At 39.5% G+C, this 72089-nt stretch overlaps 1 protein-coding gene across 1 annotated transcript; it reads right to left on the bottom strand.

Moving 5' to 3' along the window:
- Window positions 1–36762: 36762 nt before the first annotated feature.
- On the bottom strand, window positions 36763–57155 carry picalml.S (phosphatidylinositol binding clathrin assembly protein like S homeolog; the record flags this gene model as incomplete). Its single annotated transcript, NM_001091864.1, is given in 13 exon segments — window positions 36763–37310; window positions 38288–38388; window positions 40287–40423; window positions 41022–41145; window positions 42905–42990; window positions 43569–43610; window positions 44134–44240; window positions 47947–48058; window positions 48145–48238; window positions 48320–48422; window positions 49663–49738; window positions 50704–50846; window positions 56892–57155. Coding segments are annotated over 12 exon segments (1335 nt in total). The 3' UTR covers window positions 36763–37077.
- Window positions 57156–72089: the final 14934 nt, after the last annotated feature.

Genomic DNA, 72089 nt, shown 5'->3' with positions numbered 1-72089 from the left:
GTAGACGAGAATGGGCAGAAGTGATCAGAGGAGAAGTGAGGCAAAGATCAGAAGCAGAGTGAAGGTTTCGTGAAGGAGTGTATTTGGAGATTAGAGATGAAATATAGGGAGGGGTTTCATTATTAAAGGCCTTGAATGTGAGTAAGTAATATGAATTTGATTCTAGAAGAGATTGGGAGCCAGTGAAGTGACATGCATATGGGAGCAGCTGATGTTGAGCGGCGAGCTAGATGAATGAGTCTAGCGGCCGCGTTTTTGTTGGAGTTGTGAAAGGTGACTTGTTGGAATACCTATGAGGAGTAAGTTGCAGTAATCAAGGCGGGAGATGATGAGAGACTGAATCAGTGTTTTAGTTGATTCTGAACTGAGATATGGTTGTATTCGAGCAATGTTGCGCAGTTGAATATGGCAAGATTTTGTAAGTGTTTGAATGTGTGGTGAAAAAGATGCGAGTCTAGGATAACTCCTAGGCAGCAGGCCTGTGTGGTGGAATGAAAGGTGGTGTTGTTTAGGGTGAGTGATATCTGAGGGATAGGGGAAGATCTTGGAGAAAATATAATGAGTTCTGTTTTTGAAAGGTTCAGTTTCATGCAGCGCTGTGACATCCAGGAGGAGACAGCAGAGAGACAGTCTGTAACTTAGGAAAGGACAGAATTAGATAGATCAGGAGTAGACAAGTAGAGTTGGGTGTCATCAGCATAAAGGTGATACTGAAGTCCAAATGACTGAATAAGTTTTCCTAGTGAAGTTGTATAGAGCGAGAACAGCAGGGGGCCAAGAACAGAGCCTTGAGCAACTCCAACAGAGAGTGGGAAAGTAGCAGAAGTAGAGTTAGAGAAGGAAACTTTAAAGGAACGGTCAGACAGATAAGATGTAAACCATGAAAGAACAGTGTCCTGAATGCCAGATGAGTGTAGAATGTCAAGGAGGAGTGCGTGGTCAACTGTGTCAAAGGCACAGAGAGATCTAGAAGGATTAGCATGGAATAATGACCTTTAGACTTTGCCAATAGAACAGTGATCCCCAACCAGTAGCTCGCGAGCAACATGTTGCTCTCCAACCCCTTGGATGTTGCTCCCAGTGTCCTCAAAGCAGAAGCTTATTTTTGAATTCCAGGCTTGGAAGCAAGTTTTAATTGCATAATTACCAAGTATAGTACCAAGTAGAGCCTCTTGTAGGCTGCCAGTCCACATAGGGGCAACCAAAGAGCCAATCACCGCCCTTATTTGGCACCCCAAGGGACTATTTTATGCTTGTGTTGCTCTCCAACTCTTTTTACATTTGAATGTGGCTCACGGGTAAAAAAAGGTTGGGGACCCCTGCAATAGAAGATCATTGGTTACTTTGGTGAGTGCAGTTTCAGTCGAGTGAGAAGCGAGGAAGCCAAATTGCAAGGGGTCGAGGAGGGAGTTGTGAGTGAGATGATGGATCAGGCATTTGTAAACAAGCCTTTCTAGTAATTTAGATGTGAATGGAAGAAGGGAGTCCGGTCGATAGTTAGTGGGAGAGCTGGGATCAAGGGAAGGTTTTTTGAGGATAGGAGTGATTAGTGCTTGTTTGTATAATGATGGAAAGGTACCAGTAGAGAGTGAAAGATTAAATTAGGTGGGTAAGTGCAGGAGAGAGTGTATCAGAGATTGGGTGGAGGAGTCGAGAGGGTATGGGGTCGAGGGAAGAGGTCGTGGGTTTTGAGCAGGCTAGAAGTTTGCTAACTTCATCTAGAGTTGAAGGGGTGAAGGAGTGCAAAGTAGATGTGAGTGGACTGCACGTTGGTCTGAGATTGTTGTCGGACGGTATGCTCAGCCTAATGAAATTGATTTTTTCATTAAAGAAATGAGCCAGGTCTTGGGCGGTAACATTAATAGGTGGAGGGGGTGGAGGGGGGCATAGGAGTGAGTTAAATGTGGCAAACAGCTGCTGTGGTTTGGAGGACATAGTAGATATTAGAGAAGAGAAGTATTTTTCTTTGGCTAATGATAGGGCTCAGTTATAGAAGGAGAGCATGAATTTGAAGTGAATGAAGTCAGGATCAGTTTGTGACTTTCTCCACTGTCGCTCAGCTGATCTACTACATCTTCTGAGGTACCGTGTTACACTAGTGTGCCAGGGTTGGGGTTTAGCTGGCCGGCTGTGACGGGTGGTAGAAGGTGCAAGGGAGTCAAGTGCTGTTGAAAGGGCATCGTTGTACAGAGAAGCTGCCATATTGGGACAGGAGAGAGTATTAATATGAGATATGGATTGTGCTGATACTGTTGATAATTGTTGTGGTTCAAAGGCATTAAGGTTTCTGTACATGTGGGTAGAGAGAGATGGTTGTGAAGGTGCAGATGAAAGCAGTATCTGAAAGGAGAGTAGATGATGGTCAGACAGAGGGTAGGGAGAGTTAATTAAGTTGGATGGGCAGCATGAGTGGCAGAATATAAGGTCAAGAGCATGACCCTCGATGTGGGTAGGTGAATCGGTCCACTGAGAGAGACCAAATGAAGCTGTTAGAGAGAGAAGTTTAGAGGTGGCAGCAGAAGCAGAGTTGTCAATGGGGATGTTGAAGTCCCCTAAAATGAGAGCAGGTGTCTCACTGGAGAGAAAGTATGGAAGCCAGGCAACAAAGTGATCCAAGAAGGTGGAGTAGGGACCAGGGGGGCGATATATGACAGCAACACGCAGAGAGATTGGAGAAAACAAACGTATGCTGTGGACTTCAAAAGAAGTGAAGGAGAGAGAAGTCGGTGTAGTTAGATTTTGAAACCTACATTTGGGGGAGAGAAGAAATCCCACCCACGGCCATCCGGTCTAGGAGTGTGACTAAGTGTGAAGCCTCCATAGTAGAGGGCAACAGGTGAAGCGGTGTCTGAGGGGGAGAGCCATGTTTCAGTGACTGCAAGAAGGTGAAGGGATTTAGATATAAAGAGGTCATGGACTGCTGTTAGTTTATTGCAGATTGACCGTGCATTCCAGAGGGCACATGAGAAAGGCAGGGAGGGTGCTGACTTTATGTGAATTAGGTTTGCAAGATTAGAAATGCATAAAGTCTGAGAGACTGGAAAAGACCTTGTTGAATGCCTGAGATTAGGAATAAGTGAGGGTACAAACGAGTGAGTCGGACCAGGGTTTGGGGAGATGTCCCCAGCTGCAAGTAACAGTAATGAGAGTGAGACAAGGTGTGACCTAGATTTGACAGTGCGAGCATTGTATTGTTTGATGGGATGAGAGGGGATAATAGATTTAACAATACAAGATAGTGTGCTTAAATTGATATTATATCTGCAGAAGCCCACCCCTCAAATGCAATTTGAAAACTCATGAATACCCAGGTATAACCCAAAAGACCAGGCCTAAACCTACACAAACTAGAGACCGCGTTACTGTACAACACCAGGCATATGTAGCAAATACATTCTGTTTCACTGTACGGGGATATCTTTGCTTCATTCGTATTAAAGCATAATCTTATGGGAACATCAGACATTTCTACCGCAGTTTTCATGGGGTTCCAGGTCACCTTGAGCAACAGCAAATTATAGCCACTTTAAATCAGGATGTACAGGTATAGGGTCCGTTATCCAGAAACCCATTATCCAGAAAGCTATTAATTACAGAAAGGTCATCTCCCACAGACTCCATTTTATCCAATTCACCCAAAAACTATTTCCTTTTTCTCTGTAATAATAAAACAGTACAGGTATGGGATCCATTATCCGGAAACCCATTATCCAGAATGCTCAGAATAACAGAGAGGCCAATTACCATAGACTCCATTTTATCCAAATAATCCACATTTTAAAAAAGGAGTTCCTTTTTTTCTGTAATAATAAAACAGTAGCTTGTACTTGATCTCAACTAAGATACAATTAATAAAAATATAAACTTATAAAAAGTTAGATGACCAAAGTCTCTGAGTCTTCCCCTTGGTTGTCTGACCCACCGATCCTCGTTTCTCCTCGAGTACAAAACAACAGTCCAAAATTTTCTTAAAAGGTCAGCGCTAATTCAAAGCTCAAGGGAAAAATAATATGATGAAATAAAGGGAAAAAGGATTTTTCATAGTGTAGTATTTACTGAGAGTTGTAGTTCCACAACCAAAATTAACTCATTGGTGCAGTTACCCTTTACGATTCACCACATGTGGCTATTGAATGGGTACTTACAAACGTTTAGATTTAGCATATGCACATCACGATTTGTAGAGAATAAAATTGTAGGGTATTCTTTCTGGGCTGGTAGAGGTTAAAAATGCGCAAATATAGTGTAAAAACCCTTTTTAGTAAATATCATTAAAAACCAACTGGTTGCACTCACATTTTAGTAGTTAATATCGTCACTTTTCAGTGCAAATCCGTACTGCTGCAAGTCTTTCCTAGCGGTTACTGTTGGGGTTCCGACCAGCGTTTCCTCCACAATCCGCTTGCCGCTTGTTGCTTCCTGGACGCTTGGATGTGACATCAGCCGCCTATGCCTTACGCGTTTCGTCGCTTAGCGACTTCATCAGAGGTTACAATTAATCCTTATTGGAAGCAAAGCCAGTCTATTGAGTTTATTTAATGTTTACATGATTTTCTTCTAGACCTATGAAGATCCAAATTAAGGATAGATCCGTTATACCAGGAAAACATCAGGTCTCGACCATTCTGGATAACAGGTCCCATACCTGTACCTTGCACTTAATCCAAACCAAGATATAATTAATCCTTATTGGAAGCACCACCAGCCTACTGGGTTTATTTAATGTTTACGTGACTTTCTAGTAGACTTAAGGTATGAAGACCCAAATTAGGAAAAGATCCGTTATCTGTAATACCCCAGGTCCTGACCATTCTGGATAACAGTCCCATACTTGTACCTTGCACTTGATCTAAACTAAGATATAATTAATCCTTATTGAAAGCAAAACCAGCCTATTCGGTTTATTTAATGTTTACGTGATTTTCTAGCAGACTTAAGGTACAAAGACCCAAATTAGGGAAAGATATTCCCTTATCTGGAAAACCCCAGGTCCTGAGTATTCTGGATAACAGGTCCCATACCTATACTTTCCCTTTAGAACACCAACACAATGAATTGTGAAACACTTAAATATTGTATGTAGGGGGGAACCACTTGCTCTGCGGATATAGTTTTTTTAAAAAATATGCACAGGGCCCGCACTACTCGGGAGGCCATATTCATGGTTACAAGGGACAGCTGCTAGTGCCAGTCTGATAAGAGACTCATCAGAAAACTCATATGAAACAGAATATCTATGTTTTACCTTAAGAACAAAGCAGCACTGTAAAATACTTTAAAATTCGACCATCGAATTAAAATACTTCAAATATCGAAGTCAAAGTATTTTTCACCGAATTTGGCCATCAAACGATCAAAGTAAAACTGTTTGATCGTACGATTAAATCGTTCGAATCAAACGATTCGAACAATTTCAGCGATCGATCAAAGGATTTTACTTCGACCTCTAAAAATGTTGTAGAAGGTCCCCATAGGCTAACATAGCACTACGGCAGGTTTAATTTGGCGAAGTATTCAAGTCAAAGTTTTTTTAAAGAGACAGTACTTCGATTATCGAATGGTCGAATATTCAAAGATTTTTACTTCGAAACAAAGTTGAAGTAAATTCGAAGTCGTAGTATCCTATTCAATGGTCGAAGTATCCAAAAAAATTACTTCTAATTTTTTACTTCGAAAATTCCCTCGAATTCACTTCGACCCTTGATAAATCTGCCCCTAATAGTTTTTTATATGACCCATGTAGGATAAGTCGAGCTGCAGGGTGATGACCTAGTTAGAAAAAGCCCTCAGCAGTGATTATGAAATGAATAAAGGGGGAATAAAATATAATATAAAATATGTGGTGCAGAGCACATTTCATTTCATTTGGGAGTTAATGAAAAAATAAGTGTTAGCAAATAGATCCGCTACACAAGCCAAGGGCAACAGCACATACATAACAATACCAAGTGCAGATTGGTCACCAAGAGGTTAAATAATTTTTAAAAAAAATTATGATTGCCACTCAGATTAACCCTTCCCCAATCAACTCTTACAGAACTACAACTCAAAACTGAAGAGGGTTGCAGCAAGGCTGACAGCCCATTTCTGGCCCCAGCATTTAAAGGTGTTGTTCACCTTTAAATTAATTCTTAGTATGATGAAGACAGATATTCTGAGACAATTTGCATTTGGTTTTCATTTTTTAAGATTTATTGTTTTTAGTTATTTTGATTTTTCAATTTTAATTGAAAAAAAAAAGATAGAGGCAAATAAATCAAAAACGATATAAAAGAATAAATGAAAGCCAAATGAAAAGTTGCTTAGAATTAGCCATTCTATAATATACTAAAAGTTAATTTAAAGGTGAACCACCCTTTGGAAGACACCACTGTGCAGAAGTTGCTTGCTCCTTACAGATGATCCTGTGAGACATACCTCCCAACATTTTGGAAGTAAAAAGAGGGACAAAAAATTTTTCCCGCACGTAGCGCAGCAATTTTTTGACCACACCCCTTTCTGTGGCCACACCCCCTAATTATCATGTTTGTTTTACAAAATTTGGCAGGTTATGAAAGTTTGGAAATATTTCTCCTTATCTAAACTGTGTTTTTGTGTCTCAAAATTATTACAAAGTATCTTATTTGCACCTGTTAGCTGTTCTGGGCTCTCTGCTAAAAGCCAATTAAGTGAGAAACTTTGTTTCTTTTTCTGGCTGTTCAGTGCAGAGAAAAGAGGGACTTTCCAGTACAAATGAGGGACTGCGGGTTGAGCTGTCAAAAGAGGGACTGTCCCTCCGAAAAAGGGACAGTTGGGAGGTATGAGATTTGACAATACAATATGACAGCCAGGGCCTGGCATCAGTCAGTCTCATGACAGGGGGCAGATCTAGGGATTTGTCCCATTCCCCTATGGACCTCTCTTTCCCATGAGCCCCTACATGTTACCCAGCACGGCCTCCCTCTATAATGAAGGGCAATGTACCCGGCAAATGCCCGACGGGCCGCTCCGATGCACCTTCCTCCCTCCCTCGGTTGCCGTGCAAGAAAAAAAATAGGCACAACACTAGACAGCCTGTGTATGCAGATCTGCTGCTGCTGCACGGAGCATGGGGGCGGAGTCGGAAAGCAAGCAGGAACTTTCTGCACAGACTAAGGAACAAGGTAGTTGGGCAGGAGAGGAGCAAAGAACAGTAAGGCTGCTCCCATACTGCATACAGGCCCCTAAACCATGGTGCTATTATTCTGGTCTGTCACAGTAAACGCTGACACAGTATTTGAATTTTGGTGTGTGTTGGGTCCCCATATACAATTTCTATTTGCAACACTCAAGTCCAGCTTGAAGGTGAATTCATGTGATATTTTGATTAAATAATGTGGTTCTGCACCATTGAATTATATGTTTTATTATGACTAGTGTCAAAATACTCATGTATTATAAGGGATAATGTACCCCCTACTGTAAATGATAAGGATATTATAAGTCACTGAGGGGTTGTTCTGTGACCATATAAAGGCACAAGGCTGCAGGCTGAGTTATACAGAGAACTCTGAGTATCACGCATGAACTATAAGGGACAATGTACCCACTACTGTAAATGATAAGGATATTAGAAGTCATTGAGGCGTTGTTCTGTGACCATATAAAGGCACAAGGCTGCAGGCTGAGTTATACATGGATTTCTGAGTATCACTTGCATATTAAAAGAAGTAATGTACCACCTACTGTAATGGTAAACTATTGAATCTGTAATTTTTAAATAAGACGTTCAGCTTATAATAAATGGCAAATCAACAAAATGGTTAATAAGGACGCACTAGATATGTGTGGTGCCAGTAAAGAATATTTTACTGTACTGTAACATAATAATAACAAATGAATAAATGTAATATTTTACATTAATTACAGTTAAGCGAGAAAGGCAGCTCTATATGTACATCATTTTTGCAGTTTTACCCCAATATATGTGTGGATGAGTACAAAACTATTGTGTGTTTACATGTAGGCTGCTTTGATTTTTTTGCCCGGGCTGCTTTTTACTCCCAGTCTGGCCCTGATGAAGGGCTAATGAATCGTACTCCGGTAACATCTGGGGCTCATGGTTACCAGTAAAGGGACCTATGGGGAGGCTGGTGGTGGGTACTAGAGAGTGAGGGCCCTGTGTGAGGGTGGGTTTGGGGCCCTGTGTGAGGGCAGGTATTAGAGAGTGAGGGCCCTGTGTGAGAGCAGCGCCGCGCCGCAAGGCATGCCGGCGGACGCGGCGCTGGCTTAGTCCGAGTGAGCATGCGCAAGGATGGCGCTCGCGTGCACAAGAAAGACAGTGTTTTTTTACTTCCTTTGTGCTGTTGCGCATGCGCAAATTGGCACGAACGTGCACATCTTCTTGCGCAGGAGCGCAAGAAGATGTAAATACCACAGATAGTCGGGCACTGGACTGGGGGTAGGCGACAGAGGAGGTACGTGCCTGGCGCCCCCCCAGCTTTACGCCCTAGGCACGTGCCTACTCTGCCTACCGCTTGGCCAGGTCAAGTGAAGGCCCTGTGTGAGGGCGGGTTTGGGGCCCTGTGTGAGTGGTCAGGCCACAAAGGCCTGGGCCTAGGGCAGCAGAATATTAGGGGCAGCATGGCGCCCAGCCATTTACCGGGGAGCACAGCTCCCCAGTGCTCCAGGGCGATCGCATGTGCGCTCGCACCGGAGGGGGATATGTGGGCGATAGGACTGCACGGCCAGGCACCAGGACTGCCTGCCCACTAAATCCAGTGCTAGGGAACCCCTGGGTCCTGTTTTGTTGTCTGGCTATGGTCCTGGCCAACTTCAACAAGTCCACGGGCACCACAGCCCCTGGGCAACACTTCTCCAGGAACTCCTGGAAGCCCTGCACCCCCATGATGCTGCTGGGCGGAGCGGGGCTGAGGCGGTGGAGAGAAGCACTGAGACAGCTTGGGGGGGCCAAGAGGAAACCTCTCCTCAAAGTGTCCCGGGCTGTCAGATGCAGATAATGTACAGAAGAGGCGAGGTCCTGCTATGGACTCGGGGATCCTTCCTCACAGTAGTCTGACTGCGGGTGAGGGTACTTGCGTGTCATAGGCCACCATCTTAATCGCCTTCTTCTTCGGTAGCGGCTAGTTCCTATCCCTGGCCGTCTGTGAATACGGGCAAATGCCCGTTGGGCCGCTGCCTGTGCAGTGTAAATGGGCCACGGGGCAGTGCGCACCATAACAAAATCAAACAGCTTTCTTCCACATGCACGCACAGTAGCAGTGATCCAAACAGATCACTTTATTCAGTCTGAATAGCCCACCCCAAGGGCCGTGTATGTTTCTTTTCTTTTTTTCCCCGTGTCTCGACTGCTGAGGGGGGGAAGAGGTGGACTGAAAGAAGGAGTGTTCTATACATCACCTATGTGCCCACAGATAACAGCCAATTGCAGGTAGGGAAAAAGGCATCAGCATATGTTTGTGTTGTCCAGTACTCAGCTGACAGGCAGGATGGATTGCAGACACTGGTGCTGCAGATTCATCCTCCCCCCCCCCCAGGCTATCAGTTCATAAAGAAGGCTGGCCAAGTAAAGAGGATACAAATCATTTTCTATTACACTGCCTCCTGATTTTTTAACCCTATCTTTGTTAGCAAAGATTGCATTTGTGCCATTTCTGGGGGTATTTATTCGCGGAATTCTTACTGTGTTCATCCTGTTTTACTCTCCTCTGGGGTATTATACATGGAATTGCAACTGTGTCTTTTGGGTTTTATAAATTAAATTGCATAAGTGTCTTTTTTAAAAAAATAAATGTTTAGTTATCTATATTCAATATTTCTCCCATAGTGGGCATGGTCAGATGGTCACAGCACAATTCAGCAGGAACAGTCCCCTAAGTTTGCTCATAGTCTGTACAGAGAGATCCCATAAAACTATGGCAGCATAGATATTCCCCTGTACTAAACACAATTCATCAGGAACAGCCCCTAAGTTTTCTCATAGTCTGTACAGAGAGATAACAGAAAACCATCCAAGCATAGGTATTACCCTGTACTATTTACCATATAACAGGAAGGTGTGAGGGTAGTTCTTTAAAAATACAAAAATACTGTGAAAACGAATTCCTGTGTTATGTTTGCAGTGGAAAGTGGAACTCTATAGAAATAAATTAGTGAAATGTAGAGAGTAATTATCATGGGACAGAAGGAAAGGCAGTCACTTTTCGTCACCCAGTCTTGGAACCCTGTGCCAAATGGAAAAACTCCATTTAGGGGGCCCTGCCAAAATGGTTCCAATTGGGCCCCACAGTTGGTAAGACCAGCCCTGCACAAGGGCCTCTCTGCACAGCCTGCTGTCCCAATATTTTTTTTAACTTTTTACCGCAGGCCCTGGCCACCTTTTTTTTCCTAATTTTATTGGGGGCCCTTACCACCAATGTTTTATTAATAGCTTGTGTGGGTGGGGGAGATTGGTTGCCAATGTCACACATGTATACAGGTATGGGACCTGTTATCCAGAATGCTCCAAACCTGGGGTTTACAGGATAATGGATCTTTCCAAAATTGGATCTTCATACTTTGTCTACTAGAAAATCATATAAACATTAAATAATCCCAATAATCTGATTTTACTCCCAACAAAGACTAATTATATCTTAGTTTGGATCAAGTACAAGCTACTGTTTTAGTATTACAGAGAAAATGAAATCAATTTTAAACATTTGGATTATTTGAATATAGTGGAGTCTATGGGAGATGGCCTTTCCGTAATTTGGATCTTTCTGGAAAATGGGTTTCCAGATAACCCCATACCTGAAGTTGGCTGCTTTGATTTTTTTTGCCAGGGCTGTTTTTTAATCCCAGTACATCCCTGCCCCCCACAATTAAAACGTACACGTTCGGAGAGAAAACTATTTACATCACTGGCTTTCTTCATCTGCCCCCGCTCTCATTAGTTAAACAAAAACTCCATCACATTTTTCATATGGATTGGCTGGAATCTATAACAAATAAAGAACAGCATACAGAAATGTTTTATCTTAACTTGGATGAGTAGCCTTCCTTCCCACACACATTAAATACCTAACTATTTAATCATTTAGACACACTACCTGGTTTGACACAGAATTACTATCTAACAATCCCACCGTACAGGAAACAGATCTACACATCCAGAACCTTTCTCATTCACGGGAACAGAGCCATCGATCACCCCCCAGGAGTCGCCAGATAAATCGGATGTTACATTCAAATTGTTAATTATTTTCAAACTATGATGTAAGGAAATGTTGTTTTAATTAATCTCATATTCAAGCTATCTACATTCACTCACAATTTGACAGGTTTTCAGATAAATCGCTAAGCTTGTATTGACAATGGAATCTTTTCTATTTGTATAATTTATGTACCTCCAAATTTCCATTTTGTTACTTTGTTATTTATTTGATTTGGAAAATAAATAAAAACATATGTTAAAAAAAAAATATATATATATATCCACTTATACCCTTAATGGGACTGCACTTGGCAAATCCATAATGGAGACAGAGCTTGGCGTCTTTTTATATAATAAACTTGGCTGTAGCAAACAATGCAGGTCAGCAGCATCAAGGGCAAATAAGGTCTTGAGCTTTATTAAAAGGGGCATAGATTTACTGGAGGAGGGGGTCATTCTTCCACTGTATAGAGCACTGGTAAGACCCCATCTAGAATATGCTGTACAGTTTTGGTCTCCATCACTCAAACATGTCATTATTGAATTAGAGAGGGTACAGAGAAGGGCAACTAAGATGGTAAAAGGTATGGAAAATCTTAGCTATGAGGAAAGACTGGCCAAGTTAGGGATGTTCACACTGGAGAAGAGGCGCTAAAATCGATACTGTCACAATCCTTTAAAAATCATAGGAACGCGTCAGTATCAGGTGCTGCACCAGCAATAGTTACTCTCAAAGCCACCGGCAGCCCCGCAAACCTGTGTTGACCCGACCCTTTGACACTGCTAAAAGATCTTCTGTGCTGTTTCAGTGACACTGGTCTGGGGGCGGCACAATCCTTCAATAGGCTAATTACAAATGAAAACAGAACTTCAGCCTATGGAAGGATCACTCCGCCCCCAAGCACAGTATCACGGAAGCAAGGCAGAAGATTCATAGGAACTTGTCAGTATCACTTTAAGGGTTGATATGATACTATGTATAAATATATAAGGGGATCATATAATAGTCTCTGTAATGCTTTATTTACAAGTAGGTCTTTCCACCTGACAGAAGAAAGAGGTTCCGGCTAAATATTCGGAAGGGGTTTTTTACAGTCAGAGCTGTGAAGATGTGGAATTCTCTCCCTGAATCAGCTGTACAGGCTGATAGATTAGATAGCTTTAAGAAGGGGTTGGATGGCTTTTTAGCAAGTAATGGAATACAGGGTTATGGAAGATAGCTCATAGTACAAGTTGATCCAGGGACTAGTCCGATTGGAGTCAGGAAGGAATTTTTTCCCCCTCTGAGGCAAATTAAAAGGCTTCCTCTGGATCAATAGGCAGTTAGGCAGGTTATACATAGACTTAAAAGGTTGAACTTGATGGAAGTGTGTCTTTTTTCAGCCTAACTTACTATACTATATTATACCATGCTACTGTGTCAAAGATTTGTTGTCTGATCCTGCTACATGTTTATTTTTCAATAAAATTATAAATAAAATGACCTTTTTCAGTTAATTTTTAGAAGTTTAAAGGTAACTTTACCTACTTGGTTTGAAATAGACCCTGCACAATGTTACACTTGTCAAAGTCAGCCTTAGTTGATAGTACAGGTATGGGACCTAATATCCAGAATGCTCGGGACCTGGGATTTTCCGGATAATGGATCTTTCTGTAATTTGGATCTTCATACCTTAAGTCTAGAAAATCATGTAAGAATTAAATAGCCAGACTAATGGCTTCCACTGATCACCTTTGGCCAGGTAAGGTACAGGGGAAACAGGCCATACCTACTTGCAAATTCAGGGATAGCAATATAAGTGAACCAGTACCATAGCTGTCTGCTCATTTAGAGTAGCGTTTATGGAAACAACATAAAAACACCAGATCATAGGCAGGATGTTATGTTACCCCCAAATGACTGCCTCTGGACCCTATCAGTTGGTGTCTTGGAGCAACTTAAAGAAATGTGAATCACAGTATTCATCCATTGGCAGCTCTAAACAAACCTTGACAGACTTAGAATTTCAAGGATTTTGTATGGACCAAAAAACTTAGGTCATAACTAGGGATGCACCGAATCCACTATTTTGAATTTGGCCAAACCCCCGAATCCTTCGAGAAAGATTCGGCCGAATACCGAACCGAATCCTAACCCTAATTTGCATATGCAAATTAGGGGTGGTAGGGGTAAAATGTTTTACTTCCTTGTTTTCTGACAAAAAGTCAAGTGATTTCCCTCCCCGCCCCTAATTTTCATATGCAAATTAGGGTTCAGATTCGGTTCGGCCTGGCAGAAGAATTCAGCCGAATCCTGCTGGAAAAGGGCAAATCCTGGCCGAATCCCGAACCGAATCCTGGATTCGGTGCATCCCTAGTCATAACTGGGCAGATGGAACCTGGAATTGGATATTTTTAGTAGACTGCTTAACCCTGGTACCTAGGAGCAGTCCTATGATGTATGTCAATGGCTCTGTTAGAGAAGGTCCTGGAATAAGACCTGGACAGGATAGGAATTACCTAGAATTACCCTAGTTTCTATCCCTTTACTGGACCTGTCAGGTATTTGCCTAATACAAATGGTTCCTGTACTGTTAGAGAAGGTTCTTAGACAGGATAGGAATTAGCTTGTTCTTATATATGAACTGACTAGTTTCTATCCCTTTACTGGACCTGACAGGTTTTTGCCTAACACAGATCGTCCCTGTAATGTTAGAGAAGGTCCTTAGACAGGATGGGATTTAGCTTGTTCACATATGAGCTGACTCGTTTCTATCCCTTTACTGGACCTAGTGTCAGGTAATTGCCTAATACAAATGGTTCCTGTACTGTTAGAGAAGGTCCTTAGACAGGATAGGAATTAGCTTGTTCTTATATGAACAGACTAGTTTCTATCCCTTTACTGGACCTGTCAGGTAATTGCCCAATACAGATGGTTCCTGAACTGTTAGAAAAGGTCCTTAGACAGGATAGGAATTAGCTTGTTCTTATATGAACTGACTATTTTCCATCTCTTTACTGGACCTGTCAGGTATTTGCCTAATACAGATGGTTCCTGTACTGTTAGAGAAGGTCCTTAGACAGGATAGGAATTAGCTTGTTCTTATGAATTGTCTAGTTTCCAGTGGTATAACTACACCCTACTAAGGGTGCAATTAGCTCCCCCTCGGGGCCCACCGGAGATTGCGCTGCAGTGCGGTAGTCCCACCAAAAATCGTGGTGGTAAGTAATCTGCGCATCTAGAAGGGTGGGGGAGGGGCCCGGGTGCACATCCTGCGCCCTGGCCCGGAAGACTCTAGTTACGTTACTGCTAGTTCCTATCCCTTTACTGGACCTGTCAGGTTTTTGCCTAATACAGATGGTCCCTGTACTGTTAGAGAAGGTCCTTAGACAGGATGGGAATTAGCTTGTTCACATGTGAGCTGACTAGTTTCTATCCCTTTACTGGACCTGTCAGGTAATTGCCTAATACAGATGGTCCTTGCACTGTTAAAGAAGGTCCTTAGATAGGATAGGAATTAGCTTGTTCTTATATGAACTGACTAGTTTCTATCCTTTTACTGGGCCTGTCAGGTAATTGCCTAATACAGATGGTCCTTGTACTATTAGAGAAGGTTCTTAGATAGGATAGGAATTAGTTTGGTCTTATATGAACTGACTAGTTTGTATCCCTTTACTGGACCTGTCAGGTATTTGCCTAATACAGATGGTTCCTGTACTGTTATAGAAGGTCCATATACAGTATAGGAATTAGCTTGTTCTTATATGAACTGACTAGTTTCTATCCCTTTACTGGACATGTCAGGTGTTTGTCTAATACAGATGGCCCCTGTACTGTTATAGAAGGTCCATAGACAGGATGGGAATTAGCTTGTATGAACTTACTAGTTTCTATCACTTTACTGGACCTCATATGAAATAGCAGTAAAACAGTCTAACACAGATGATGGATTTCACACATCTTATATATGAATAACTAAGTACTATCTCTAAAAATGGCAGAAATATGTCCTTTAATGAGTTGCAAATAATTTTCTATCTATTTAACATACATAAGGTTAATATATTGTGAGGGCCTTTATAAGGATGAGAAATAGCTAGCTCTATTAGAACAGACTAGAGTCTATCTTTATTTGGGACCTTACTTTGAAGGTCCTTGTACTGGATGGCATTTAGCTTTGTCATTATAGACTGGACTAATTCCTATACTTTCCTGGTACCTCACCACTAGAGGCATTAGGTCCTTTCTAGGGATAGAAACTAGCTCACTGCCATATGAATCATCTATTTCCTTTCCAACTATCCTATTAACTAGTCGCTACCGAGTTAGCATAGTTTGAAGTCAGAGAGCGGCACACGCTTAAATGGGTGGTTCATCTTTAAAATAACTCTGTATAATATAGAAAGTGATATTCTGAAACAATTTGCAATTGGTTATTAATTTTTATTATTATTTGGGGTTTTTGAGCTATTATAGCACTTTATTTAGCAGCTTTCCAGTTTGCAATTTCAGCAATGTGGCTGCTAGGGTGCAAATTACCCTAGTAACCAGGCACTGAATTGAATAAACAGACTCGATTATGAATAGGAAAGGGGACTAAGTAGAAAGATGAATAGCAATTACAGTAAATGAGTAGCCTTACAGAGCATTTGTTTTTCAGACCGGGTCATTAACAGAGACAGAAGGCGGCAAATAATTAAAAAACTATAATAAAAATAAATAAATATTGAAAATGAATTGAAAAGTTGCTTAGATTTGGCTATTCCATGAGATACTAAAAGTTGACGTAAAGGGCGAACACCACCGTTAACCTTTTCTCAGTGGCTGACTAGGAGTAGGCTGCTTATGAGGTACATGCCTGGCACCCCCAAAGCTTTGCCCCCTAGGTACGCGCCTCTTCTGGCTACCCCTAGTTTCGTCCCTGTGTAATTCCAATGTTTCAAGGTTCTTCCCTGAACTGTGGTAGACTGTCTCATTATTTTCAGTTGGTCCTAATTTATATTATAATTTTTTTTTATTCAGACACTTTGAAATAGGGGCCCCAGACCATATTAGCTCAAAATTATTGCTCTTTGAGGCTACAAGTTTATTTTTGTTACCTTTTAATACTTCTCTTTCTATTCAGATCCTCCCCTATTCATATTCTCTTCTCTCGTTAAACCCACTACTTTGTTACTACGGTACATTGGAGATAGCTGCTCCAATTCCAAAATGGAAAGCTGCTGAACGAACAGCTAAATAATAAAATTAAGCCACACAATGTATAAAATGAATGCCAATTGTAAGTTGTATCCAAATACCAATGACTGCATCATATTAAAAGTTCACTAAAGGTGACTACCCCTTTAACAGACAGATAACGTTCATAATGTAATGTTATGAACAACACAGAGGAAGTGGTGTTTGATGTGTAGGCAAAACTTGTTTGATGTGATTAAAGTGTGTGTTGGCAGTTCAGTAACAATTCAAATGTAGATGTGATATGTATGTAGAATGAAGCCAAACTGAACAAGTGCAGGCAGGTTGTAGAACACACATCCAGGTCCTTATTTCAGGGCCGGAACTAGGGCCTGGCCCGGTCCTGCCTTGTTCCATTGGACAGTAAATTTTTGCCCTGGTTTTAGGTTTCAGAACTGAAATAGCTGCCTACCCCCCCCTAATGTGGTTTTCGTTTTTGTGGCCATAAAGTTGGGGGTAAAAAAGACATTTTAACTTCATCTTTATAAATTTGACCTTATTATGCCAGCAAGATACTCCAAATAACTTACACCAACTTCAGCTTGCTGTGAGATGTATTCCTAATTAAATTTGGAAGGGCAATTCAACAATTGTCAACAGCTTTATACTCGCCACTGTTACTTGATGGATGGCCTTTATTTGCATTTGCGTTCAAGGCATTCGGGGGAGGGGCACAGGGACACCAGGAGATTTGAACTTGACTTATAGGTCATAAATGGGTGCATGGGTGGGCAGATTCTGTCTGGGTATTTCTTTTCAATTGAGGCTGGCAGGGTCCAGGTTACCAGTAAGTTAATAACTGAAACTGCCCTGGGGTAGGCCTAACTTCGTGATAAAGGGCCAAGTGATTACTGATGGTGGTGTTAGTGGTGTCATATTGACATTGCTCCAGCCCTGAGCCAAACCTGCATATACAGTATATTGTGAGTTGGTCCCTAAGTGCAGTAAGTGACAGCAGCACAGAGCATGTGCAGTGAATCAGCAGAAAAGAAGATAGGAGCTACTGGGGCATCTTTTGAGACACAGATCTTTACTGCTAAAGGGCTGTGGCTGCCTTGGGCTGGTATAGAAGCTCAAAACATAATGTACAACATTTCTGGCCTACTTCTTTAGTTAGGCTTTAGTTCTGCTTTAAAACAATGTAACAGGAGTCAGATCTTCCCTGGGACTCCTCGTTTACATTTCATGAGCACTTTCTCTATAAATGTGGCCTTTAGTAGATACATTTGCAGCTGTGTTAAAAATAATAGCTGTCTGACATCACTAACCTGATCAATCACTATTTTTGATAGAAATTATATTTCTACACAGCAAATAATTTCGTAGTAGGTGTAGTAGAGTAATAGAAAACCAACAGAACCAACTGTCATGATGTGCGTGATGCCGATTCTGTGTCATTGAATGATTAATTGTTGCTTGAGTCCAAATAATAGCAGTGTTCAACATAATAATAGCTTGGTCCAAATAATAGCAGTGTGGAGTTCAATTATTGATGTCATTCAGGTGTCAATTCCGGCCCTTATTTAAGGAAGGAAGGCAGCAAATGTTGTGCATGTTGGTTATAGTGCATTTCTCTCTTAAAATCAGAGTAAAATGGGTTGTTCCAGACATTGCTCAGAAGAAAAACGTACTCTGATTAAAATGTTGAACATATAAAGAAATGCAGAAAATGAAAGGCTGCTTAGCTAAATGATCTCAAATGCTTTAAAACAGCAACCAAATCATGAAAGACATGGAAGAAAATGGAAAACTACCATTCAAATGGATAGAACAAAAGTCAAAATGGTAAAGACTTAGCCAATTAATAGCGTAAGGTATCGCAAAACCAAGAACAAACCCCAAGGTCCCGGCTCACTCTTCTACTTACAACAACTGCCTTTCGCTTCGGGAGGTGCCTTTGCTACTTGGATGCTTCTAGGTCTTAAAGTTAGAGGACAAGGGAACTGAATGTTTACAAGAAGGACGGAGAACAAAGAACCTAGTTGAGGATCAGGCTGGGTCAATACCAATCGTGTAGTGCAGTAAAAAAACAAGAATCAGTCACATAGTCGGGGCTCATAGGCAGGGGTCGAACCAACAGTAGCACAGTACAAAATCAGGATTTGAAGAATGGTTAGTAAATAAGCAGAGGGCAGTACAGGCAGTGAAGTAACAGATGACAAGGACAGGTTACGATCAAGGAACAGAGATCAGAACAACAAGAGCACCCAGGAACTATAACTTAATAGACCTAGGTTGGATAGTGAGTTATTGGCCGCAAGCCCTTTAAATATTTGAAATTCACGCAATGATGTCAGAGGTGGAGCACTGAATAAGCCTGGAACCAAATGGGCACAAGAGTAATTTACAAAGCGGTGACAAACAGAAGTGAAAGAGGAGGCGGCAGGAGCCCCACTATACCACCAGATGTTCTCACACAATGATCAACTCCAGGAAGAACAAAAAATGTGAAGCCAAGCTAGTGGCCAACCCCCCCCCCCCCTGCAAAGTCCCATTGTTAAAAAAAAAAAAAAACGTGCTGAAGAGGTTACAGTTTTCCCAACACATTGTCTAGCCTAATGTCCATATTTTGTGGACTGATGAAAGCTAGATTGTTCTTTTTGGGTCTAGAGGCCGCAGGCAGTTTGACAGCTGACCCCCAAACACTGAATTCAAGCCACAGTAGACTGTAAAGACAGTGAAGCATGGTGGCACAAGCATCATGATATGGATATGTTTCTCATACTATGGTGTTGGGCCAGAGACGGACTGGGAGCAAAAAGCAGCCCGGGGCAAAAAAAAAAAAAAAAAACACAACAAAGCAGCCCACATGTAAACACACACACACACAAACATATACAGACACACACAACCCTACCTCTTCTCGGAGCTTCATTCTTATCTTTTAAGGCAGCCCTGAAAACAAAACATGTACATTCCGTCTTCCCCACTAAAATAAAACCCACACACATTATCGCTCTAAATAAAACACACAACATGCTTACAAAATTGAGCTAAATGTTAATGTATTTAGAATAACATGGCATTTCAAGATTTAAAACATCTGTAGAGCAGTATCAACAATCTTCTGTAATAATAGCATAATAGTAATGTTATTACCAATAGCAAATTCAATTACCCAAAATATAATCTATAAAATGATTAACAAATGGCATATAATGCTGTAGATGATTTTCGAAGTACAAACTAAGCAAGAGTAAAATTTTCCCCACATACATACAAATAAATGCACCGATCCACAGTGCATGTTACCCTAATGCCACGGGAGGCAGAAAGAGCAGCACAATACAACAGTAGTGAATAGCAGTGTGCTGCTGGCCATGTGAGGTTATGTTTGCATTGATATTGGTAGGAAAATGCTTGATAGCTTCCAATATCCTGGCTATAAATGGGGAAAAAAGAAGAATCTATTTTTTTTTTGCCAAATCCATTATTACATTGCATTTATTAGTATAAGAGAAAATGATTATTTGAACCATCTTATTCAATGACCCGTTTTAAATGCAAATTCACTATACTGCAGTTGTATTTAGCATCCTCATCTATGTAGTTCTCCCCCACCTTTGGTTTATTGTGGTACATTCTTCAGCCCTTGGGCCCAGAAGTTGTTTGACCAGTGCAAGACAAATTTCACTTTGCAATTTTGTATACAAACATGCACAGTCCTCCACTCCCTTCCAATATATGAAGGTCTATAATGATTGTTATGATCACTAGTATAGGATAAAAATGACACAAATCATTAACATAATCAAGTTTGAGCAAGATAAATAAATAAAAAATGATTATAAGAGAGTATGCACAGGGACACAATTGGCAAAATTTTCAGGGTCATTTTTGGCATGTTGCAGTACAATAACAAAAACAGATTGTAATATACAAATGTGCATTGGCAGGGAAGCAAAATATGTATATTCAGATTAGAGATAAGCAGGTGTTTTTCCCCTTTAAATGAACAGATCTTTTCTGCAAATGCATGGTTACCTATACAGTACAACCCATGGCCCCAACTATGGGGGTTAAGTAATAAAAGGCACTTGGGTCATTTTTAAACACTGGCCAAACTTGCACCTGGGCAGTAGCCCATGGCAATCAGATGATTTCTTTCAGTGCTCGACCTGCAGCTGTCTGAAAAAAGCTAATCACTGATTGGTTTCTGTGGGTTATTGCCCAGGTGCAAATTTGCCCAGTGTTTATAAATGAGCCCCACTATGTTTTACCAGAAGCGGTAACCATAGCAACCAATCATCAGGTAGAAGTTACTTGTCACCTGTTTAAAACTGAACATGGGTTAGTGCTAATGGGCAAACTTAGGGGCCTATTTAAAGTGGAGTGAAGCATTACTGGTGATGTTGCCCAGAGCAACCAATCAGCAATAAATTTCATTAGTTAGAAAACAAAAGCAAAGATCTGATAGGTTGCTATCAACAACATCGCTGGTAATGTTTTATACTTTTTACACAGCACGATAAATAGACCCCTATGTTTGCCTGGTAGCAATAACCCATAGCAACCAATAAGATGTTTGGTTTTAAACAGTTGACCAGTAATTTCTACCTGCTGATTGGTTGCTATGGGTTACCGCTTCTGGGCAAACACAGTGCGTTTTATTACTTGACCCCCAAGAGTTTATATTCATTGGTTCTACATTCGAATATATATTCTACCTTCTAAACTAGCACAGCATGCACAATACTGACTTATCTATGGTGAAATGCAGAAAAAGTCAGAAAATGGCACATACGTGCAGAAAAACTGAAGCCATTTGTTCAAGCTATTGACAACACAGTAGATCTGCCTGCAGATCATTGGCTGCTTATATCACAAACATGGTAGACCAAACTGCCCAGTACAGACTATAACATGCAGGGGAGCCAGTAACTTCTGCTTGAATGTATATGTGTATATGTGTCAAGTTTTTTTTCACTATCCCTCTCTCAGCATCTATTTCTCTTCATTCTCTCTTCAAGCAGGTTGGGTGTCATTGACAGTTAGATCCAATATATCTTATGGTGGTGGCTCCTTTCCTAGCAGATGAATTAAGAGCTCATTCAAATAATGGATTCCAGTACAAATAAAATCTCACAAAATATGTGCTTTATGCACAAATCCTGCATGTAGAGAGACATGATGTCTGGTGATTTTAATAGAGTGAGTTTTAATACATCTTCTAGGCAAAGGGAGCCCCCCCTATAATATATATTGGATCTAACTGTCAATGAATATCTGATAATTAACTCCTGCCTGCAAAGAGAATGAAGAAAAACCAGATGCTAAAAGAGGGATAGTGAAGATTTTTGCTTGGGCATAAATTTGCCACAGTCATAGGGTTGAGGAGAGTAAGGAAAACTAGAGAGGTACATTTCCTGAAGAAAATGTGAGTGGTGCTTGCCGTGGCAAAACTCAGGCCCAAATCTGATTGGCTGTTGTTGCCCCGCCCCTTTTTTTCCTAATTGTGAACCACAGTCACTCAGTGACTAACATACCAAAGTTTGGGAATGCTGTCATTTAATGTGTAAAAATGGCAGCATTTCTATTTTTTTCTATTGAAAATCAATGAATGAAATTTGATTGGTTGTTGGTGGCTCCGCCCACTTTTTCTAAACTTGAAGTGGAAACCCCCAGCGACCACATTTGTGATATTCAAGGTCCCTGACATCAATACTGAGAGAATGGCAGCCTTCTTAATTTTTCCCATTAAAACCAATCAAAGAAATCTGATTGGTTGGTTTTGGCTCCACCCACTTTTCTTAATTTTAATCCCAGTCCCCCAGTGACCAACTGTGCCAACTTTGAGGAGGCTGCCATTAACCGTCTAAGAGCGGCAGCAGTTTAAAATTTTCCTATTTAATTGAATGGCTGAAATTTGATTGGCTGTTGTAGACTCCGCCCACTTTTTGTAAATTTTGGCTGCAGTCACCCAGTGACCCACGGTGCCAAGTTTGGGAGCTCTGGCTTTATTACTGTGAGAATTACAGCTGTTTACATTTTCTCATTGAAGTCAATAGGGAAAATCTGATTGGTTGTTTGCGGCTCCGCTCACTTTTTTGGGTCCCCAAAATAGGACAGAAAAGTCACAACACCCCATTCCCGAATAAGCTGAACGGTTTGACACCTCATTCATGGGTCTGCGACAAACTAATTATTCGATAAATTCCCCATTATAAGTCAATGGGGCAAATTTGGGGACCTCTCCTGCCCCGGGGGTAAAACTTATACCCTCGTGTGGGGTTTCATCTGACACAGGTCGCAAACCTGTTCAAATGCGGTAAATTTAACGTTTCTACAAGATTCCCTCTCTGCGCTAGAATCCGTCAAAAGTTGGCCTCAATGTTAATCTATGGGACTTTTCGGGGTGGTTAATTGCCCCCGCAAGGGGCAATTAACCACCCACCCCTTAGAAAAGTCATACCACCCCATTCCCGATTAAGCCGCACGATTTGACACCTCATTCATGGGTCTAGGACAAACGGTGCGGGACTAGTTACGCGCCAAACTTTCATACGGAAGAAGAATAAAAATAAGTTTGCAAGATAACAGTAGTGATGCTTTGCTTCGCAAGCACCACTAAAAACTGACTCGGGTATGTGGACGGGTCTTGTGCTGATAAAAGAAAAGCTTTGTGAGTCCAGGTTAAGTGCGGGTCTAACCAATTTGACACCTGCAACATTTTAGCATATACTTTTCGGCTGAATAAAATTTGCACTGCACAGAGAACATTTGTTTCTGAAATAGAATACATTCTCAATGAAGCATTGCTGTGAATCAGCAGCAAGATTTACTCTACAGGATATTTTCAGTAAAAAGAGTCAACTCCTTTAACTGCCGGTGAGCTGCTCTGCCAGCTATTGATTTCAAGGGAAAATGTAGTAAATGTAGACAGTTGAGCATTGCTGGCACTCCGTAACCTTTTTGACGGTTTATTCGATTCTATGTTGCTGGGCTACATATTCAAGTGAAAATGGATATATTAGCAAAATAAAGTATGATGATAGTTACCAGAACTTGGTTAATTCCCAAATAAATGGATTTAAACATCTTAAACTGGAAATCTACCTTTAAAGGTGATAAGGCATCCCACTAAGTTTGGAGATCCTTGGAGAAGCTATTTAGCATTATGTATTATTTTTTTCTTTCTATTGTTAAAAATATAGTCCAGGTCAGGACTGGCAATCTGTGGGTTCTATCAAATGCCAGAGGGGCTGCTGTAAGATGCCATAGAAAGTTACTATTAAGTGGGCTGGTGGGAGCTGTTTGGGCCTCTCTGTACTAGGAATTCCAGGGCGTATTTTGAATCCCAGTCCAGTCTCATGTTCCCCTCTAGCCCTCAGACAGCCCTAGCCTCAAAGCTGAAGAAATCAATGTGGTCACCAGCGGTCTTTTTTGCACCATTTCAGCAGCATGATATACTCAGAGACTGTTTCTTTTAACAGTTAAAAAATATGTAAATATATATAAATGAATATAAATATATGTTGCAAAATAACTTCTTTCAACAGAATGCATAAATGTAGTGACTTTCATTCCCTTGTATATGGAAGCAGTAAGTTACACATAAGCAATGCTCATGATTAGGAAAATTACAAAAACATAATGAAGATGAATTGCAAATACTAAGAATAATACCATCTGCACCATATTTAAGGTTTAACTTTAGTTTAAATCAGTATGTACATTACATTAATGCTCATATAAAGTCCAACATTAACCCCAATTCCAGAAGTGATTGAACATAAAATGTGTTACAATGAGAAGCACATAAGAACATGTGCTGTAAAATTTAGATGCCTTTTAAGCAAAACTTTACATGAAAGATCTGTCCAGCACAAAGTTACCTTCAGAGATCTATAACAAGCTATAACTACCAGCAACAATAAACGTCTAATTCTACCATTCCCTGCCATGGCATTATGTTGATTATCCAACACATTATATTAAAGATGCATGATTTTTTTTTTAATTATCTAACACATTATATTAAAGATGAATCTTTTTTTAACTCATTTTACATATTACACTAGCATGTTTATTTTTTTTGTTCATTATATTATAAAGTGCAAATGAAAGAAAGAATGAAGTCCCAAAAAAAATATTGCCATAACTACATGGCCAATAAGGTCTTTGGCCACTTTTCAAAATCAACATCTAAACAAGTCATATAAAGATACTGGGTGATCATTTTGCTCCCACACACAGGAATGTGGGCTGTCCTGTGTGTGGGGAAAAAAAGCATCAGCCTTTCAATCCATAACTGCCCTTTATGCAAGAGATTCTGAGCCGATGTGTGAACATCGTAACCAGCAGGGAGAGAGACTATGGAGGTGTGTGTGTGTGTATGGATGCTGGGTTTTCATTTGGAGGGGTTGAACTTGATGGACTTAGGCTTTTTCCAACCCAATTTAACTATGTAACTATATATAGGGTATTTTTATCAAAGAGAGAAGTTAGAGATCGCCACAGTCCTCTAGAGCAGTGCTGTCCAACTTCTGTAGTACCGAGGGCCAAAATTTTACTGTGGTGGAGGGCCGATAATGGAAGTCAGTGTTGGCCACTCCCCTTTTAAACCACACCCACTGTAAACCACACCCATGTTACCACAAGAATTTTTAAGATCATATCCACATTAATGGTGGTAGCCTACCAAAAAACCAAATGTTTGGTGCTCACTGCAGGGAAATCCCTTATCACTCATATGTGAAAAAATTAAGCCATGTTAAAAACATACCCTTAAATACATATGCTTCATCCTCCCCTATGGATAATACAACAACCCCTCAACACATGATTAAACACCTTAGGGGCCCTTAACAACAATTTCCAAATGCGAACAAACCCCGAGAACAAACCCCTAACAGGCTTACATCCCACAGGTAATGTAGGGCAAGCAGAGAATGGCACACACAAGCAGCACTGGGCAAGCAGAGAATGGCACACACAAGCAGCACTGGGGAAGCAGAGAATGGCACACACAAGCAGCACTGAGTAAGCAGAGAATGGCACACACAAGCAGCACTGGGCAAGCAGAGAATGGCACACACAAGCTGCACTGGGCAAGCAGAAGAATGGCACACATAAGCTGCACTGGGCAAGCAGAGAATGGCACACACAAGCTGCACTGGGCAAGCAGAGAATGGCACACACAAGCAGCACTGGGCAAGCAGAGAATGACACACACAAGCAGCACTGGGCAAGCAGAGAATGGCACACACAAGCAGCACTGGGCAAGCAGAGAATGGCACACTCAAGCAGCACTGGGCAAGCAGAGAATGGCACGCACAAGCAGCACTGAGTAAGCAGAGAATGGCACACACAGGGGGGGAGGGAAAGCTATCATTCTAATATGTACTACATACAGTGACACAGTGCTGGTGCCAACAGGTGAACAATGTGGGCAGTTTCAGTCTGGGTCTCAGGTGTGAACAGTACAGGTGTTTAAGATATAAAAAATAGAGGTGTCATAAGTGTGAACAATACAGGGGAATCACAGGTGTGAACAATACAGGGGATTACAGTCTGAATTTGAGGTTTAAACAATGCAGGGGCCATTTAATCTCTGTAGTGATACCTTTTAAAGTTTACATATGGTAAACAGACACAGCATGTGGGGGGCCACAGAAGGGGGGCCGCCATTTGGACAGCCCTTCTCTAGAGTGAAATTCCGCCACTCTCCATTCATTTCTATGGGATTTTGAAAGGCATATTTAACAAAGGATGAACTTTCACACACTGATAAATACTCTTTTAAAAATCCTATTGAAATGAATGGAGATTGGCAGAATTTCACTCTGGACTGCGGCAACCTCTAACTTCACTCTTTGATAAATATACCCCTAAATACTCAGAAGACTCTCAATGCAGAGGTTCAGATAATACTTGTTGGTTAGTACAAGTAGATCATTCTTTCTCAAAAGTCCCCCTAGAACAATATAAGCATTAATTAAAAAACAAAACAAAAGGAGGGTAAAGGGAACACTTCTATATAATCCCTTTGAAGCACCCAATCATTCCTAAAGAACAGGCCATATCAGAAATATCAAAGTTTGCAATTCATTTTTATTATAACATAGTGAACTTTAATTTCTTGAGATTATTTAAAATAGCAGAAAGCTACATTTGGATCCCCTTCCTAGGATCTAGTTATCAAAAACCAATAGCACTTTCCAGTTTGTATGTACTTTTGTATTTTAGGCTACACATGTAGCTTTTATGGAAAGAGACGACTTATGGAGATTCTTTTTGTGACATTAAATAAATAGCAAAAAGTTTGCACATGAATCTACTGAAATAATCATGTTTACTTACTATATTTTTTACTTTTTAAACCCTTTTTTAAAGGATGCAATTGAAATAAATTCAAGTAAGCATCAGCATTTAAGAATTATTTTAGGATATTCTTTTTACATAATAGAATTTACTTGCTTTGCTTATTTTACTTATAGGGGATAGAGAAAGAAAACTTTCTCCAATATACTTTAATTAAAAAATCTCTACAATTTTTATAAGAAATCTGACTGTATGCAGTGAAATTCTCCCTTCATTTACTTGCTCCGACTGCTGCAAATAGGAAACTTCAAACGGTCCCTAACTGCTCTCAGGGAAACAATCATACTTTTGAACAGCAGGGGGGAACCCTCCCAACCTAATTACCAGAACTCCAGCAGCTTTGTTTGTTTCCCTGTAAAACAGCCAGTGACCATGTAGAAATTCATATCTGCAGCAGTCAGAGCAACTGAAGTATATTGGGGATAGGTTTCTTTTTCAGTTAATAAAGTAAAATTGGTATTTTATTTTTGCCTTTACATCCTCTTTAATGTTTCCAACACCAGCTGCAGGGACAAAGATCATGGAGCCAGATTTAAACAAATAAACTGGGATTGTCATTGAAGGATTATTTTGCAGCAGTCACTGTTCTGAGTTGGAGAAAGTATGTATTAAAAAATACAAAAACTATAAAATCCACATTAGATTACATGACAACACAGGAACCAGTGCAGTCTGCATATTCTGATTATTAATCAGTCTAGTCTCCCAACAGAAGCCAAGACCACACTGAGCATGTGCATGGTCTTGCAAAGATGTTTAACAAAGTTACAAGATGGTGACCCCCTGTCGCTAACTTTGAAAGCATAAATCATTTGTTTAACTAGGCTTCTGGTGCAGTAAGTTCATATTTATGTTTAGAATACAAAATATAACATTTCTAGCATTATTCTATTTTAGAGTTTAGTTTCCCTTTAAAGTGGCACACACTGCAAGGACAACAGAGTCTTACTTTCATTTAATAATGGCAAGAAAAAAAAAGAATCATGTGTGTAGTGCCCAAAATACTCTCTTGTGTCTGTGTTAAAAGGAAAAAAAGTAAGTGTCCTATGGTCCAGACAAAAAAGGCAATATAATCTGATCCTACTGGCATATGAATGAAAATGAATCCCAAAGCTATGCAGTGTTAACTTTACCATGAATACCAAAAGTTCATAGCCAATTCTTGAAGTGATAAAGGATTCTTATTGCAATGCTGTTACATGTTTTTTCTTGGTCCCTGCAGTCCATTTCAATCTATTGTTCTAGTATCTCATTCCTGGATATTGTGTGCAACTTGGTTCCCAGGTCTCAAATCTGCGGATACCATTAAGATGTTTCTTGATTACAACAGCAGTGTACTGTTAGGGGCTATCTGAAAAAAGGGATCTGTTCATATTGTATAATAAATACAATGGGGAGGAAGTAAGCCATTTAATGAATTGAGTTAATAAACTCTTTATAAGTGTTGGTTGAACAAAGGCACCTTAATGTTCACATTTAAAAATGTATATTATCCAATTTTACCTGCCACCATGTAGTAGGAAGAATAGACTGTATACTCTGAACAGCTTTGAACACGCAAAGCTGCTCACATAGGATTCCACAACATAGGAACATTTCTAAAGCACTGCAGTTCAAAGAATGAATAATTTATAAAATGGAAATACATGGTGTCCCTGGAAAAAACCATATTGGCAGGAAACTGGAAATTCGCCTTTCACCAATTTTTGGTTCTCAGTGTGTTCTTTTTGCTTTGGCTGCTTCACATAAACTGCAACTAAAAATAAAATAACAATCAATATATTTTGTTATAAATAGCCTAAAATTCTTTATATGCACCTGAATATGCTTTCTGTAGCACAAAAGGGTAGTTATCTTACCAGTTATATGGGTCACAATGCAAATCAATATGATAAAAAAAGGTAAAAAAAACACAAGAAGGGTTTAGACAAGTGTTGTCGATGTTTAGCCTAGTCCATTAACCCATAGTAACCAATAGGATGTGTGCTTTCACTAGCCTAACTTTTAATAGGTCAGTAAAAGATAAACACAACTTGGTTATTATGAGTAAAAGGAATAGCACTACTGTGAGCACAGAACCCCTAAGCAATACAGGAAACACAATTTTAATCTTTGCTGAATGTATATTAAATACAGTAGCAAGCACAGCTAGTAACCCATGGTCTGTAAGACTGACCTGAATTCTTCCTGAGCAATAAAAGTGAAAATGTTTCTATTAAACATTGACATTAGAAAAATTATTCACCTGAGCCCCCGAAACAGTTGCAAACGGATTTGTTGGCCTTTGCTGGGAGTACATCATTGGCTGAGGAACCATTAGAGGATTAGCCACAAACTGCGTAGGAACCTGTGATAGAGGGATGAGGGGTTTGGGAAAAAGTTATCTAAAAAGCCAACAGAGAAAAACAAAACACTAATAAATATTAGGTCAGGACCACACAATTGACTATGTTATCGAATATGGCCCAAAAAACATTCATGCTTTAATAAATGAGAGCTCCATTAAAGTCCACAGGGAAATCTGGAAATGGATCAGAAATTTTTCTCATCTAATTGAAACTGGTCCATTGTTACTGTTGCTAAAATGAGAGAGCCCTAGCTTCATCAATAGAGACTTGTATAGTTATGTTCAGAGGCGTCAAGTTATTTGGCCCATATGTCCTCAGCAACACAACATGCTGGATGTAAAGGGGAAGGGGGGAGTTGAACAAAACAGCAGGCTCCACAAACCTCTGAGCCCTGACCTCCCTGCAGTTGCAGGATAAGTTGTATAGTAGTTATGCTACTGGTTATGTTTTTGAAGACTATGTCTAGAGCGAATACACAGAACACACTGAATTTCACATAACTACTTTAAATAAAAACAGGTGATAATAAAAGGGGTCACGCACACAAATTTTTTTTTTGCATAATGAAATGATAATTCTAAGCAACTTTCCAAAACAATGCATTTATCCCTTTAATATATATTAATATAGGTTGTATTCCTTTGAAGTGGATTCTGAGAGTGTGCTGTCCGAACATTTGGTGTATGCAGTGTAGGGCAGCAGTACCTGGGTCACAGCGAAGTCCGGGTAAGATTTCTTACGAAATATTTTTACATATCTTATATGCCTTGGGAGTTGGAACCACTCCGGTGTTTTAGTGAGAGGTCTGGGGCTGGAAGCACCCGGGCCACTAAGTCTGAACGGTGAGCGCAAGCAGGCAATTGCATTTTATGAAATAGCGAATTACCACAGGACTCGTATAAGAATAGGAATCCCCATTGTAACGCTGGATATATGTGTTGTTGTTGGTTGTAGAACAAGGAATTCATCATATTTGTTAATTTTTCATTCAATATTTGCCTGTCCAGGGATTGAAGATTTAAAGATGAACGCCAATATCACAGCAACTTACCATTCCATACACGGGCACTTGTGGTGTAGCCACTGGGTAATTCATCTGAGCAGGTACCTAAGCAATAAAAGCAATAATATTACACAATAAATGGAATATGTTTTTAAAAGGTTATGGATAAATGCAGAACATGACAGCTACTCACGCCTACACAATTAAAATCAAAATGAAATATAAAATCTTTATTAATAGTCAGTTAATGAGCGGATATAAAAAATAAAAAAAAAAGGTTCCAAAGATTTAATATGAACGGAAATCAGTAGCCATTCTAGTATCTGATTTGAGTTTGGTGTAACACTTACATATCCTGAATAATGCACTCCATTCTGGGTAAGCATTATTAAGTGAAGAAAGAAAAACATTAAAAAAATATGTTAAAGTCTTGTCAACTATATAAATTTAACTTTTGCTTTGCATGTTATAGCAAAAACAATACTTTTGACAGTGCAGTAATGCGTAGTAGCAGTGGATTTTACAACCTAGATTAAACCCACAGAAGAGAAGCCGGTAGAGCAGGGGTGCCCAGACTTTGTTACCCTGGGATCTACTTTCGATACCTGGCCCCCATCAGGAGATCTACCTTTATAAAAATGCGCTCTCCTAAGGCAGAAGAATGCAGACTCGCCTGTATTTTGCAATTTCAAGTACAAATAACCCAGAACTCATTGAAGGGTGGCAATTCCATGTATAAATACCCCCCGAATGCACAGCCAGATGGCACAGTGTCAAATTAATGTCAAATTCATACCACCAGAAGTCATAGCAAAATCGCACAGTGACAATTCCATGTATAAATACCCCCCAAAAGTCATAGCAGTGACAGATTCACAGAAGGCAAGGAAAAAATTAATAGTCACTTTGGTATAAACACCAGTCAAATATGTCTAAGAAAATAGTTAGGGTTGGAGTTGGGGGGGGGGGGGGGAGTGCCAGCAAGCAGTACAAGTAATAAATACTTACTTAGTTACTGCTGCACTTATCAGTTCGGGGGGCCAAGCCAGCCAGCCCTCCCTTCTTTCCTTCCTTCATTCATGCTTGATGTTTAACCTGCCCTCCATCCCTCCGTTTGTGCTTACTGCTGCTTAGCCCGCTCTCCCTTCTAACCTTCGTGATTGCTGTTGCTGCTTAGCTTACCCTCCCTCTGTTTGTGCTTTTTCTGCTAAGCCCGCTCTCCCTTCCTTCCTTCGTGCTTGCTGTTGCTGCTTAGCCTACCCTCCCTCCATTTGTGCTTACTGCTGCTTAGCCTGCTCTCCCTTCCGTCCTTCGTGCTTGCTTTTGCTGCTTAGCCTACCTTCCCTCACTTTGTGCTTACTGCTGATTAGCCCACTCTCTGTCCCACCCTCCCTTTATATACTTCCTTAGTTTGTGCTTGCTGCTTAGCTCGCCTTTCCTCCCTTCGTGTTGCTCAGTCCGGTCAGCCCTCCCTCTTCACTCCCGACGCCAGGCACCAGGTCGAGGTCTACCAGGAACATTTCCAGGATCTACTGGTAGATCGCAATCAACATCCTGGGCACCCCTACTGTAGAGTAACACTGTGTAGGCACCCACTGGTTTGCAGGCTAATCCTGGACCACTGGAATATTATATGCTTGCCAGCTGGTGCCTGGTTCATATCGCCTCAGGACAATGATAAAAATAACTTTAGTTTAGTTAAAGGAACAGTTCAGTGTAAAAATAAAAACTGGGTAACTGGGACATAACTGTTGAGTGAGTTTGCAATTGATCCTTAGCATTCAGCTCAGATTCAAAAGCATCAGTTATGACCCATGTGGCCCACTCAAGTCACTCAGAGGTTAATGCCTGGTAACCAATCAGTGGAAAGCAAGAGAGCTGCAAAGCAGGAAGTAGTATTCTGGCTATTACTGTATGTTAGACATCCAGTCACTCCAGCCTTTATATTAAATTTTTTGGCTAACTATTACAAACTTTTTTTTTTTTGCACAGCCTATCTATTTACCCAGTTTTTATTTTTATACAAACAATTCCTTTAAACGAAGTGTTTGGAGAACCACACGAATAAGCTTTCCTCAGAGTATGGAGGAACTTGGAGAGCCTAACATAAACAAGATTTTAAAGATTCTAGTCCAGCAGCACATTGAGTTAATGAAAAAAGTGTTTTATTGTGCCGCAAAAAGACAACATTTCTGTTTATAAGAACATAGACAGAAATGCTCCACGCAAATATTTAGGTGACACTTTCATTTTGTACAGCTTATCTTCATTCTAATCATGTACAAAATAGACAGTGGGCATGAGGCACAAGCTAACATGTTAGAGACTGCTTAGTGCAGGGGCGGCTGAGAGAAGTGCTGTGTGCAGGCTACAGAACATTTGAGAACTGAAGATATGCTGAACAAGGGCTGACATCTTTTCTGTAATTACAACACACAGAATCTGTCAGTTAAGGAGAGAGTTGATTTGAAATGCTAATTACATATTTAAACTCAATGAGGGAAATTAGAAACACTGTCTTGAGTGGCTGTCAGGGATATATACACTAAGCCAATAAAGTTAGAAGTTTTCTCTTTTGTAGAATAGAAGGAGTAAGTGAGCTGTGAAGGGGGAGAGTACATTGCAATAATTAAAAAACAAAAAATATTTTTTAACAGCTTATTTTTGAAAATGTATTTAATGAAATTAAACAGTTCCCCTATAAGGATAACTTCCAAAACAATTACTTTATTTCATGTTACAGGTGTCCTCTCATAAAACTTAACTCTATATAACTGAAAACAACATAACCTACCATCTGTGGAACTGAAGCTGCAGGAGTGGAGTTCCATGTGGTGGATGTGCTTGTCTTAGATTGCCAATTCATGCCACCTGTTAGCTTCTTCTCTGAGCATTGATTCCATTGCATGTCAGATCTAGTGGGATATAAATATATCACCAGATCAAAAACATTGACAAAGATACATTTAAAGAGACAACATAGGAATTATGATATAAGAATATGTTTCAATAAAGATGCACACAAGAACATACTAGAGGTGCTATCTTATGTTTACACTACCCAACTGAGAACACTGGAGTTACTTTCTGCAATGGTAACATAGTAACATAGTAAGTAATGTCCATCGAGTTCAACCTTTTTTTTTTTTTTTTTTTTTATTAACTACCTATCTGCCAGTTGGTTAAAAGGCCTATGCTGTGTGTTAGCCATAGAGGTTAATAAACACAAAAGTAGAACACAATCCCAATTGATTCTGCACTTCTGGCTACTGTGCAGCATTAAAAACAATATACACAAAAATAACAAAGAACAAAATTTAACAGACCTTTTTGAAGGTGTTCCTCCAAAGCCAAGGTCTGAAAATAAACACACATAACAATGTTAGCATCCTAATGGATAACATATATTGCAGAAAAACAGTGGACATCGACTAAAGCTGGCCATACACTATAAGACCTGCTCGTTTGGCGTCATCGCCAAACGAGCGGATGTTCCCCTGATATTTCCACGGCAGGGCTATATCCGAACGTTGGGCCTAGGGCTGAACGATTGGATTACAACAAGGAGCAATGGGCTCCGACGGGTCAATCGCCTGAAAAATTAAAGCTTCCCGATCAATATCGTGGTCAGATATCGATTGGGAATGCCCATCGGAAGCCCCATACACGGGCAGATAAACTGCCAAATTGGGCTAAAGGACCGATATCGGCAGCTTTAATCTGCCAGTTTATGGCCAAGTTTTCTTCCCACACGGTTAGCAAAAGAGGAAAGCAGTGGACACTGACTTACTTCCCACAAGGTTAGCAAGAGAGGAATCAAGATCATTTGCAAATAATTTTCCACTTGGGTGGCTGACCGCTACAGAGTTCTGGTTTGGCTGTGATATAGTTGGTTGCAAAACGCTGTCTGTAAAGTTGTCTGCGAAGTAGACATCTGAAAGAAGGGATTAAAATATTTTACAATGTTTGAAATGAATAGAAAAAAAATGTATTCATGGTGGATACCGATAAGATGACCGGTACAGTATGTTTCTCTTATATAAGATAAACTGCTCAGGCTAATTTTTTTTAATGAACTAAAGTAAGCCATGATCTAAAATGAATAAAAAAAAGCAACACCACAGCATTAGAACTTTATTTATTTTAGATCAATTCAAGATCACTTATGTTAACATAGTAAATGAGTTACGGTGGCATTAAGAGTAATAAGAGTAGACATCGACTGTATTTTTTACCCAAGCCCAGACATAATAAATGGAATGGCTCTTGATTGCATTACTATTTGGGTGGCATACATTCTCAGTACATTCTCAGTATTAAGCAAATAGTTTAAAGAGTAAATATCTAGATTTGTAAAAAAAAACCAAAAAAAAAAAAACCACAACAACTCACCAGTGTTCGACATGCCAGTTGAGCATAAAGGAAAAGAAGAAAAAAAACTTGGTAAGAGAAGAATAGAAGTCAAAACAAGCTTTTGGACACAGTTAAATAACTATTATTTGTGCACCCCCCTCCCCAAAATCTTCAGAGGGCCTGGCACACCATCCCCATTCACACAACAACACTCTCCCACAGCTCACCCCACGCCTGACTTGTCCACCTGCTGTTACTGGTGGCATATTCAACTTCTTTTGTGAGTGGGACTACAGCGGGGTCTGCTGTGTCGTATTTAAGATACTGCCTACACCAGTGCTGTCCAACTTCTGTGGTACCAGGGCCCGGCATTTTTATGGCCTACATGGTGACGGGCCAAAATGGAAGCCAGTGTTAACCACTCCCTTTTTTTTAAACCACACCCATGTTTCCACAAAACCATGTCCACATTAATGGTGGTAGCACACCAAAAACCAAATGGTTGGTGGTCAGTGCAGGGATATCACTTATATGTGAACAAAGTTGTCATATTAAGACATACCCTTAAATCCATATGCCTCCTCATCCCCTGTGGATAACCCAGCACATGATTAAACACCTTAGGGCCCCCAACAATAATTTTCAATAAACCCCCAGAACAAACCCCTACCAGGCTTATGCCCCACGGGCAGAGCAGGGCATACAGAGGCAGAGTATAGCACACACAGGGAGCATAGGGCAGAACAGAGCAGGAGACATGGGAACCCCATCAGGACCACTCTAAGATGTACTACATACACTGGCACAGTGCTGATGCCCTATAAGCATTTTGTACAGTGTGAACAGGTGAACAATGTGGGCAGTTTCAGTCTGGGTCTCAGGTGTGAACAGTACAGGACTTTAGGGTATGAACAATAGAGGTGTTACAAGTCTGAATTTGAGGTTTAAATGCAGGGGTCAGTTAATCTCAGTACTGATACTTTTTAAAGGAATAGTTCAGTGTGAAAAGAAAAACTGGATTAATATATAGGCTGTGTTACAATAAAAATTTTTTCTAATATAGTAGTTAGTTAGGCAAAAATGTAATACCTGTATATAAAGGCTGGAGTGAACAGATGTCTAATAAAACAGCCAGAATCCAACTTCCTGCTTTTCAGCTCTATAACTCTGAGTTAGTCAGCGACTTGAAGGGGGGCCACATGGTACATTTCTGTTCAGTGAGTTTGTAATTGATTCTCAGCATTCAGCTCAGATTCAAAAGCAACAGATATGACCCATGTGGCCCCCCCTCAAGTCTCTGATTGGTTACTGCCTGGTAGCCAGGGTAACCAGTCAGTGTAAACCAAGAGAGCTGAAAAGCAGAAAGTAGTGTTCTAACTGACATGTTATACATCAAATCACTCCAGCCTTTATACATTACATTTTTGGCTAACTAACTATATAAGAAACATTTTTTATCTATTTACCCAGTTTTTATTTTTACACTGAACAATTCCTTTAAAGCTCACACATGCTAAGCAGACACAGCAGGTAGACTTTCATGTGGAGGGCCACACAAGGGGAGGTCGGCCCGCGGGCCGGTAGTTGGAAAGCCTTGGCCTACACAATAAGCAGTGCCCGAATCCAAACCCTTGCAGGTATGTTAATTTAAACCTCTAAACTACAGAATGTGGTAATTTGTCCACAAATTAAGCTTTTTTTATTATTCAAAGGTGCATATGCAACTGGATTCAGTCTAGTCTTTTGTAAAGGATTCCATATTCAGGCAAGTTCAGAAATTGAGGTTTTACTGCGGATAGTCTATAGTCTTTGAATAAACATATAGGTTCAAATTTAGCACAATAGTTTTTGAAATATAAAGTCTACTATTACGAAACAGTCGTTTTAGAGGTCTATTCCATAAGGTGTACCATGCAGGTCTTTAATTTCATGTGCAGATGATTTGGCACCAAAAACAGAATCAAAGTCAACATTCATCAATCCAGAGGTGTTCTGTCCTGAATATAAAGGGTAACCTAAACAAAAAAAATCTGTGTCAACATTACTCGAATTTTAGATAACTGAATTAATTTTAAAATGTTAGACAGATGGATCTGACCCAACTCCTACCAAGAAAATAAATAACAACAAAGGGCCTGGTGCAGAGCTGCAGAGGGCAATGCTTATTGACAACTCTTTTTACAATCCAGTTAAATTGATAGTACAGGTATGGGACCTGCTATCTAGAATATTCAGGAACTGGTACTTTCCGGATAATAGATCTTTCTGTTATTTGGATCTTACCTTAATCTACTAGAAAATCATGTAAACATTAAATAAACTGGTTTACTTCTAACAAGGATTACTTATAACTTAATATGGATCAAGTATAATGCACTGTTTTATTTTTACAGAGAAAAGTAAAAATAATTTCTAAAAATGCGGATCACATTATTATAATGAAGTCTATGGCAGACTATCTTTAGATCTTTGTTCCATATTTGATAAGAGGACCTGATATTTCCATGCTGAAGGACTAAAGTTGGCCATATGCAGGCCAATAAAGACAACAGTCTTTTCAGACTGAGTGGACAGCTTTTTGGCCAGTGTATAGGGCCCATGTGAACAACACTTGGGCCAAAAATGACTAGATATCAATCAGGCAGTTTTGAAAATCTCATCAGAACGAAGACCGAATCGACTCGGTCCAGCTGGAGGGAAGCATTAAAATATGATGGTGAGAACAGTAAAACAGCAAAAGCGGTTTACCACTAAGAAATCCCATTGTTTGATTTGAGGCAAAGGAAGCTGAACTGAATGTTGGGGTAGGCTTCACTACTTCTTCAACAGGCTGCATATCAAAGATGTCCATATGTGGTGGGGAACTGACACCATTTGATGAGGAAAACGGTCCTTTCAAACATAAAAAGCAAAGCTAATTATTGAAAACAAAAACAGTGAAAATGGTAAAGCAGCGAAATCAGGTATGGCAGCAGTATAAACTAAATATAATCTATAGAGATAAATCAGACAGTTCTGCAACTGATCTTGTCCTTTGACAATCTAATCAGCTTTATTAATCCTTAAATGCAGAGCATAGCATTTTATTAAATTAATTAAAATTATTGTCATGACTTTAATATTTGATAGAAAAGTGACTCCAACATCAGTGAAAGAGCTTGTACTAACAAATACTCTTTTTTTCATCCACTGCTTATGAGGTATCCCTATGACATCGTCAGTAAGCACTGTGATATTATATATATATATATATATATATATATATATATATATATATATATATATATATATATATATATATATATATATATATATATCTCTCTCACAGGGTACAGTGAGGAAACAGAGGATCCTGCATAGGAGTACTGTTAAACAGTAAGATGTTGCACAACTGTGATACAGGATCTTGTTTGAAAAAACAGCAATGAAACCTGCATAATGTTTGTAACACACGATTTCACATGGAAACTTAACAAGCAATGCAAAAAAAAAAAAAAGGGGAAAATGTGTCAGTACAAGCACTCCCAGTATTGGTGAAGTCTCTTTTCTAACAAATATTCAAGTACATGATGATGATTTGGTTGGTTGACGTGGTAATATTAATGCAAATGCTAGAGCAAAAACAAAAAGTATTACTCTTCTTTTAGTCAAATGTTACAAATTTAAAATCGCTGTGTGAAAAGTGGCGTGTAATCATATTTTCTTTCATTATTCAAAAACTAGTTTTCAGTACCCCTTTAAACAATTTTTGGAGGGTAATATTTGCCTACTTATTTTGTGTATAGAGACAAAGACCTAACCTTTAAATGTACTTCAGATCTAAAGGAGGCCATTCGTGTTACATTTTATACAAAAAAAGCAATGCTTACCTCCCCAGGTGTTGACAGAAGTGGCAATGGCAGGAGTGCTTTGTACAGTGGGCACAAAAGTTGGTTGGAGATCAAATAGATCACTGGTAAGGTTGGGCATGCTAAGGTGGAAGATAAAAACAAAAACATTTATATTTAATACATTTGAGTGATATTATTTATGTCTTTCAAATGCCAATGAATAGGCAATATATTAACCCAGTTGTAGAAAAATTACCCACAAAAGCTAAAAAAAATGGCTAGAAATTTAATTTGAGATTTGGTTTAACTGGACATTAACAATGCCCCTGAATCTTGCATGGTGTGAAACATTAAAAGAAAACTACACCTTTTCCCCACCAAAAGCCCCTCTAAACTTTCTGGCATTGCCCCCCTCTCCGCGATGTGCATTAGTAAAAAAATTAATTAATAAATAAAAATGGGTTGTTCACCGTTGAGTTAACTTTTAGTATGACGTAGAGAGTCATATTATGAGACAATTTGAAATTGGTTTTTATTTATTATTTGCGGATTTTGAGTTATTTAGCTTTTTATTCAGCAGCTCTCCAGTTTGCAATTTCAGCAGTCTGGTTGCTAGGGTCCAAATTACCCTAGCAACCATGCATTGATGATAATAAGAGACCAGAATATGAATAGGAGAGGCCTGAATAGAAAGATGAGTAAAAAAACTAGCAATAAAAATAAATGCATTTGAGCATTTGTTTTATAAGGGGTCAATGACCCCCATTTGAAAGCTGGAAAAAGTCAGAAGAAAAGGGCAAATCATTCAAAAACTATAAAAAAAAGAAAAAAGAAGACCAATAGAAAAGTTGCTTAGAACTAGCCATTCTATAACATGCCAAAAGTTAAGTTAAAGGTGAACCACCCCTTTAAGGGTCAGATTTTTTTTAAAGGGGTTTTCTTTTAACTAATGCACATCACGGAAAGGGGAGGGGGCAATGACAGAAAGTTTAGGGGGGCTTTTTGGTAGGGATGGGGTTTAATTCTCCTTTAATCTAAATGATAACATATGACTCATTGTATAGATTGCGGGGCAGATTTATCAAAATGTGAGTTAAAATTTTAATAGATATAAACTCACTCCCTTTCTATTCATTCCTACGGGATTTTTAAAAGCATATTTATCAAATGGTAAACTCCATTGATACAATACAATTCTAAAAATCCCATAGGAATGAATTCAAAGTGAGTTTTTCTGTGGCGAATTATAAATTCTGACATTTTGATAAATCTGCCCTTAATGTACAGTAGTGACGAGCTGAAAATTTGCTAAAAGACATAAAATTCTTTGAAGTCTATGGGCGACGAGCGACATTAATAGGTGCTTGTTAACTAAAATCGAAAAATTCTCACTATTTTCTTAAAACACTTTGACCAAACTCCTGTCCACATTTTTACTGTATTTATCAATAACATTACATATAAAAATAAATTTTTCCGGATTTGACGCCCTAAAACTACATGACATCTGCCATTGACTTCTTCATGACCCTGGCAGTTTTGAGATGGAATACTTTTTTATTCTGACTTTTAATAGCCTCAGGGTTTAATAAATCTCAAATAATTAGAGGTTTTTTTCTATGAAAAAATTTTGTTTTTTCCAATTTTAAACTTTGACCAGAAAATAAATCAGACTTAAAGAACCGCCTTAATGTATAGAATATATTACTACATAAATAAACATTTTAAAGAATTATTCATCACAGCTACAAAAGTACATAATTTTTTAATCCAAGGTCAGTGCATTAATATGAATAATATCCAAAAGTAATTTTTTCCAAAGCAGATACTTCTATACTCAAGGTGGCAAGACTTTGCAAAAAAAAAAAACACTTTTACAATTATAATCATTTAGAAAAAAAAGTTGTTGAAAGAGTTGCTCATTTCAAATTATTTTATTGAATATTACTAGTGTATTTAAAACCCAATGTCAGATGAAAGTATTTGCGAGACCACAAATGCAAGAAATTCAAGTACAAAAGAGAAGATGTTTGTTCACCTGTTTGTTGTTGGTGCAGGTGCAGAAATCAAATCCACAGATGCAGAAGCATTCATGCTTTTGCCAGATAAAGTGCTTGGGGATGCAGATGTAGATATAGAATTTGATCCAACAGAAATTTCTTTTAGTCTTTGTTCCTGTAATGATGGTAATTTTGTTTAGTAAAGATGTTTAATTTACAGTACACATGCTTCATTATATGTAAATGAAAACCATCATGTGAATGGGTGTTTAGAGGATTACAAGAGGGAAAAAAGAGGTTAAGAATTACAGCTAACTAATTTAAAGGAGAAGGAAAGGTTAAAACGAAGTAAGCTTTATCAGAAAGGTCTACAAAAGTAAACCCTCAAAGAAATACTGCTCTGAGTCCTCTATCAAAACAAACACTGCATTTCTTTCCTTCTATTGTGTACAGATGGGCTGCTGTATCATACTTCCTGTTTTCAGCTTAAACCTCCAGGACTTGGGTTTGAGCATGCTCCGTTTGCTCCTCTCCCCCCCCCCCCCCATCTGAGCTCAGAAATACAGTATAAGCAAGCAGGGAGAGGCTCATGCAGCAAGCTAATATGGCAGCTACTATCCTAAATAAACAGAGACAGTGTCTAGAGCGGTTTACTCAGGCATGGAAAAGCATTTTAAAGAATAAAAATGGCATTGTTGCTAATCTATTGGCAATAAACTGACTTGGTAACTTTTCTTTTCCTTTAAGTAATATTGTGGGTATTTTCTCAGTACCTTAAGTGCTTGCAGTCTTGCTTGCTCTTCTTCAAGAGCCTGTTGTCTCTCTCTTTCATCCATTTTGCTAAAAGACATTCCTGTTGTAGCAAGGGTAGAAACAGCAGTTGACAAGGTACTAGCTCTGTAAAAAAAAAAAAACCCCACAAATTATAACTTTCAGTGCGCCAATGGGTTTTGAGTCACAACTATTCCCTACAAATGACCAGAAATAGCAAATCCCTCAGTGTATTCTTGAAACATTAGTCCATTGAATTCACAATATGTTTTGTCTCTTACATAAAACTGCACAAACCATATAATTTAGTTCTACTTTGTTGCAATCTATGGTGGAATTTCTCTTCCAATATACCTGGAAGAAGCAGTACTACAGGTAATAGTTTAGTAAATCACATTTATTTATTTATATTTATATATATATATATATATATATATATATATATATATATATATATATATATATATATATATATATATATATATATATATATATATATATATATATATATTAGTTATTGGTAATATCTTTCTGTATGATGTAACCATCCTAAAGTCATGTAACAAATGTCTGTATATTTTCGGAACCCCAGATATTACTAGATTGCCATCATTCTTCAAAATGTAATTAAGGTTTAAAGGTTTGCAAAAGGGGTGCTGTAAGAGGAGTTAGGGCAAAACTTAAGGTATCAACATCTACAGGACCACTGCACAGAGTTTGTACCGTTTGTATTATTTTATAAGATTAAAATACGCACAAATTTTAATTAGGGGAAATCAACTATACTACACCCTTTGTGTACAGTCCTTAAGAGGTGATTGATATGTACAAGTTTTTACAATTTAAGTGCCACAAATCATACATTTTACCATCTGTAACACTTGCATGTTGGGATTGGCATACTGGTTTTTCGAGTAAATCCTCTTGCTTATTCGCCAGCCATGGACAACGGGTGCTGGAACTAGTGATGCCTAGGGCATTTCCAGGACAACAGCAGACATATGCAAACAATGCGTTTGATGTTATCCATGCTTTCTGAGCCCCCAACACTATCTAGAGGCACAGCATAGCATTCCACCATATCCTGGCTGCACATACAAATTTAGTATAGTGTTTGTCTGGAGGGTTTTTTTTGGTCATAAAAAGTGTTTTATTGTCCAGTGTGACTGGAATTACTTGTTTTACTTCTTATTTGTTCCATTTGTATTTATTTAATCATATGTTCAGTTCTGCACTATTGTTGATTGTACAGGTATGGGATCTGTTATCCTTTGCTGCTGGCAAGGTTCCGCATTTTAGCTGTTACATTTTGCATGTAGCTGCATCTTATAAAATACTATTGCTGTATATGGAAATATATACATTGCATGTGATATATCAAAAGGGAAGAAATAAACAGGCGAAAGGTCATTTAAGTCCTAAGGTGGACTACCAGGTAGATCAGGACTCAACACCTGGAGCTTTCTGGATAACAGATCTATTCATAATTTGGATTTTCATACTTTAAGTCTACTAGGAAATCATTAAATAAACCCAGTAGGCTGGTTCTGCCTCCGGTAAGGATTAATTATATAGTTTGGATCAAGTGCACGGTAATATTTTATTATTACAGAGAAAAATAAACAAATATTTTTAATATTTGGATAAAATGGAGACAATGGGAGACGGCCTTTCCGTAATTCAAAGCTTTCTGGATAACTTGGCCACAAAATGTTCATTGCAGAATGATGTTAGAACATTTCCATTATTTTACTGAAATTGTAATGGTTATCACCTTTACTATTGAACAGAAATGGACCCTGCATCTTAAATAGGTAAATTATACATATTGGCATAAAAACGATGTGGTCATCAGTCCAAAAAATTTGTCAGATGAAGTACTAACCTGCTGGCAGCAGAGACTTCTTTTGTTTTTTTCCCTTCAAGAGATGCCAAGTGCTGTTCGAGGGCATCCAGCAAACTGCTGGGTGCCTGTAAATAAAGAAAGCAATTATTTGTACTCATGCAAACAAAGGTCACTTCTGCTGCTTAGAAGTAAACCCTTACCTAAAACTTTATTTTCTTAAACTACAATTTTTGTATTTATGATCAATGCATATATGTATATGTGCTGATTTTCCTGAACTGGGTTAACTAGAAAATTAAATGTGCACACAGACAAAGCTCCTACACTTTGGCACTGGGAGGAATGTTGCAGTTTGGGTTTATGAACCGCTTTCAAAACATATGGTCAGTTTTTAAAAACTGCCAGTTCTGCCCATTTAAGGCACAGTATCTTTTTTTGTAAATACACTTTGTGTTTCGACTGTAAAGTTAGATGATTACAATATGCATCTATAAATGTAAGATATACATGTGTATATAACTGAAATTTGTATTCACATGTATATAAACTGTAAGCAGAATATGCATCAAACTATTTCACATTAACAGTATGGGCAAAAAAAAAAAAAAAGTCTTGGGGATATGAACTATGGATTAAACAACTGCAAACAGTAGTACAGAAAGAAAACAAAATAAGATTAAATGAACATGGAATGTATACTGACCTGAGTAAGGTCTGGAATGTCACCCTGATCAATTCCAACTTGCTGAGTTGACAAATAGGAGGGGAAAAAAAATTACATTACTTCATGCAGTGGTAATGGAGAGAGTGCTGGGAGTTTTACACACAAATGAAAGCAAAAGGGACATTACCAACTTGAACTGGTACAGTGGCACTTGCAATTGCCCAAAGACAGAACAATGAAGAAATCCAGTTATTTGGTATATTGTGTGCAGAAATATAAATCTGCAAATAGCATGCAATACTTGCAAATGCAAATCAACACAAATATGAAATGTTTAACTTTAAAATGTGATTCATTTTAGCATTCAAATTTTGATATAGCAAAATAATCTTGCAAATTACTGCTGGCCACAAGACAAAAGGAACAAAAATGGAGATGAACTATCAAGCAGAAAGCATTGACTGTGTAAAGCTGGCATAGCATTCAATAACAATATGTATATTTTTTTTTTATGGCATTCAGTTTTGGTATCATGCACACCACGTGCTACTGTACCAGTGCCAATAGCTAAATAAGGCCCCTTTGGTTTACTGACAGCACTTACCTCTGCGACTTTGAGGAACTCTGAAAGCTTTGTCATTCTAGCAAGAAATTTTTTATAGATATCCAGAGCTTCTTTACACTGGTTCTTTTTCATGTCAAAGTACTTTTCTGGAAAATAGAAAACACAAAACTTGTATACATATTTTATATACACATTGTGGTAGAGTGACCACAGAGATGGGGAAACAGGTGTGTTTTTCCTCCAGGAAAAGTGTTACTAAACAGAGAAGGGTTTCTATGTCCAAAGGCTTTAGTTGCCAGATTCTGGGACCTATAGGGTTCTGGAAGGAACAGGCAAGCTTGACACTTCATTCCACAGGTCTGGCTTGCATAATGGAGCTCACTTTCCACAGGAAGGCTGTCCCGTGGAAAGGTATTTAAATCTAATGAGAGTGTTAGGAAGCTCTCTCTGAGCAGAGCACAGCAGGGAGGATACCAGGCTGTGTAAGGGACTCCGAGAGGGGCTGGGGTGCTGCCTGCAACTACAAGGAGCAGAGGGAGCCTATGACCATGATTGTGACCAAGAGTCTGTCTGAGAAAGTGAGTGAAGCCAGGAGGCTTCGCTGTATTGTGAGTACAGGCATGACCCCAACTTATCTGATTTTGCTGGTAGTCCACAAGGGGCCCAGTTTAGTGAGGGAACTCAGCAAAAGCATAAAGGTAACGCCCAATGGGCAGGAGTTATTTTAATGATTTATGTTTTGTACTGAAATTGTCACCCCTGTGTCTGATTAATCAAAAATAAAATGCGAATGTGTGCTGCTGCAACAATGACTTACTGTTTGCCAGCGCCTTTTTGTTGAAAAGTCTAAACCTTTTGCCTGAAGAACTGTGGTGTTACTGTCTTTCTGCTCCTTATCCTACACTTACCTGTCTACCATTGCGGATTTCCCCCAAAATGACGTGTACAAGCAGGCAGCTTGTCACAGCATACAAACAGTAGGTTAGATGCAGCTATAGCATCTATGCATATTTATATTCCTATATAACATCATCATTTATTTATATAGCGCTGTCAAGATACGCAGTGCTTTACTGCAGTTGTAGCAAACAGGGAATAAATGGTGGATAACAGACAAGGATTACAGAGTACAATAGGGTTTACAAACTAAAAGGTTAGGGTACAATTGAGACATTAGGATTATTGTCATTTTGATACAGCAATGATTAATTAAGGTACATTGAATAAGCCTCTTTAAACAGATGGGTCTTTAAGGAGCCCTTGAAAGTTTGGAAGGAAGGAGAAAGTCTGACAGCTTGTGGCAGAGTTCCAGAGAAAAGCAGAAGCCCGAGAGAAGTCTTGTAGACGAGAATGGGCAGAAGTGACCAGAGGAGAAGTGAGGCGAAGATCAGAAGCAGAGCGTAGGTTTCGTGAAGGAGTGTATTTGGAGATTAGAGATGAAATATAGGGAGGGGTTTCATTATTAAGGGCCTTGAAAGTGAGTGTAAGTAATTTGAATTTGATTCTAGAAGAGATTGGGAGCCAGTGAAGGGACATACATATGGGAGCAGCTGATGTTGAGCGGCGAGCTAGATGAATGAGTCTAGCGGCTGCGTTTAGAACAGATTGGAGTTGTGAAAGGTGATTTGTTGGAATACCTGTGAGGAGTAAGTTGCAGTAATCAAGGCGGGAGATGATGAGAGACTGAATCAGTGTTTTAGTTGATTCTGAACTGAGATAGGGTCGTATTCGAGCAATGTTGCGCAGTTGAATACGGCAAGATTTTGCAAGTGTTTGAATGTGTGGTGAAAAAGACAGATGAGAGTCTAAGATGACTCCTAGGCAGCGTGCCTGTGTGGTGGAATGAAAGGTGGTGTTGTTTACGGTGAGTGATATCTGAGGGACAGGGGAAGATCTAGGAGGAAATATAATGAGTTCTGTTTTAGAAAGGTTCAGTTTCAGGTGGCGCTGTGACATCCAGGAGGAGACAGCAGAGAGACAGTCTGTGACTTGGGAAAGGACAGAATTAGAAAGATCAGGAGTAGACAAGTAGAGTTGGGTGTCATCAGCATAAAGGTGATACTGAAGTCCAAATGACTGAATGAGTTTTCCTAGTGAAGTTGTGTAGAGCGAGAACAGCAGGGGGCCAAGAACAGAGCCTTGAGGAACTCCAACAGAGAGTGGGAAAGTAGTAGAAGTAGAGTTAGAGAAGGAAACTTTAAAGGAACGGTCAGACAGATAAGAGGTAAACCATGAAGGAGCAGTGTCCCGAATGCCAGATGAGTGTAGAATGTCAAGGAGGAGTGTGTGGTCAACTGTGTCAAAGGCTGCAGAGAGATCTAGAAGGATTAGAATGGAATAATGACCTTTAGACTTTGCCAATAGAAGATCATTGGTTACTTTGGTGAGTGCAGTTTCAGTCGAGTGTGATGGGCGGAAGCAAGGGGTCGAGGAGGGAGTTGTGAGTGAGATGCTGGATCAGGCGTTTGTAAACAAGCCTTTCTAGTAATTTAGATGCGAATGGAAGAAGGGAGACCGGTCGATAGTTAGTGGGAGAGCTGGGATCAAGGGAAGGTTTTTTGAGGATAGGAGTGATTAGTGCTTGTTTGTATAATGATGGAAAGGTACCAGTAGAGAGTGAAAGATTGAATAGGTGGGTAAGTGCAGGAGAGAGTGTATCAGAGATTGGGTGGAGAAGGCGAGAGGGTATGGGGTCAAGGGAGCAGGTGGTGGGTTTTGAGCTGGCTAGAAGTTTGCTAACTTCATCTAGAGTTGCAGGGGTGAAGGAGTGCAAAGTAGATGTGAGTGGAATGCACGTTGGTCTGAGATTGTTGTCGGACGGTATGCTCAGCCTAATGAGATCGATTTTTTCATTAAAGAAATGAGCAAGGTCTTGGGCGGTAACATTAATAGGTGGAGGAGGTGGAGGGGGGCATAGGAGTGAGTTAAATGTGGCAAACAGCTGTTGTGGTTTGGAGGACATAGTAGATATTAAGATAACATTAAGATTAAAAATGTATCCAAGATTTAAAGTTCAATTATATAATAATAAAATTATGCAAAATTATGCCAACTCAGTATATGACAAATAGCAAACAGATGCAACTCTTTAATAATAATATGTTGGCAGTAATATAAGGGGAAGCAATCAACCTAATTTTCTGCCTTATCTGCAATGAACTATTAATGCGTCAATAAAAAATAAGGAATATGACCAATGTTCTCTTATAATTAAAGTGCAACACCATTCAAAAGTAAACTGAACCAGAAAAAAAACATTTCCCCAATCTAAGAATATTTTTCATCAAAGGCATCTCTTGTAATACTTTAAACAATATAACAACTAAAGTAATATCTCTTATAAAGAGTTTAACAGAATAGACAAATAACAATGTATGACTGTTTTGTATGAGACGGCAGAAAACAGGATAGTTGCAAATACACAACCAAAGTTATTATAAGATATGATTTTACACAAAGCATGCATGCTGTATATCACAACCAGATCCTGTCTGCTTCACTTTCAGGTTTAAAAATAGGAATAAGAAGCCTAAACCCAACATATGTTTCAGATGTTAGCTAACAATCCGTTTATAAGCAGGCTTTACATTTACTTATTTTAATTACATGAACAGTAATATATTAATGGCACAGGTTATTCTGTTCAGCGATCATTATTTTCTGAATATTTGTGATTATTTATGCTATTGGGAACATTTAAACTATTTACTCTAAGGAGAATTTATTTAACCACATCCATGGACCCTTACATGCAATAGTGACCCAAACAGCTAGAGTGGGGGGGGAACTTTTATCCACATTTAAAAAAAAAAAAAAAAAAAAAATCAGAAATTAACAATTAACAATACATACCTAGCAAGTTAATGACGCCTTCATTATAAGCTGCAAATAACCTTATAGAGTCTTTGAAAAGAAGCATGAAACCAGTGTTTATAACACCATTTGTTAACTCGTTTCGACTTGCCTACAAAAAAATGAGAAACTGTAAAAACAAAGTTTTGCAAATAACATAGTGAATAAGGAAGAAAAAGAGTGTCATTTTAGACATACATCAAAATCTAGGAGAGCATCTAGCTGGTTCTGAATGATTGAAAGTGTTTTCAAAAGCTTTTCCGTAGCCATGGTTCTCATCACTCCATCTACCCTAAAATGTGCAAAAAATTAGAAGAGAATTTGAGTGCTATGAAAGTTACTCATTTGTTAACACAATATTGCATGGACATACCCTCTTTTCATTTTGGTGAAGTCAACAGCCACAAGTCTATAGGAAAGTGCTTTTTCATTTAAGTATCTGCTATAGCGCCTGATGAAAGTTGACATATCATAGCCTATAAAAGAAAAATTAAAAGAACCTGTTGGCTTTCAATGTTTTCTCAAAAGCTAAGGAGACAATGCACAGGGTGGTATTGGCCCAAAAGACAGATACAGTGCAAGGTGCTATACATGACATCATTATATTTTCAAACATGCCCAATAAACAAAAACCTATACACATAGTACATAGATATCAGTCAGGATAGTCTGAACAGCATAAATTGGTTTCTGTATGGGTGGACAGAGGAGGTCGTTAAACAAAAATTATCCACAGAGGAATGAATGATTGGGTGACAAGAGTAAGCCCTGTCAGGGGCCTGTTACAGTACATCAGATTGGACAAATGCAATCGACTATTTTGTAGACAAATAGTTTGCACGTAAAAGTGCATGGTGAAAAAAACATGTTCTAGTCAGACAGCCTTTCTGAGTGTTTCCTTTTGTTTGTTTTTTTTTTTTTTGTTAAACCAGAAACCTGTTGACAGAGGCTGCTTCCAAGTTGCTCAGGCAGGCAGTATGCAAATAACTTGGGCTTCCTAATGAAGTTGCATGATTTCTGATTGCGCCCTTGTATTTCAGTGTAATCTGTGCTGCATACTCTAATGACACTGCTTTTGCACTGCTACTGCTAATGACAACGTTTTTTTTTTTATACTAATTACGTCAGTGTGGCTTATCTCCAAAGCAAAGTCATTTTGGCATACAGGCTCTTAACCAAAGTACAAGATGCAAAGGTCAGAAAAATTATCAGTTTTATTTGTGTCTGCAAACAATGCGTAAAGTAAAGTGTAAAGTGTGTTTTTATTAGAAAAAATTAATTCTAAAGGAAGACAACTACTAGTTGGATTCTAGTTATACAATTAGAATGATAACACTATTTTAAGACAAAATTTATCTTAATAGTGTATTCACATAAAGTGCACTGTAAGAATGGCATATAGTGGCAATCAATTGTAGAGGGAAAAAGTAAGTTGTTTTACATTGTTGTCAGTGGAAGCAATGGACTCACAGGAGACATTATCAAGAGAGAAATTGAAAATAAAACTGCTAACATAAGGAATTAAGATCCAACCAATTACTTGCAGCACTTTTGTGAAAGAAATTTTAGGTTTCTCCTCTCAAATAAAAAAATAGTTTATTTAACTACATTTTAAACATATTCAATGTTTACTGTATGCTAATTGCTTACACTGTCTTATTATTTGTACATATTGGCAAAGGACTGTCTACAGGAACAGATTTAGGATGTAGTTACCTTGCATGGCACCTCTATCCAAGAAGTTGTTAAGATTAAACAATGTATTTCTGGATGCAAGATACTGAATAAATCTCTGAGGAAAAAAAATACATAAAATTATATAGATTACAAGCAATGCTATCAGGCACAATACCTCGTTTAACATTACATTTATGGAAGACAAATCTATAAATAACATTAAAAAAAAAATTATATATATATATATATATATATATATATATATATATATATATATATATATATATATATATATATATATATATATATATATATTTATTTATTTATTTTTTATTTATTTTTTTTTTTCTCTGAACAACTGTCTAAGAAGGATTGTCATCATGGCTTACTCCAAAGACAAATCAGGAAACACCAGACATAATTTCCATGCAAAGCCTATGGGAAACATGCTGTACATCCACTTTTCCGACAAATAACTGCCTATGCAAATGCATGTGTCTTAAGGTGGCTAAAATGTCTATGTTATTTGCCATTGCCAGTTTATTCGTCCATTTACACACCAAAACAACTGCCATCTTAGACAACCAAATGTAGAATAACAACATAGCTCATTGGTGGACAGGGGTGATGGGGTAAATTATTGAATATGGCCCAAGACAAAGGCAGCCTAAGCACTCAACATCCATCTGTTTGGCGAAGTCTTGACGGGCCATACACATCAATATTATCGTACAAAACAAAATTTCTAACCATTACTTGTACAAATATGTTGCCCTACCTAGCCCACGTACAATGGATGTTGGCCAATTCCAGAGTGAGGCGGGTCAGTTCATGGTTGTTTGGCAGATGAGGAAGCCAGGAGGAGACAGTTTCTCCTCACTTCTTGCTGAATTGAACAAATGTGGGTTCTGCATGAAAGATCGACCAATAGAAAGGCATACTGGGTGTCGGCCTTTTATGCACACCACCTGTTTAGCCGATAGTGTAGCTAGTAGTGATAGTTGTGTGTTTTTCTCCATAATAATTTACCTTTAGATTATTTTTAAGTTTGCACACATCAATAAAGCTTGTGTGCCTTACCTCATTGCCATACATCATGAGGTGATGCGTTGTGATGAGAGCTTTGTATACTACAACCCAGCTACCATTTGCTGTTCTCTCAAAAAGTGTGTCAGCCAGCTGAGGGATGTTTACATTCATCTCATTTGTACACTGTATAAGATCTGTAATTGAAGAAAAAAAAAAAGAATTCAGCATCAGTTGTAGCAAACCACCCATTCATAATTCAGTATAAATAAAGTGATGCATTTCTTCTGACTCAAAGTAGAACTTTAATTCTAATTAATTATATTAAAGGGAAATTATCACGAAAATTAAAATGTAATATAAGCTTCAGAATACTGAAATAAGAAACTTTCTAAATACAATCAATTGAAAATTCTGTACTGTTTCTGAAATAATCAAGTTTGTCTTCACTATCATCTGTTTTTCTTCATTCTTTCTTCATGCAGGAGTTGGGTGTCAGATAATCATTGACAGTTAGATCCAATGTATCTTATAGGTGGGCTCCTTTTCCCTAGAAGACCTATTAAAACCACTAGAAATCCTGTCTCTCTACATGCAGAATTAAATCACCCCTAAACTGCTTTGCAATTTAGGGGTGATTTAAGAAGACCCCGTTTGCAGTGCAGCACAAAGGAGTGCCACAATCATGCTCATTATTTCTCCTGCAAAAATTACACAGGTCCTGAGTTGGTAATCAGAATTCTCATTTTTGTATATTCTTACATCTTTACTCAGCCACCTATTTACAGAGATGGGGTGAACAGATGGACAGTTTTACAGAGAGTATAAATTCCCTTTAAATCTAATCATGATACATTTGTATCTGAAAGTACTCATGTCATTACATTTTGTTTTGGGTGCATACTGGCAAGGCCATGTTATTGTTTTACTTGGCTATCAAGTGATATAAGAGTTATCCATATGCAAAAAAAAAAAGGACCTGTGCAAATATTTTTTGCATACCTTATTTACACTGCTCTGAAAAACACCTCTGCGGGAGCTGACTTTAAAGTGATACTGACACTAAAAAATGAATTTTAGCATATGAATGTACATTGATTGTTACCTATAGGTCATGTTGATCATTTTTTGCTGAGAGGTTTGTTTTTGTATATAATTGTTAGTTGAAGTTCCTAAAGGTGGCCATACACGGGCCGATAAAAGCTGCCGACAGACTGTGTCGGCAGCTTATTGGCCCGTGTATGGGGGCCCCCGACGGGCTTCCCCGATCGAGATCTGGCCGAAAGTCGGCCAGATCTCGATCGGATGGGATTAAAAATCCCGTCGGATCGCGGCCGCATCTGTTCGTTGATGCGGTCCCGCGATCCGACCGCCGTTTGGCGAACGCTAGGATCCGATCGTTGGGCCCTAGGGCCCACGATCGGATCAGCCCGATATTGCCCACCTCAAGGTGGGCATATCGGAGGGAGATCCGCTCGTTTGGCGACATCGCCAAACGAGCGGATCTATCCGTGTATGGCCACCTTAAGCCTGACTCTCTGACACTCTGACTTTGCCAACCAGACTGTCCCATCTCAGCCTGTTAGTTACAGTTTCTAATGCTAACGGACTCCTGCTGCACAAATATGGCAGCCCCCTCATACAGGAACATGGGGGATCAGACAGGTAATGTAAAAGCATCATGCAAATACTTTATGGCAAAGTTAGAAGTAGCTTGCAAAGCCAATATTATAATAGATGTAAAAAAAAGTTTAATTTCAGGTGTCAGTATCTCTTTAAATAGACCATTTATTTGTACAGCATTAATCATATTCTATAGCACTGTACAATAAGGAAAAACATGACGTGCAAATTTAAGCATTCGACCTTATACTGCAACTCACGAGTACTCTCTCTCACCCACATGATTGCAATCAGCCTCGTCATTAAAGGGGTTATTCGACTTCTAAACACTTTTTTTTTCACTTCAATTGTTTTCAGATAGTTCCCCAGAAAAAATACTTTTTTTTTTCAAATACTTTCCATTATTTATTTTCTACTGTTTTTTCAAAATCTAAGTTTAAAGTTTAGTGTTCCTATTTCTGGTGTTTGAGTCAGGCAGTTTACTAATTCAGGTGCAGACTCTTAACTGTTACAATTTTGAATCATTAAGTTGATACATTTCTCAGTAGGATCTATGGGAATATTAGCAACTATTGTATCAATTCTAACAACTGCCTTTATTGAAACTCAGGGATTCCGCCCAGCATGGACAAAGATAACATATGTAAAATGTTTAGAACAGTTTACAGGGTCGGCGACCTCCCCTCCCAGAGCTGCTTTAGAAGGTAAAAAATTACATTTTACACTTGCTTATTAGAAAAACGGGCACACATAGAATATAGAATGTAATTGGAAAAAGTCGTTATTTTGGGTGAACGGTCTGAACCAACTAGGTATTTGAAGGTGAACAACCCCTTTAAACTCTAGGGACACAAATGATAAAGCCTCAAAATGATAAATTGAATGTACATACACATGCTGTCTAACTATCAAAGTGAAACTATGTATATATTGTTTAAAAAATATGATTTGGCAAAACTGTATAGAACATGCAACTGCAAATTCATGCCATGATTAAAGGGAAAAGAAGTGAAAGAAATGGTAAAATGGTCAAATTTTTCATATACATGAACTAAACAATTTTAATGGTTATCCGGTTATGTGTAAATGTTATTTGTTTAACCCTTTTTTTCTCTGGTTCTGACTCGAGAAAATATAATGTCTGTTCTTCTCCAGGTCTGTTAATCAGCTAGTTTTTGCTATATTGCTCCAGGAGTCAGAATCAGGGCTCAGGTAATATAAGCAGCTAGAGTAGACAGATACGGCTTTTAACAGCTTTTCTAGTAACAACTTTGAAATCACTTACGTTGATATCATTCACATCAGTCTCTGCCCCAGCTTACAGTCCAAGGGTGGCCACAGCCACACAGATAATATTGTACAAAACGATTTTGGTTGCGTGTATAGGAGACAAGCTGACCAAGATCAGCAGACTTTGATAGTGGTTGGTTTGTCCAATTGGCAGACAAACATCATCCACCGTTACTGCTGAATCGTCAGATACAAGTATAATTATATTGTTTCTACCTGTATATCTGACAATTCAGCTCTAACATGTCTGTATTGAAAATGAACAATCTTTTCAGTGACCAATAGTGACAACGTAATTATAACGACCAAGGTCCCTATCATGTTCAGACACACACAGTCAATTTTATTAGGAGCCAATTAACCAGTCTGTTTGTTTTTGGAGTGTGGGAGGAAACCTAAACAAACACAGGGAACATGAAAAAAATTCCTTTCAGATGGGGCACCAGCTGGAATCAAACTCAGGAGCCCAGTGCTGCAAGGCAATGGTAACCACTAAGCCACCATGCAGCTGCTTATAATTGTTTTCTCTTCTTTTGAAAAAACAGCTTTTTGAAGAAACAGTTCAGTATAAATATAAAAACTGCATGAATAGATAGTCTGTGCAAAATAAAAAAAATGTTTCTAATATAGTTAGCCAAAAATGCAATGTATAAAGGCTGGAGTGAGCAAATGTCTAACATAACAGAACCCTACTTTTCAGCTAACGACTTGAAGGGGGGCCACATGGGACATAACTGTTAAGTGAGTTTGATCCATAGCATTCAGTTCAGATTTAAATGCAAACAGTTTGACCCATGTGGCCCCCCTCAAGTCACTGATTGGTTACTGCCTGGTAACCAATGAGTGGAAACCAAGAGAGCTGCAAAGCAGGAAGTAGTGTTCTGCCTATTATGTTACACATCCAGTCACTCCAGCCTTTTATACATTACATTTTTGGCTAACTATATCAGAAACATTTTTAATTTTGCACAGCCTATCTAGTTACCCAATTTTTATTTTTCTACTGAACAATTCCTTTAAGGCTAGTGGCACACTATGTTTTTTCTGCCAGAATAAAAATGCCAATGGGAAAAAAAGATTCAGCACCCTTAGTGGGTGCACAGACAGGACTGCCGTCAGTGAGCACAAGGAGCAGATTTTAGACAGTAAATGCGTGCTTCCTGGCTGAAATCTGTTTAGTGTACGCAATAACAGGCAGATTACAATCCTGTCAGTGCGCACACAAATGGAGAAGAGAGGGCAAATCTGAGCATTTACAGTGGCTGAGAACACACAATGTGTGCCACGAGCTAACTGGAAATGATTTTCACTTAGCAGCAATCATTGGTATCAAGTACAGGTATGGGATCAGTTATCCAGAACTCAGGACCTGGGGGTTTTCAGGATAACACAGGGGTGGCCAAGACGTCGATCTACCAGTAGACCACTTCCTGGTTTCTGGTAGACTGCGACCTGCACCGGTAATCTCTTCTGACTTAGAAACCCCTTCCATGTTCGTCACTTCCTCAAGGCATCTACGTGATTCACTGTGTCACTGTGATTCACTATTGGAAGCCGTTGCTAGGCTGCGTTCTCCCTCACGCCCCTCTCCTAGCTGCTGTGTCTTTTACCCTGCTGCTCAGAGCAGGAGAGGAGTGGGTATTTGCACTGCTGCGGGTAGTTTCTGGAATGTGCCTGGATTTTAACCCCAAAGAGTCTGCAGGAGAGTTTATGCAAGCATTGTGAGTAGAAACTTTACTGCACATGCACTCCTATAGTTAAAATCCAGGCACATTCCAATGCATGTAATAAATCTTTGTGCACATTTAGCAGCTACCTCCCTTTTGGGTCTATGCAACATTGAAGTAGAGGTCAAATAACAAGTCTGGGCAAAATAATCACATAATTATATAATCACAGGAATATATGAGAGTTGGTCCAATATGGTATCTATGTAATGCACTTTTAGATGTTTGCCAAAAAATAAATGATTTTGGCATTATGTTACCTACATATGTTTCTGTGGTATAGACGCAAGCTCAGTCATTTACTGGTGCACCTGAGCTTGCATTTGATTTTTGGAGGCCAGGTGGCGAGAGTAGATCACAGGGTGATCTGGGCACCCCTGGGATAACAGATCTTTGCATTTTCACACTTTAAGTCTACTAAAAAAACAATTTAACATTAAATAGGCTGTTTTTGCTTCCAATAAGAATTAATTATATCTTTGTTTGGATTAAGTGCAAGGTATTATTTTATTACTACAGAGAAAAAGGAAATGCTTTTTAAAAATTTGGATTATTTGGATAAAATGGAGTCTATGGCATAAGGCCTTTGTGTAATTCTGACCTTTCTGGATAATGGGTTTCTGGATAATGGGTTCCATACCGGTACCATGTTTTATAAAAGTAATGTGACAGCAGGGAAGTGTAGGAACATGGCTGTTCATGTAACACTATAAACACACCAAACAAAGGACCTTACCCGTATGCTCCTCTACAAATTTTTCCACGACATACAGCATACACAGACTACAGCACTGATGCTCAGACTTTATCAGAGAACAAGGTGTACTAAATATCAGCAGATACAGCGTGAGAATACTAGTATAGGTATGGTATGCCTTATCTGGAAACCTGCTATCCAGAAAGCTATCTATGGGAAGGCCATCTCCCATAGTTTTTTAATCAAATAATTCTAATTTTTTAAAGAAATTTCTCCCGTGTCTTCCACCTGCTAGACTGAAAAAAAAAACGCTTGCGGCATGGCACTCACGGCGATTCGTTTTCCGAAGTCGTGTGAAGTTTCCTCGTGAGACTACTTCGGGTGAATTTGGAAAACGAAGCGCCGCGAGTGCCATGCCGCAGGCATTTTTTCATTGTAGCAGGCGGAAGACACGGGGAAGCAGTTCGGGGAGATTAGTCGCCCCAAAGAAGAGACTATTAGTCGCCGGACGACTAAATCTCCCCGAATCTCACAGTGTGTTCTTACCCTAAAGTGGTTGTTCACCATCCAACACTTTTTTCAGGCGACCAAATCTCCCCAAAACGCCCAGTGTGGCCTTACCCTAAAGCAGCTCTGGGAGGGGGATACATTTGGTTGATACATTTCTTATCTTTGTCCCTCCTGAGCAGGATCCCCGAGTTTCATTAAAGGCAGCTGTTAGAATTGATACAATAGTTGCTAATATTCTACAGACACTGCTGAGAAATGTATCAACAAAATTTTGCAAAATTGTAACAGTTTAGAACCTGCACTTGAATTACTCTTGTCTGCCCTTAAAACGATACAATTCCAGTCCCTTGCAGAGGGTAACAGCTTAATGTTGATATTTCTTTGAAAAAACATACGCCCCTATATATGGGATTCCAGCCACTTGCGATCAGACCCCATGTTCGTCAATGAAAACATGTGACATCTTGTTCCTGTATTGACATTAGAATTGGCAGGTACAAGCAACCTGTGCAGAGACAGAATGTAAGCACTGCTCATGCCAATAGAAATGACTGTAGAGACCATGCATGCCAAACTCGCCACCATTCAGCTGATATGAACTTCAAGTCCCAGCAACCCCCATCAAGCAGCTCCTAGCTGGAATACCAATAGCATGTCATATCAGCGCCACAAGGTTAAAAAACCCCCAAGCCCAGACTTACAGTCTAAATGTTTCTTCTTGGGACCCATCATTTCATGGGTTGTCGCTTTACATACGGCTTTGGCCACGGCGGAGCCGGTGACACTGTGTTGAGCCGCTGTGATCCGATCTGTGATGGACTGGCCCGACATGATCCTTCTCCGTGCCGACTGGGCACCAACCCACAGTGACTAACACGTACACACACGGGCGCTGTCACTGGAACCCTATGCCACCCGATACCCTGCCTTCTTTTCTCCGGTTCCGGGTCACCGTATAATTGCGGGGTTAAAGGAGGTCCTTATGTGGTGATCCAGCCGGACAGAGTGGGGGAGTGCCTACAATCCTTTATCCTTTCTATCCTGTATGCATTCCTTTCCCCCACACTCTATCTCTCTCCCTTTTCCGGTTTGTCTCCCCTGTTCTGTCCCTTTTTTACCTCACACTTCACCCCTAAGACAAAATGGCGGCAGAGAGTCATGTGACTGGGAACCTCAGATGCGCCGGATCATACGTGTGATAGTTAGAAACCGGCTAAAGTACAGTTGCAGTAGTGAACTGAGCTGGCAGGACATGGGAAGCTGCCGATTCAGGCCCACTCCCCGTGGTATTGTCGCAAACGGGGGCTGCTCACATAGAATACACAGCCTAAATTGTTATAAAGTAATCACACTGATGTTGTTGAATTATTATAAAAGAGAAAACTGATACCTGGTCAAATTGCACTGACAGGTGCACCGAATGTAGATGCAACATACTGTGGGGAGGGTTATATCACTGTTTATGTCTTTTATGGAATCAGTTTTGGACTGACAATTTGAAGTTTGCTTACGGTGTTGCCCTGTAGTCTCTCCAATTTGTGGATTCCAGTCCCAATTAAAGACTGGAAGTAAATTATTACATACACGGCGGGGGGGGGGGGGGCGGTTGGCCACTATTTTTTTAACTTATAGGGGGGTGGCTGACCACCAATGATTTTTCTTTAACTTGTAGGGGGAGCCCCCGGCCACCAATTTTTTTTTTAACACCCCTCAAGAAAAGTGGTACACTAAAACACCGCCATCAAGAAAAGTGGTATGCTCTGACCCCCCAATTTTTTTTTAACTTGTGGGGGGGGGGCTGGCCACTAATGATTTTTTTTCACTTGTAGGGGAGCCCCTGGCCACCAATGTTTTTTTTAACATCCCTCACCGCCATCAAGAAAAGTGGTACACTCCAACAACCCATCAAGAAAAGTGGTATGCTCCGACCCCCCAATTTTTTCTAACTTGTGGGGGGGGCGGCTGGCCACCAATGATTTTTTTTTCACTTGTAGGGGGGCCCCTGGCCACCAATGTTTTTGTTAACATCCCTCACGGCCATCAAGAAAAGTGTTACACTCCAACAACCCATCAAGAAAAGTGGTATGGTCCGACACCCCATCAAGTATAGTGGTATGGTCCAACACACACCCCCTCACATAAAGTGGTACGGTATGACACCCCCCCTCCCTCAAAAAAAGTGGTACGGTCCAACACCCCTCAAGAAAAGTTGTGCGTTCTGACAACCTCCCCCACCTCAAAAAAAGTGATATGGTCTGACACCCCCCTCAATAAAAATGGTATGGTCCTACACTCCACAAAGAAAAATGGTGGAAAGTAGTATGGTATGACACCCCCAAGAAAAGTGTCAGACTGTACCACTTTTCTATAGGGAGTGCTGGACTGTACCACTTTTTTTCTGGGGGGGGGATATTGGACGATACCACTTTAATTGAGGGGGATGTTGGACTGTACCACTTTTCTTGGTGATGCCGGACTATACCACCTTTTTCATGGGGAGGTGTCAGACTGTACCACTTTTCTTGAGAGGAGTTTCAGACCATACCATTTTTTTGAGGGGGTGTCGAGTCATACCAATTCTGTGTGTGAATACTTGCATGTCTTCACTATCTCAAAGGCATGCAGAGCGTTCCTTCAGATTATTTTCAAACAACTAAGATGCACCAACTGCAAGCAGCAGTCTGTGATACCGAACAATAATATTGCTTTAATATGTGCTTTTGGTCCATGGTGTGGGGGTGTGTGGGTCTAGGGTGGGGCCTGTGGTGGTGGGCATGGCCCAGGGGCCCCAAATTTTTTTGTCATATCAGGCCCCATGATTTCTGATGGTGGCCCTGCCGCCTGTCCATCTGGATATATATGGCAAGGTTGGGCATCCTTCCTGCCTATTATCCTTCAATCTGTGGATTTAAAAATGGCCTCTACTGTACCTATATTCCACCTCAGCTTGTGCAGTGCAAGAGGAAAGGTAAAGCAGATGTGGCTCCCATTTACTGCCTTATTTGCTGATGCACCATGTCCTTGTTGAGTTGGAGTATATCTTTGAAAATGTCATCTACATATGCACCACCTTAGTAAATGTATAGTGAATTATCAAATAACGAAGCGATCAGGAACTGCAGCTTAATGGAACAATAGCAAGTAGCAATACACGTGCATACCCCAACATTTGAATCAGATGAGGGACAACTTAGACTGCACCCTGTTCTGCACAGACCATGCCAAGTTACATCCTTACACTTTCCCACAAACTTTTGTGTCTTATCTGGTTCACAATGCAGTACTGTCCAACACAAGGTAGGATAAGTGTAGTAGGAGGAGCTGGTCCCTATAGTAGCAATGGGGGAAATATCCTCTGGGAAGGGACAGTGGCTGTGGGATAGCAGGATAGCAGGTATAGTAGGGAAAGATGCTGCCTATAGTAGCAGTGGGGATAATAGTCTCTGGGAAGGGACTGTGGCTGTGGGAGAGCAGGTATAGTAGGGAGAGGTGGTGCCTATAGTACCAGTGGGGGATAATATCCTCTGGGAAGGGACTTTGGCTGTGGGATAGCAGGCATAGTAGGGAGAGATGGTGTTTATAGTAACAGTGGGATAATATTCTCTGGGAAGGGACTGTGACTGTGGGATAGCAGGCATAGTAGGGAAAGATGGTGTCTATAGTAGCAGTGGGATAATAGTCTCTGGGAAGGGACTGTGGCTGTGGAATAGCAGGTATAGTAGGGAGAGATGGTGCCTATAGTAGCAGTGGGAATAATAGTCTCTGGGAAGGGGCTGTGGCTGTGGGAGAGCATGTATAGTAGGGAGAGATGGTGCCTATAGTAACAGTGGGATAATAGTCTCTGGGAAGGGACTGTGGCTGTTGGAGAAGCTGAATCTTTAGGCTGGTGCAATAAGTTCAGTATATAAAATATGGCATTTATATCCATATTCATTTTTAGGGTTTACTTCTCCTCTAAAAGACAAACTCTCCTCACAAAAATGTAATTAGTGAACAGCCTCATTGAAATCTTTTGATAACTGCCACTCTGGTTGTTAAAAGGTTAACAGTAAGGCTGCAGCATCATCTTAATTACTTAGAATTCCTTCTCCTACTCTGCCCCCTCCCTCAGAAATTAACTTTGGCTGTTTGCTCATGAGCATGATCAGTTCTTCTGAGCTCAGATTACTAAACACACCCTGCAGTCTAGCAGCCAGTGAAGAGAAAGCATTGCTGGCTCCCATAGAAACTCTAGCTGTCTGATCCTATTTTTTCCTCCTAACCACCTCTCCTGAGCTCAGCTTAACCATTACATTGCTCAACCCCAGCATAATTTTTTATCAAAGTATGTTGTGCCTGTGTAAACCTGTATTCTGCATTGCATGAACTTTATAGCATACATATCCTATTCGCAGATGTCAATGTTACTGATGATGTGTCAGAGCGAAAATGGCCGCCAGATGAAAGCTGCTATTTTTTGAGGAAAATGTGATGGCGCTGTAAATGGAGGGGATATATGAAGTACAAATGATGTACTTTTAAACTTAAAAAAATGTAGGCTTTACATTTCCTTTAGGTATTAGATACATTTCAATACTTAGTCCCTGTGTCATTCCACTTTACTACACGTAACTTATTTGTTTTGAGTTCTTTGTATGTGTATTTGTATTACTTGGACTGTTACCGACATCTGGTGTAAATTTTATGTCAATAGCCTCATTAGAAATATATGTACTGAGGAAAACATTGATGTGTTCAATACTTATTTTCCCTGCTATATGCACACACATATTATTTTTAGCCTTCTCCTTTAAAGGAAAACTATACCCCCAAAATGAATACTTAAGCAACAGATAGTTTATATCAAATTGAATGACATATCAAAGAATCTTACCAAACTGGAATATATATTTACATAAATATTGCCCTTTTACATCTCTTGCCTTGAACCACCATTTCGTGACTCTATCTGTGCTGCCTCAGAGATCACCTGACCAGAAATACTACAACACTAACTGTAACAGGAAGAAGTGAGGAAGCAAAAGGCAGAACTCTGTCTGTTAATTGGCTCATGTGACCTTACATGTGGTTTGTATGTGTGCACAGTGAATCTTACGATCTCAGGGGGAGGCCCTTATTTTTTTTAAAATGGCAATTTTCTATTTATGATTACCCAATGGCACATACTACTAAAAAGTATATTATTATGATAATGGTTCATTTACATGAAGCAGGGTTTTACACATGAGCTGTTTTACTCAGTATCTTTTAATAGAGACCTACATTGTTTGGGGGGTATAGTTTTCCTTTAAGGAGAACACAAGTGCTGTTTACATCATGGATCCCCTTTAGAGGCCCTCTTCCTGAACCACAAGCTCAAAACTCCATTCATGTACAGTTGTCAGGACAGATTGACTTCAACTGTATGCATCATGTATGACCAGCCCCAAAAGCTACAGGTATTTTTTTATAAAAACGCCACACTCTGTAGAAATGGTGCTGTAATTTAAATGTTTTTTTCACCTTCTAGTTGACTTTTAGTATGTTATAGAATATCCTAGTCTTGGCAACTATGTTGTATATATACACAACATTCTGCCAATAGCATTAACAAATAAATGCATACTGCATTCTTTCGGTTAATCACATTAATCAATTTCTTCACTGCTTTAAGTAAGATTACCGTAGCCTGTAGCAAGCAGAATGTTCAAGTAGTTTTTGGGAACATCTTATTCATTTACCTGCAACAACCTGGCTGCCACTTTGTTAAAAAGAAACTAAAACCAATTTAGAAACATTGGAACTAGTCCCCATGGTAACTACTGTCCTCTGCTTTATTGGCAACCAAACAGCCTGTGGGCTCTTGGTATGATTGGTATTAATTTGACTAATAGGTTTATTAATGTTTCAGTTCCTCACAGGAACTTTCGTCAGGGAAAAGAAGAACTGCGCACAGTGAAACACTTGAATAAACATTTTGGTGCCAAGATTGGTTGCTAAACAACCAATTACCCAACATGAAGTAGGTAAGCAAACTAAAAAAACGACAGGGATAATTGTTGTATAAAAAGTTACATATTATTGTGTTTACCGCATTAGCAAATATAAACTCAGACCTCTTCACTGTTGTATCAAACACCTCAGCCCTAGGTAAGTATCTGACCCAGATTAGTGGTTCAACATCATAATGGGCGGGCCATATACCCCGTCCAAGGTCCTGTAGTGGTAGTGTAGCCTTCTGCATATATGCAGTGTAACCCAGCGCATAGCTCATAGCAATGGCAAAGTGTTCCGTTGCAATACTGAAATCCGCATCTATTAACCAGGATTAGTACAGAACCTAAGGGCAATATGGTGTACTTAGCAGCCCCTGAACCCAAACAGTTCTAGGGTACTAATATTAAGGGTTAACTGTCTTGGGGCAGTTTGAGTTTCCTTTGGAATTTGTGGACATCCACCAACAAATCAAAGGTGTCGGATGGGCCACTGGGGACAAAAGAAAGGCCCTTGGACAGCAGAGATATTACCCCCCCCCCCCGTGACAATGTGTGCTGATTTAAATTAAAAATTATATTTTCTTGCCGTTGGGGTTTTTTCCTTTATATTTATATATAAATATATAGTATATAATACACAAGATAAAATGAATCCTAATAATAACAGTGCTTAGTGTGTCATGCAACTCATTGAAACTTGTATATGTGTACTATAGTGAAATTTTGTACTCCTTTTGTAAAATATGTTTTTTTACATACACTGTTGTCTGAAGAAAAAGAATATGGGCCCAGGGCTTAACAGACATACTATGGGGCAGATTTACTAATAGAGCAAAGTGGTTGTCGCTAGCAAATATTTGCCAGAAATCCCATCCGCAGGCACATTGCCAATTTACTAACAGGCAGAGAGGACAATTCGCTAGAGAAAGTGACCATTGCTAGCGCAGTTACACGCCCTATCTCCAGGTGAATTTTCGCTCAGGTGAATGATCGTTACTCCGCAAATTCACTAAAGTGTGAGTTTTACAGAACCGTACCTCATTCGCCAGAGTTTCCTTCGCCACCTTAGACCTGGTGACAGGACCGCCATCAGAAATCACAGGGCCCCATACAACAAAATTTCCTGGGCCCCCTGGGCTGCGCCAGGTGCGCCAGGTGACGAAGGGGCGTGCCCCTGAAACATTGTGCATTATTTGACGCAATAAACACATAGGGGTTTACCCCATATTGCATATGTTCCTGTGTGCCGATTCCTCCTTTCGCTTTGTTTCATTGGAAATTGGGGGAGTGCCGTCTCCCTAGAGGATTGTGCACCAGGCAATCGAGTGAGGAAGGCTAGTGTGCGCTCACACTGTTTCTACGAATCATATCCTGTATGCCCAAAAGTCATAAATTGTAAGGGAAAGGGATGGCGCAGGCACAAAGTTAGCACACGTACTGAAGTTTAATTCATTTAGTCATCCAAATTGACCGACGGCTTACTGATGTCGCCTAGAAAGATCCGGGGCTTTTGGTCTAACCTGGCTACTGCCTATAGCTCCTTTCCTTCAGTGACCTAACCCTACTCCTCCCACGGCTCCTGTCTCCGAAAAACCTGAACCAATGCAGTTGGGTCTCATCAGATCGGCTATTTCGCAGGAGGAGCATGATCGTAGAAGACACTTAAATCTCTGCTTATATTGAGGGGAAACTGGACACATGTTATGCTTCTGTCCTATCCGCCCTGCCAGCAAGAAAGCTAGACTTGTATTACTTAGCACCAATGTTTCTGTGAGATGTCAGTTATTAACTCCACCTCTTTTGTTACAGTTCCAAGAAAGAATACTTGAGACTTCTGTCCTTATTGACTCCGGGGACTGTGGAACTTTATGGACATATCCTTTGCCAAATGACATAAGATTCCTCTTAGACCAAAAAGTGAGCCTTTTCTTATTAATACTGCCTATGGCACACCAATTTCTTCTGGCCCAGTTAAGTGGGAGTCCATTCCTGTATTAATAAAGTTGCAACAGCATCAAGATAGACTACAAAGAGTGGTGGTAAATGGAACATTTTCTAATTGGACCAGTGTTGTTAGTGGAGTACCACAGGGCTCTGTACTAGGTCCCTTGCTTTTCAACTTATTTGTTAATGACCTGGAGGTGGGCATTGAAAGTACTGTTTCTATTTTTGCAGATGAGACTAAATTGTGCAGAACTATAGGTTCTATGCAGGATGCTGCCACTTTGCAGAGTGATTTGTCTAAGTTGGAAAACTGGGCAGCAAACTGGAAAATGAGGTTCAATGTTAATAAATGCAAGGTTATGCACTTTGGCAAAAATAATATAAATGCAAGTTATACACTAAATGGCAGTGTGTTGGGAGTTTCCTTAAATGAGAAGGATCTAGGGGTTTTTGTAGATAACAAGTTGTCTAATTCTGGGCAGTGTCATTCTGTGACTAATAAAGCAAATAAAGTTCTGTCTTGCATAAAAAGGGCATTAACTCAAGGGATGAAAACACAATTATGCCTCTTTATAGGTCCCTGGTGGCCTCATCTGGAGTATGCAGTGCAGTTTTGGACTCTAGTCCTTAAGAGGGATATAAATGAGCTGGAGAGAGTGCAGAGATGTGCAACTAAACTGGTTAGAGGTGTGAAAGACTTAAATTATGATGGTAGACTGTCAAGGTTGGGGTTGTTTTCTCTGGAAAAAAGGCACTTGTGAGGGGACATGATTACACTTTACAAGTACATTAGAGGACATTATAGACAAATAGCAGGGGACCTTTTTACCCATAAAGAGGATCACCGTACTAGAGGCCACCCCTTTAGACTAGAAGAAAAGAACTTTCATTTGAAGACAGGGAGGTTGTGGAATGCACTGCCAGGTGATGTTGTAATGGCTGATTCAGTTAATGCCTTTAAGAATGGCTTAGATGATTTTTTGGACAGACAGAATATCAAAGGCTATTGTGATACTAAACTCTATAGTTAGTATAGGTATGGGTATATATAATTTGTGTGAAAGTAGGGAGGGGTGTGTGTATGGATGCTGGGTTTTCATTTGGAGGGGTTGGACTTGATGGACTTTGTCTTTTTTCAACCCGATTTAACTATGTAACCTTGTCTTTCAATGTTATTTCCTCCCCTATTTATCTATTGATTTTTGAGCATCCTTGGTTGCAAGCATGAAATATATTGACTGGATTACTGGGGAGATTCGCTTTCCAGCTAAACACATTTTTCCAAGACTTTGTTTAAACTCTTCCTCCATTTCTACTAGTATTCCCGCACCCTATCACTTTAATAAGAAGGGTGCTAAGACTTTTCCACCTCACAGATTGTACGAATGCCCCATTGAGTTATACCCAGGGGCTAATATACATTTCGGAAGAATTTAACCACTATTAGAACCAGAATTGTAAGTCCTCAAAGATTACATTGACAAAATCTGAGTAAGTGGTTTATTTTTCCTTCCACATCCCCAGCAGGAGCTGGGATTTTCTTCATTCAAAAGAAAGATGGGTCTCTCCATCCCTGTATAGATTATTGTTGAACTTATTAAAGTCACTATTAAGAAACGCTATCTGCAGGGCCGGAACTAGGGGTAGGCAGAGTAGGCACGTGCCTAGGGCGCAAAGCTTAGGGGGCGCCCAGCACGTACCTTTAACTGCTGCCTACCCCCGTCCGGTCTTCATTACTGTTCTTTGTGCGCATGCGCACACTCCTTTGAGACAGGAGCGTGGCATGCGATGTGTGCGTGCGCATATGCGCACCTACGTGAGAGTGGCGTACGATGTGACGCTTTTGTCATCGTGCCTGCGCGCGCTCAGTGTAGGGGGTGACGCGGCAGGTCGGGTTGCCTGGGGCGCCTGCCCAGGCTGGCCCGGCCCTGGCTATCTGCTTCCTTTAGTTCCTGGTATTTGCCCGGTATTTGTTACGAAACTAGATCTGCCGGGAGTGTATAATATAGTTCGAATTCTTGAGGGCGACAAATGGAAAACAGCTTTTCGATCATGCTATGGGCACTTTGAATACTTGGTTATGCCTTTCGGACGTAATGCCCCTGCTACTTTTCAACATTTTGTAAATTATATATTCAGGGATTATTTCGACTATTTCCTTGTTGTGTACTTGGACAATATTTTGGTGTTTTCACCTTTACTTGAAGAACACCGTGTATATGTTAAAAAGGTACTTGCTAGGCTCTGCACTCATGGGCTCTTCACTAGGATTGAAAAGTGCAAATTTGAGAGATCTTCTATTGAATTTTTGGGGTTCATTATCTCCACTGGTGTTATGGCTATGGATAATCGTAAAATATCTGTTATCCTTGATTGGTCTTTACCCAATAACAGGAAGGCGGTACAAAGATTTATTGGGTTCGCCAATTTTTATCGGAAGTTCATTAAAGATCATAGAGATCTGGAATATCTCAAGTCAGCTAAACGTTTAAAGCCACAGCAAGCCAGATGGCCCATATTTTTCTCATGTTTCAATTTTCATATAACTTTCAAAACTGGAAATAAGAACAGTAAAGCCAACTCTCTTTCTCATCTCTGTATGGATTCATCCAAACAATAGTCATCTGAGGAACTTATCCTTAAAACATCAAACTTTCTCCTTATGCAGTCTGAACTTCTGTCCAAAATTAAGGATGCATCTCGGGAACCCTCTATGTAAGGATTGAATCCTCAGTTTATTGACGGCTTTTTATTTCATCAGAACAAAAATATGTTACTTCAACTGCTCGGCTAGAGGTTTGCACATGATAATTCTACAGCTGGGAATTTTGGAATTCGAATTTTTTTTTAACTTTACTAGATGTTTCTTCTTTTGGCCTAATATGTCTAATGACTGTGCTGCATATATTAAATCTTGTTTGGTGTGTGCACAATCTAAGAATTCTCATATTTATGCTATGGGGTTATTAAAATATCTATCAATTCCTGACTTTCCTTGGGAATCCATCGCCATGGATTTCCTAGTTGATCTGCCTAAATCATCTGGGATGATCACTATTCTTGAAGTGGTAGACAGATTTACAGATGGCTTATTTTGCCCATTTGAAGACTCTTTCTTCTGCAGTTACAGTCAATGTTTTTATTAAGGATATTTTCCTTGTGAAATTGTCTCTGGTAGGGGTTCCCAGTTTACCTCTAAATTTTGGAAATCTCTTTGCAAGACTCTTAACATCAATCTATCCATGTCGTCTGCTTATCATCCTTAGACAAACGGCCAAATGGAGAGAATATATCAAACACTTGAACAATACATCCAGTGTTTACCATGTATATTCAGAATAACTGGGTTTCTCTTTTACCTCTAGCCGAATTTTCTTATAACAACTCATTACATACCTCTACCAATCAGTCACCCATTTTTGCTAACTTTGGGTTTCATCCTAATCTACTTCCAGATCTACCTAGAGAAGTTTCAGTTCCAGCAGTGCAGGATTGTATTTCTTCTTTATATTCTTTAATTGAGAACTTCAAGACTCTGCATCAAGCCATCTCACAGGCCCAAAATAATTTTAAAGTTTTTTCAGACCGTAAGAGAGGAGTAGATCCAGAGTTTAAAGTTGGTGATTTAGTCTGGCTTTCCACAAGTTTTATTAAGCTTGCTATTCCATCCAAGAAATTGGGACCTAGATTTTTAGGTCCGTTACCTATTATTCAGCAAATGAATTCAGTGACTTGTGGACTCAAGTTACCAGCTTCTCTTCAGATTCATCCAGTGTTTTATTCAGCACTTTTAAAACCTGTGGAACCAAATACATTTGTGGGGCGTTATCTTCCACCTCCACCTCCAGTGGTGGTCCAGGATACTGATGAATTCGAGGTGTAATAGTTCTTGGACTCAAGAACTCGGAGACATCATCTTCAGTATTTGGTCAGTTGGAAGGGGTACCCTCCTGAAGAGAATTCCTGGGAGCCTGCAGAAAATTCATGCACATCTACTGTTGAAACAGTTTCATGCGGCTCACCCCGACAAGCCTGGACTGGGATGCATCTGGAGTGTACACAAAACAGATATAAGGTGGATTGCGAAACCAGTATAATAAAAATACAATTTATTACTTATATAGACCTAGTGTGGCAAAACGCTTTGCAGTACCCAGGTGGGATTACTCCTTGGTCTGGATTTTTATTCCTGTATGCTTTTAATTCAAACAACGAAAAAAACGTGAAAATTTGTAATCTACCGGCGCTTCGTGATCCGCTAGTTTGTGAAATTGGTGAAGCGTCGTAAATTCGTGAAAAGGAATCGGAGGTTGTAAAAAGGACACTGCATATTCATGAAACAGGCTTGAGCTGTTGAGAGTTCAAACCCGGCTGTGCCCTTGAGAAATTCCAGAACTTTGAATCTGGTGAGACCATTCCAACTTCTTTTTGGGGGGCTTCTACAGCTGGCAAGGAGAAGGGAGTGGGGGATACCCCAATACATCTCCTATAAAATCTGCTCTCTATATATAGCCATTCATCGATCTGCTTGTTAATTTACTCAGTAAAGAACTCTGCATACTTCATTCCTTCACCATATTGGGAATATCTTGGTCATAACCCCAATTGAAATAACTTTTCCATCTTGCTGAACTACAACTCACAACCTTTTTCTTGTCCTTCAAATTACAAGCATACACTACAACCAAGGAACTGTTACTTGAACTTTCTTTACAGGAAAAGTGATTGCCCACCTGGATTGAATTTATTATTGATTTTATGAATATTTATTCTTAAATTATTCTCTGTGCTTCCTGGCTGGGCCAGTGTTTTAGAGATTATATAAGTAATAAATTGTATTTTCAATATACTGGTTTCACAATCCACCTGCTATCTGTTTTTTGTATAATGAAATTTATCCCCAATAGGACCTTGGGGATTGAAGGTGTGCAGTCTTGACCAGTATAACAATCTTCCCCTCCCTGTCACAAGACTTTTATTTATTATTGTATGCATCTGGAGTGTGCACCTTGATCTTCAGCGCAGGTTGATGATGTACACGGTACACGTGTGCATGTGTGACGCAATGTTCATGTTGCGCATGCGCAATGCGCTTAAATAGATGCCACGGCCTTCACATCCTAGAGAAGTGATCATTGCCTACCAGCGTGACTCTGAGCCTTCTCTAAACAAATTTCTGATCCTGTTACCGACTTCTGCATGATACTTGGAACTCCCTGCTTGCTTGTTGCCTATTGACCTACGGCCTGTACAATTCCAGCCTGACGTTAGTGTACCTTGCCTGGAAGTGTTACCCTTTAGCACTTCTGCCACTTCTCCACGTGGCCAGTCCTGGCACACCTCCAGATGCTGTTCCATTGTGGGAGGTGCAGGAGAGGCTTCTCCTCATCGCGGCTCCAGTTAACTTTGAGTATGTGACATAAAAGTTCTAAAAAACACTGGCGTTTTTTCATATTTTAAAGTGGGATTGCCTTCAACTATTAAAAAATTGTGTGTTCAGTATAGTCAAAAATATGAGAGACATGTATATGTAGGGCATAGACTAGGAATAATAGTGCACAATAAATAGTAGTAATTCAGCAAGTTATGGAAGAGGCCCAGGTGCACCGCCTTGAGCCTTCAGCTCAGGGGAGCGGTCCAAACCAGATATGTGTAGAGCAGGCACTCAAAAAGGCAATCTTTTCACCAGGCAGTAGAATAAGTAAAATATTTATTATGTCAAATCAGCATAGCCTTATGAGTTTCGAGTTACACACACTTAGTCATAGGCTAACTACAAACTGTTCAAGGCAAAATATTTAAACACAAATAAACCAATCAGATAACACTTACAATTACTAAATCACAGTTAAGAGCATACATATCTATTAGGGCTATAACCACACCCCATATGAGGTAGTGGATGCCATCTTTGTACACATTTAACATATTCAAAACTAAGGAAACTTTATATGTATATGTAGGGACCAATTTACTAAACCCCGCCTTTTTCTGGTCTGGCTTTTTGTCACCAAAAACCCAGAAAAGTCACAGAAAAAAAGTACAATTTTTCATAATTATGCGACAAAACTGTGATAATTCTGAATCTTAAAATATCCCAGCTAAAACCTGTCGAAATCATGTAGAGGTCAAAGGCAGATGTCCCTTATACAACTGAATCTTTCTTTGTTCTGAGGGTTTTCTGCTACAATATAAAAAAAAAATTTGATAAATGACTGACATTAGTGGAAATTCGTTTAATCTCGGTTTCTTAAAAATAAAATTGAGAAAAATTAGTTTTAGTAAATCAAGCACCAAATTGTATTTGCTTTAAAAAAAAAAATATGGCAGGATTTATTTTATGAAGACTTTATTTTGTCTTGAGGATGACTAGATTAAATATGATCCATCATGTAATATGTAAAGGGCAGTCACTGCTGACAGGGGCTACAGGGCCCACTCTGAGACTGAAGGCCCACAGCAAGGGTTGCCACCTGGCCGGTATTTTACCGGCCTGGCCAGTATAAATTATGGCTAATCCCAATGTAATTAATAGGGAAATAAGTATTAGGAAGGAAGGCCGGTAATTTTTTCCAGAAAAGGTGGCAACCCTGCCCACAGCTAATGACCACTCTGACAAAGTCTGAATGTATTAACATAAGGGTTTTATATTCAGACATGGTTAAGAATATTATGAAGAGCTTTTTCCTTATCACCCTTTCAGAAATCTCTGTTTAAATGTTCTTTAAACAGTTGGAATAAATCCCCCATTGGTTTGATCTGAGCACTAGAGTCATAAGAATGTACTAGATGAAGAAGTCTTACTCCCACAGTTTTAAAATCAAAAATGTAATTTCCACTCAGCCTCCTACAGAAATAAGTAGAAGGAATTAACATTTCTCCATGACAAATTTATTTTCATGATACTGACCCTTATGTGTGTTTATTTTGATAATAATGTGATAGGCATGTCTACTCCACACCATGGTTAAGATTATTTTATGCATGATATGTCATTGTGGATGCCATAGTGACTATTAGGTATATCCAGATGAATTTCCAGCATCTCAATCTGTTTTAGAATTGATGTCCTTCAAGTAAAGCTCTAGTGTAGTGTAGAGATCTAAAATTCTATTAGAATACCTAGAAGTAGAACAAAGGTTACAACAGGTCCTTTGCATCCTGAGCCCTTCATATGCAATGCAATTTAATGCAATACAAGTGAGTTTAAATCCAGGTTGAAAACACTGCAGAAGCAAATACCTCTAATAAACATCTCTAAAGCACCACTATACACAATAACATGGCCCAGGGAGATGCCACTGCAAGTCACATACAATATTATTCTTGTATCACCTATAACCTTATAACCAGCCAATGTTTGGAGTACAAACAATAAGGGCAATATAAGAAAATAAAGGCAGGAGGAGGAACAAAATCAATTTATGAGCTGTCTGCATTCTATTACCTGTGACTAATGAACCAAGGTATTTCCCTAATCTAGTAATTAAGACAGGGGTGCATTGTTCACGCACAAAGATCTCAGTGTGGAAAAATATATATATATATATACATATATATATATATATATATATATATATATATATATATATATATATCTATTGTAGCTGACAGTTTTGTCAAACACTTTTCCCCTTTGTATTGTATATAACAGAATTTACTTTGGGCAGTACT

Source organism: Xenopus laevis, chromosome 8S, assembly GCF_017654675.1.
Source record: "Xenopus laevis strain J_2021 chromosome 8S, Xenopus_laevis_v10.1, whole genome shotgun sequence".
Classification (NCBI taxonomy): domain Eukaryota; kingdom Metazoa; phylum Chordata; class Amphibia; order Anura; family Pipidae; genus Xenopus; species Xenopus laevis.
Note: the sequence above shows the minus strand (reverse complement) of the source record. Positions and strands in the feature narration are given on the sequence as shown.